The 72,089-nt window shown below is 37.6% G+C and overlaps 3 protein-coding genes across 5 annotated transcripts in view; 1 reads left to right on the top strand and 2 right to left on the bottom strand.

Moving 5' to 3' along the window:
- Positions 1-8,762, bottom strand: part of LOC149812163 (large ribosomal subunit protein bL12m-like) — a 12,053-nt gene extending 3,291 nt beyond the window's left edge. The window contains exon 1 of the mRNA XM_089992623.1: positions 8,106-8,762. Coding sequence (XP_089848749.1) covers positions 8,124-8,720 — 597 coding nt within the window. The 5' untranslated portion in view covers positions 8,721-8,762 and the 3' untranslated portion in view covers positions 8,106-8,123. The remainder of the gene's footprint in view (positions 1-8,105) is intronic.
- A 24,776-nt stretch (positions 8,763-33,538) lies between these two features.
- LOC149812162 (O-fucosyltransferase 35-like) lies at positions 33,539-39,965 on the top strand. Of its 2 annotated transcripts, none has more exons than XM_089993279.1 (9): positions 33,539-34,176; positions 34,844-34,984; positions 35,070-35,142; positions 35,238-35,308; positions 35,394-35,482; positions 35,702-35,834; positions 35,930-36,162; positions 37,547-38,023; positions 39,155-39,965. In XM_089993279.1, the coding sequence occupies exons 1-9, from the start codon at positions 33,709-33,711 to the stop codon at positions 39,351-39,353; spliced, it is 1,884 nt and encodes a 627-aa protein (XP_089849405.1). In that variant the 5' UTR covers positions 33,539-33,708; the 3' UTR covers positions 39,354-39,965. The 2 variants fall into 2 exon arrangements, with proteins under 2 accessions (XP_089849405.1, XP_089849406.1); XM_089993280.1 differs by having other exon boundaries at positions 33,541-34,176; positions 39,047-39,182.
- Positions 39,966-43,576: 3,611 nt separating this feature from the next.
- On the bottom strand, positions 43,577-71,192 carry LOC149812161 (MOB kinase activator-like 1A). 2 transcript variants are annotated; one of them, XM_089993715.1, is made up of 7 exons: positions 70,960-71,192; positions 68,441-68,489; positions 67,488-67,596; positions 67,197-67,290; positions 62,272-62,405; positions 62,015-62,181; positions 43,577-43,924 (listed from the first exon to the last, which is right to left on the bottom strand). In XM_089993715.1, the coding sequence occupies exons 1-7, from the start codon at positions 70,983-70,985 to the stop codon at positions 43,850-43,852; spliced, it is 654 nt and encodes a 217-aa protein (XP_089849841.1). In that variant the 5' UTR covers positions 70,986-71,192; the 3' UTR covers positions 43,577-43,849. The 2 variants fall into 2 exon arrangements, with proteins under 2 accessions (XP_089849841.1, XP_089849842.1); XM_089993716.1 differs by lacking the exon at positions 62,015-62,181 and having other exon boundaries at positions 70,960-71,191.
- Positions 71,193-72,089: the final 897 nt, after the last annotated feature.

The following is a 72,089-nucleotide window of genomic DNA, read 5'->3' as shown; positions in this document are numbered from 1 at the left end:
CTACCTCCTTATCCAGTTTTTGCAAGCTTATCTACATGTACCCATAGTGGCCCTACACCATCACTCCCACTACAACTATCAACAAAACTAGCAGCAAAACTCACATGTGGGGATGAAGATGACGCAAATCATTTCCCTTAATCCATCATTTTTTTTCTAAAAACAAAAAAAAATATATTAAAATCAATTATGCAGACAATCAAGATTTATAATATTGAGTCCAATGATGAGTTGTGGAGCCTGATTCAGAGTTTTTGCCCTTACTGGGGGTTCGGAGTCTCCCCCCCTCGGTGCGGGTCCCGTTGCGCGTTCAGCGGGCGGGGGTCCAGGGAGGGCCGTAAGGGGGCAGCGCCCCCCGAAAGAATTTTTTTCTTGGGAGGGGCTCGGCCCCTCCCCTGAAATCAGAAGGAGCAGGGTGGGGGACTCGACCCCTCCCCTGCCGAAAACAGGGAGGGGCTCAGCCCCTCCCCTGCGAAAACAAGGGGAGCAGGGAGGGGGCTCAGCCCCTCCCCTGCCGACCCAACAAGAGAGCAAGAGGGTACTTGCGACGAGGGAGAGGAGGAGGTGGCGTCGGGCTCCCTTGCGAGACGTCGGGAGGAGAGGAGGTGAGCGAGAGAGCGGAGCTGCGCGGGAGAGGAGAGGAGCGGATTAGGGCAAATTTTTTTTGCCCTAATCCTCTTTCACAGCCCCTTTTGATCGGGCAACAGAAAAAAAAATTACGTTAAAAAATTGGACGAAAACGACCTTGGGTGCGTTGACCGCACCCAAGGTCGTGTTGACCGCACAGGGTGCCGCACCCGCATCGCATCAACGCGGTTGCGGCACCTGCTTTGCCGAGTCCCTGTGACTTAGATGGTTACAAATCATTTGAATAAAACAAGATTCTGGCATACTCAAACCATCAGGTCTTACGTGAGAGTCCCCTGCCCATAGATAACCCAGTAACCATGCTATAAACTTCCTCACATTTTTCACATGAATGCAATACATTGACTAACTATATCCTATTTATGATCATGACCTTCAATGCATGAACTTACAACACCTGTTACATAGCAAATACTGACCTGACTTAGACATATCACATCAGTTCTTTTCATTCATCCAAATAGTGCAATTTATCTGAGTGCATTTAATGGCTGTAAACTATGGAAAACTGTGTTTAGTTTCATAAATTTTTCTTAAAACTTTTTACAGCTTTTGGAGGAAAAAAGATCCAACCTGATTGTCCAAATTTTATTCTAAACAAACCCAACCAAACCTGAAGTCCTCCACAAAACAGGTAATGAAATAAAGAGGACATCATACTTGAGTATGAATATACAAAAAAGAAAAGTTCCCTATCATAAATAATGGAATGGCCCTTCAAATCCCTCATCCTCTGATCTGCTTACCTCGCGGCAAGTTTTCAATTAGAAAAAAAAAATTACCTCACCCTTCTTCAAGGCGAGGAGAGCTTCTAACAACACTGCTTTCAATGTTATTATTTCACTTAAAGCCATAGGCAACATAATGATTTAAATCCAAGAGTGAAAAATAGAAGACAAAGTTCATTTCAAACATTCACTGTTTCTAATTAACTCTGGTCAACCACAGTCCTATTTATGTTCTTGCAGTAACATTTCCTGTGCTTCTTACAAATAAAAAGTATTTTCCAGCAGCTATAAATAACTTTTGTAGAAAATATGAGTTTTTCTTTTAGAAGATAATTCTGGAAGTTTTGAAGTTTTAAACGGCTTAAAACACCTAGCAAAAATGAAATCTCGTAACTCCGTTAAAGTTTTAAGATCTAATCTGGGCATAAATTTGACAGACTACGCAACCCTTTTCGTACCATGCAGCTACAAAATCTTTACCACAGCCAACTACAACCTATTGAACCAACTCATAATTTGAAATTGGCCCACAACACAACATTACATCTGATAGAACGATTTCTCATATATTAAGAAGTAAAATGTTCCCATCCTCAAAGACTTGGCCAAGACTCCTAACAGCAGATTGCTTAAATGTCATTATCATCCACATATACCCAACTAAAAATAAAAATAAAAAAGCATGTCATTAGGATTTCATCCATAGAAAAATGAGTGATTATTAGTGATGGGGCTACCAGTTATCTAGCTTGATAATATCGGTCCTTCAGTTACATGCATAGTTTAAGTGCCTTTATCAACCATATACCAGTTATCTAGCTTGATAATATAGGTCCTTCAGTTACATGCAAAATTTAAGAGGCTTTATTATAGCCAAAGAAATTCTTTTATTTGGGTCATGTTACAAGCTTCAAATCATACTCCAGCAGATCAGAAACATGATTCTCATTCTGGAACGAATTAGTTGGAGCATGCCCCGTACAAGTTATATACCTGCTGAGAACAAATAAGTAATTTTATTATTATTAATCAGTAAAGACTGTTAAGATTACTCTATCCTTTTTGTATATATATATATATATATATATATATATATATATATATATATACATTTTGATTGGCATTTGGACTACGATTTGAAATGTCTTGGGTTTTGTGCTATTTCGTGACATGGTATCAGAGCAAGGCATGTTGGTCTTGGCATTTTGTTCGTGCTTGTGCTTCAAAAGAAATATTTGAATTGATGTATGGCTTGGACTCAAGACAATCGTATTCTCGTATGTATTTTTCTTTGGATTCTCTACTTTGAACTTTTATGGTATATATTTAAAAATGAATTTGAAATATTGTGGCTATTTATTAAAAATGAATATGTTTTCAAATTAATTAAAATTAGAATTTGTGGGAATTATTGTCTTTTGACATGTTTTTGCAAAAGCATGTTTACTTGAAGTATATATTTTGATTATGAATATATATTTTTTGAAAAATATCGTAATGAAAAGTATATTTTACAAGAATATGTGGTTTCTTAAAATCTTAAATACTATGCTTACATGTTTTTTCATATTATTTAAAAAAATTCATTTTTTGTTATATGTATGATGTATCGTGTTTATCATAATTGGTGACTTTATGCACATGTCGAAACATGTTCTTTAAATTTTATGTGGTGCTTTTATTGAGATGTGCTACTTAAGAAATTTTAAATTCTTGTATGTATGCTCTCATTAGTCATGCCATGGATGGTTTGTATGCTCTCATGAGTTTGCTCTATCGGCATATTATCTACATATTCATGTGTCATACACATATGCCTATGCATGTTTTTATGTGCCATTAATGATTATGTGTCATTTCAATATTATTGTTTGGTATTTTGTTGAAAAATTAGACGTTCTCAAATTAATTGAAATTAATATTTTTTCTTAAAAATGAGGTATTGTTTTATTGGCTCTTGCGTAAGCATGATAATTCAAAAAATAGATTTTGGGTATGTTAGTATCTTTATGGCTATTTGTGCATGTTCCTATGCATATCTTATGTGATCCTTCGTAAGCTTTTGTATAGGATATGTGGGCTTTAAAGTCATTAGATTATTGCATATACATGATCTTTGATCTTTTTGAGAGTATTTATTATTACTTGTACTTATGTATGCTCTTGGTTTTCTCTATAGTTCTTTGAAAAATCTCTATATATGTTTTGGCCCATTTAATGTTAAAAACCACTATTATCTCATAGATAGACTTATAATCGAGATTGAGCTACCTCTCCATATAGCTTGCTTATATCGGCCATGCTAATCCTTCATTGTTATTGATGTAATTTTGTTTTGTGAAAAATTATCAATTGTCATCTTGTTGAGCATATGATTGCACTATATTCATTCTAATTTTTTCATCTACCGTTATTTGATTTAATTTGAAACTTTATTTTTTATATATAAACTCACTTATTTGGAAATTAATTTTCGTGAGTATTTATTGCCTTCTTATGGCATTTTGTTGTCAAACACAGAATTTTATCTGATGCATCATTTCCTTTTTACCTTCTTGTTGGGGTGAGTTATGTGCACTTCAGTTTGTGTCATTTTAGATTGTCGGCTTGTAGTCTAGCTCTAACTGACAATTGTTTGATCTCTGGTTCTGTGAGTGTATTGTATCACTCATTTTTTTATTTGGCCAATGTGATTATGGATGCTTATAATTATGATTATATGTGATGGCTATCTATTTTTTAAACCATGGTGTTTCAAAAGATTATTAAAATTGATTTCCTTATTTTTCTTGATGACATTAGCTTGTTTTCATTACAAACTCTCTTTACCTCGTATGTTCTCTCCTATTACGCCTCTTATTTAAGTGTCATTATATATAGACAATAGATGTTTATTCACACTTTTGTTTGTTTTGTTTAGCCCATAAGTGCATTGTGATTATACTTTTATTCTAATAGTTGATACACTTATTTTGAGTGTCATTATATATAGACAAGAGATGTTGTCAATGTGACGAGTTATATGCACCTGTTGATTATTCACACTTTTTGTGTGTTTGTTTAGCCCACAAGTGACATTATGATTATACTCTTGTTCTAGTAGCTGATACACTTGATTTTTGAGGTTTGGAGGACTAGTGAGGTGATTGCTTGTAGTCGTTGAATTATTGTTGAGATATGCAAATATCATTCATTGTGTTATGTGGGATTTTTCAATCTCTCCATAAAAATTTAAAATTTTTACTACTCATTTGTCCTTGTATGAGAAATGGTTATTGAAATATTTTCATGCATTTTGCATTAAATATGTTTTAATTGCATAATTAAGGATACTTTAAATTTGTTTCATGATTGGCTGCCTCGCGTGTGTTGCATATATATATTGATATTCGCAAACTATCATTTCTTGATATTTATGAGATTTTAAATCTCTTCATATTTCCTATAAGGTGTCGTCTCTTGAAAGTTTTTTATTGTTATCCCTTAAAATTGGTTCATAAATGACTTTTTCATTTATTCTAAACTATTGCATGATTCATTTATATATGCATTAGTTGTGTGGTTAATATTGCTTATACAATATAATAGTTAAATGATCCATGATTATTTGTATCTTCTTAAATCCTTATTGAATGACTTGAATCATTTCGTATATCTTCCACTGTGTAAAAATGATTTGTTCTTAAAAGAAAATCTACCTATGAGTAATTTACTCTCCTTTGTGGAATTTTGGGATTTAAACTCTTTTGTGAGTTATTTCTTCGTGATATTGATGTTGGTTGAAAATCCATGCCTTTTTTTGCTTTTTGTGATAGATATATGTGAGCATTGAGTTTGAATAATGCATGTTTTCATGAATTTTTAAAGTAATTAAGGATTTATGAGCTTATCATTGAGATATTTTGTGCATGCATTTCTCTTTTTTATAATATGCAATTATGTTCTCTTATGAATTAAGAACTATGATTTCTTAAAATTATCTATTGAAGTGAGTCTCTCAATGACTATTGTGTTTGAAAAATTATTGTTTTTTCAAAATGATTTTATAAAATGATTTAAAAAAATGTTAAATTGTCTTATTAAATATTTTCTATATATTGTATTTTTGGTGTGTTTTGTCATCCTTTCTTCATAATATATAACTGATATAGTTTAATTTTGAAATCGTTTATGTTTTATGATAAATGTGTATAGTTGGGATGTTTTGTTAGCTCTATTTACAGGTTCTCAAATATTGATGATATTGAAGATCCTAAAGACCCTTTGTATAATAGAGATTATGATTAAAGATAAAGAGCATAATCAACGTATGAAATAACTTGATGAAGTCAATGAAGACATTTTATGTAATGGGTTATTTCTTTGTAATTTCAAACTCCCGACGAGTCACCATAAGTTTGAGGGGGGGGTGTTAAGATTACTCTGTCCTTTTTGTATGTATATATATATATATACATATATATTCATTGTAAAGCACTAATTGTTGGGAACTCATCCCAACAACTAGATTTGTGTTGGGAACTAAGCCTAATAGCTAGATTTCTAGTCCAATGGCTAGAGAGGACTTTCTCTATCCTCTCTTTACTCTATCTCTTCCTCGCTTTTCTCTCTATATATATGGGGTGTGTGTGCCTATTGTGGGTGAGAGACTGAGGTAGTTTTAGGGGTTTTTTTTGGGTGTTTTAGTGTATTGTAGTGAAACCCTTATGTATTTATTTCTTTTATGTATTTTTGTTTATTATGAATGAAATCATTTATTCATACAACTTGTATCAAGTTTTACGTATTGTTAGTATTCAAATACATTTTGATTGGCAATTGGAGTACGATTTGGAGTGTCTTGGGTTCCATGCTATCTTGTGACAAAGACAACAGTCTCAACAAATTATATATTAGGTTGTTTCCTCAACAGCTAGTGATATATAAAAATTTGCATGACATTTATTCATGTGAAAGACACACATCCTGCAAATGCATATAAGTTTCCCCACAAACTAATGCATAATAACATATCCATATTCAACAACAAACAAAGATGCACACCGGATGTGTGTGTTAGCGCACACCCCCTAGTGATTCCTCGTTTCTGGCCTTGCACTTTCATGCTTCTGCTGCTAATAGACTATAAGAACAACATACACAAAGTTATATTACCATGGATTCAGCTTCAAAGTTTCACAAAGTGACGAATTGTTTGTACTTTCAAGAACTAGGAAAAAAATGGAATTTAGTATCAACCACCATCAACATGCCATATCATATGTATATGAACTAGACTTTGCAAGCCCTGTTTCTCCATTGATTCCTACAAGCCTTGTCTCTCCATTGATTCCTATCTAAAGCTAAAGCCTGAGGTACTCAAATGTCTTTCATATCCCTAGTCATTATCCCTTCCAAGTCTTCACTGTCTCATTTTCTTAATTTCTAAAAACTTATAACATGCCATCTTTTCATCTTGGTGATGATGTAGTCTCCATGTAACATGTTGAAACCTATCACATTTACATTGAACACACACGGCACTCCATGAGCTTAGTAAAACCTATGTTAGACACAATCAACTCCGTGTCCATGACTTCATCTACGCTCCTTTTGTGATTTGAGCTTCTATTTCATTCTAACCTGCTGTTTTTCTTTGATTGTTTGTTATGATAAGATCATGTTTGAATTCCTTGTTGATCTTGAGTGTCCGTAACTTTTAATTGTGCAATAGAAATTTGTAAACCTAAACACTAAGTGAACAAGCAACTAAATGTGATAACTGACGCAGGTCAGCCTGCACAGGGATCAGGTAGCATTCTGAAAGTTTGATCCAACCAAGATGGTGCTAGACCACCAATTTAAGAGACATTATCAAGACTAAGAAGAGTTGAATACCAATACAATCAAGGTCAGCAAGGGCCACACAGGATAAAGAAGAATCCTCATTTTCTACTTCACATGAGACAACGTTGGGATCAGACAAAGAATGAAAATCAATGAAACATGATGATGAGGTCATCATGATGCAGGATGGCATATATAATGGATTAAGGCATCAAAATTGACCTCCTCAAGGGTTCCACACATGTCCACTTCCAAAGAATTCCCAGCTAGACTTAACATGGTTGAACATGTCTTCACACTAGAAGCTTCTAAGGATAAAAGATCACGATGATGGGTTCCATCCTGCTGTAAGTGAACGACTGGAAGGTTGATACTAAACTCGCTACTAAGGATGACTCATGGAAAGAGAACTCAACCCTCTTCACCTCAACCCTTCACAGTCGGATTTTCTTTCTGCGCATTCTACAATACAAAAAAAAACAGGAAAGAAGGAAGTTTCTAGAAGGAAACTGCATCCCATGTCTGCAAAGACCAACGATCATAATTTTTTTCCTTTTTTTTTCCATCTACCCATAATATAGATGGGCAAAACAATTGATCAGCACATCAATACAAGCACAAGAATAGATCGAAAACAACTAAAAGGATAACACACTTGATTTTCGAACAATTCATGCTGATTGTCAGAATTTCTATCGGTGGGCAATTCTGAACACTCGATTTTCGAACGATTCATGCCAATTTTCAGAATTTCTATCGGTGGGCAAACCAAATGACTAGCACATCCATACAAGCACAACAATCGAACAAAAAACAACTAAAAAGGTGAATTCACTTTTATTTTTCGAACAATTCACACCAATTTTAAGAATCCAGTTTACCAAATTCGAACAAGAACCCTACCATAAGGCTTAGCGAGTTTCACTCCATGACTGCAACTCCACCGGCACTCTTGATCTTCTCGACAATATCGTTGGCCTCCTCCTTGGTGACCCCCTGCTTCAACAGAACGGGCGCCTTCTCCACGAGCTCCTTGGCCTCCTTCAGTCCCAAACTGGTGAAAGCCCTAACCTCCTTTATCACCTTGATCTTCGCCGCGGCGTCGAACTTCTCCAGCTTGACGTCGAACGCCGTCTTCTCGGCGGCCACCTTCTTCTCGTCCCCGGCTGCGGCTGCAGAGGCTCCGCCGGTGGCGGCCGCGGCGGAGGCGTCGGAATCGGAGATGATCTGGAGGCGGGGGGCGCGGATCCGGTCGCGAAGGCAAGGGCCGAACTGCTTGAGCTCGTCGGGGGAGAGGGAAGCGATGCGGTCGGCGAGGCGGAGGACCTTGTCGGAGGGAGGCGGCCGGGGGCCGTAGGGGTCGTAGAAGGGCGGCAGCTTGTAGCGCTTCGGTTTGTAGGTCTTGGCATCGGGGAAGTCGCTTCGGGTGGTGAGCAGCCGAGCGCAGGCCGACGGACTCCTCCGGACGGCGGCGGCGACGAACGAGAGGAGCGCCTTCACGTCGGTGAGCCTGTTCATGGTGAGCGGAGGCCGCCCCGCGCGGACACCGCCCGCGTTTAAAAGCAGTGCCCGCGAGAAGAAGACGAGGGCAGAGATACGTCACATGGACATGCTCAAAAGGACACGAGGCAGGCTGCCTGGAGATCAAGTTCCCGTTAAGTTTTTAGTAGAGAAGAGACACGACACGGTAGTTAATTGGAGTACTACCCGTGTGATGAGGTCTTGGGCTCTCGCACCGGATGGTTGCAAATGGACCCGGTTTGATCAGAGTTTAGTTCCGAATCACACATATTCTTGGACCTAGAATAAGATCCGAATCTGAAATTGGATCGGATTTGGATTGATCCAATCAGTTTTTTTTTTCAGATTTGGATTCAGACCATGCATTAGGGCGGATTATATAGGGCTGGATTCTGCTTGATATGGATTTGAATCCAAGCTTTGTGGGCTTGATCTGAATCAGAAAAATATCTGATGATCTAAGATTGAATTGGGGTCCAAAATATATGTGGCAATACTGGATCCGATGAAAACATGTCCATAACATGCTCCTTACATGTAAAATATGCAATCATATTGGATCTTCATCTTAATCCCAATAAGTTCTGACCTAAAAATACTTATCGGAATTCCAACTAAAACTGAAGAATAGTCGGATTAAGCCAATATGAGTTTAATCCCAATGCATATTTGGATCTTGTTTGAATGGTCCAAATCCAGAAATAATATGCCAGATTTGGTTTGAATATTGGATCGTATTTGATCCATTTGCACCCCTGATCTTGGTTTTACGTCATATAAAGTCAAATATTACACGTAAAAAAATCAATATATTCCAAACCACTTTTGGTATCCATTTTTTGTATAGAATTTGGGACCGGATTCATTTGATTTTGACTTTAGATTCAGATCTATTGTTTAGAATTTAGGTTCAGGTAGGGGTGGCAATTTCTGACACGACCCGCCAACCAGACCCGCCAACCCACTTCTTAGGCAGGTTCGGGTTTGGCTTAAATGGGTTCGTGTCGTAAACGGGTCAACCCGCTTAACCCGTTTATTAAACGGGTCGGGTTCATTTAGGGGTATGCCAACCCGCCAACCCGTTTAATAAACTCCAAGACCATATCCGCCATTAACCAAAAATGTAGGGAGAAAAAGGGAAACACACCAAAACAAGTGGCCCTGAGAAGAACAAGTTTTTCTTCACGGCATTAATTTATTCTGCTCGCAGTAAATATCAATCCACCGCCTCAGGACCAAAACGGTCAAACCCCTTAAACTCCACCACCCCTTCAACCGATAACCCCACCACCCTTTTTTCGAACCTCTTTTCGGTGCGTGTGAGCAGAAACAGTCATGTTGGGAGATACCACTGCAGTGAACCACGCACCACCATGGTTGCTCTTCGGTTCGTTCCCGAGCCCATACTCATCGGGGACCTCGCCGGGATCCCCCCACGTACTCACCCTCCCGGTGAGCGGCGTGACCATCCCCTACGGACAGAACCACCTGGCCCACGACGCCTTTGCCGGTGGCTCCCCTGAGACCGGCTTCTACAAGGACTCGCTCGGGGACATCGCCACCGTCCACGGCGCCCCCAGGCTCACCCTCGACCCCCTCCACAACTGCGTGGGGATCGCGGCGATCGTAGCCCTCCGGGCCCTCGGTGTTCGGTCCGTCGGCATCTCGGTCTCGCTGGAGAAGGGGCTCCCTCTCGGCAACGGCCTCGGCTCGAGCGCGGCCGCCGCCGCCGCCTTTGCCGTGAACGCCCTCTTCGGCGGCCGACTCTCCGGCCTCGACCTCGCCAACCTGTTTACCCAAACCCGACCCGCCAACCAGTTTACCCGACCCGGCCCGTTTATTAAACGGGTTAACCGTGTCGTGTCGGGTTACCTGTTTAATAAATGGGTTGGGTTCGTGTTTGCCACAGCCGACCCGTTTAATAAATAGGTCGGGTTCGTGTTGAGGTATGCTGACCCGCCAACCCGACCCAATTGCCACCCCTAGGTTCAGGTTCAGATCAATCATGATCTAGCCAGTACCTGATCCGTTTGCACAGTAAACATCACATCAGACAGGAGAGAGAGAGATGAAAAACTGCATTGGGATATCCAAAGGCTTTGGATACAGGTCTAATCGTGCTTAACCTGATACCTTGTCTGACTTTTGTAAAGCAGGTCTGGTTATGAGTTCAAATGCAACTTAGGGTGTGTTTGATTCCTTGTCCAAGTTTGGACGCAAAATATAACAGACAAAACACATGTTATGTCTGTTATGTAACAATTGTACTATGTCAAGCATTTGTCTTGATTGGACAAAAAGTTGTATTCCATGTGTTCGGCATTTGATTTTATGTTGTGTGGACAGCTTGTACACATATGGATAATGGGTCGGATAACTTTATTTTGGATCGTACGACTCAATTTACCTTTAACATATGAGTTTTAACATGTTTATTATAGATTTTAGTCTTTAAATACAAAACAATATTTAAAATTTAGGTAATTTAAGAAAAAATAAGAATTAATATTTTTTGATATGTAAATACTTCAATAAGTGTTAAATTGAACCTAATTATGAAAGTTTATAAAAAAATATGGATTTTAGCCTCAAATATGGATCTCAAACTACATTCGAGTACCAAAAAATATTTACATTTTATGTAATTTGAGAAAAAATAAGAATTCATATTTTTTACATACAAATGCAAAAACCATAAATAAATCATAAAACACTAAAGTACAAAAATAAACTATAAATATACCAAAAAACCTAAACTACAAGAAAAATAAACTATACAAAAATAAACATAAAATTAAATATAAAAAAACTTAATTTAAATAGACTTATTCAAATACAAGAAAAACCCTAATCAAATAAACTATAAGAAACCTTAATTGAAGAAATTTAATTCAAAACCCTAATAAAAGAAAATCAAAGAAAAGAAACCCTAATCAAATTAAAAAAAATCCTTAATCAAATTAAATATCAAAAGCCCTAATTAAAGATATTTGATTCAAAGTGATAATCAAAGAAAAACAAAGAAAAAAACCCTAATCAAAGAAAATGAAAGACTTAATCAAAGATGTTTGATTCAAATCCCTAATAAAAAAAATCAAAGAAAAAAAGAAACATAATCAAAGAAAATCAAAGAAAAAACCTTAATCAAATCAAAGAAAAACCCAAATCAAACTAAATATAAAAAACTTAATGAAAAAATTTGATTCAAAGTCCTAATGAAAGAAATTTCTTATTTTGAGCCTTAACCAGAGAGGGAGAGAGAATAAAAAGAAGAACAATAACAACAAAGAAGGGAGAGAGAGAGAGAGGGTCGGGGAGAGACCCCTCCCCTTCGCTTGAGTTTTGTTTAAGCGGTGTACCCTGCATCCCTGTTCCCAGCGTAACATGGGGTGGAACCATTCCATGAATGCGAAAAATGCACATTTTGTGCTTTCAAGGTTTGATGGCAACGCCATTCTGCATGTTCATGACATCCTGTGCAACGCACAAAACACTCTATCAAACACCTCCTAAATCTCATTATGGATACCAGACTTGGATTCAGTGAAAATGGATTAACCCCTAGTCTCAGTAACACATAATGTGTTTGATACTGTTGAAAGAGGGCAAGGGAAGCATGGGATCCCCTTTTATGGATCAAATAGAAATCAGATTCAAAAATAAAGATTCAATAACAGACACTTCTATCTCGATTTGTATGCCCTTCATAATTGGATATTGTGCCTGTTATTGAATCTTTATTTCTATCAGTTTCGTTATAATATCATAGATCTAAACATAGACAAATCTATATTTTTCTGAATTTCCATTTTCTATTAGTTACCCTATTTCTTGTTCTTGGTATTTATTATCATGATCATCATCAATAGTCATGTGACTGAAACTTTATTAGCCAACATCAAGTCCGGATTCGATTTTGGTTCAACCTAGACACAATTGGGAAGGTTTGACCAACCCAGGTGATTGACAGTTGTTCTTGGATTGTCTCTACCTTGCTTGCAGTGGCCTACATTTATCAAGCTGATCATGACTCCCTCTTTTGATACTATATCCTCAGTTCTTATGTCCCAATTTTTTATCTTTCCCAAAGTGACCATCAAATTGACCACCTCTAATTATATGCTTTGGAAAGACATAGTTTTACCTTATATCCGATATATGAAGATGATAGGTCACATTGATGGATCCACGATAGCACCTTCTGAACTCACTACCATAGAAGAAGTTGATGGGGAAAATAAGAAAAGAAAGGTGGCCAAGCAAAACCCAATATATGACTATTGGTTATTCAGGGATCAAGGTCTCCTGGCGTATATCAATTCAACACTTTCAGAAGACATTTTGACCAAGTTGTTGATTTACCCACAACTTAAGAAGTTTGGGATGCATTAAAAAATTGCTATGCTCAACACTCCTAAGTAAATGCCTTCTATCTTAAAAGGAAGTTGATTGAGTGTAAGAAGGGAGAAATGACTGCATCAAAATTTATATTCGAGATAAAGAATTTGTGTGATCAACTTAAAATGATTCAGCAACCAGTTAATGATGCTGACAAGGTTTTATATGCTTTACACGATCTTGGTGAAGAATATGAATCTTTTGTAACTGTTATTACTACAACCCAACCTTGACCAAAGTTTGTTTTATCTTTGTCCTATGTTAATGCATCATGAAGCTATGTTTCTAAGCAAACACAAGGTTGTCAGCAATTCAGATCAAACTCCCATCCATAATGTGTTGCTTGCTACCAATAATAATATCAGCCAAGGTGGAAGAGGCATAGAAGAAGTCATGGTGCAGGCCGCTTCAACAACTATGGTTGTGGCTGCGATAGAGGAAGGTACAATAATTATAACAACTATGCTGGTTGTGAAAATTTATAGTAGAGTCAGGGGCATGAAATTCTTCCCACGCCATACCAGGATTTTAATAATAATGATAATGAAAATGCTAATAATAATAATAATAATAATAATAATAATAATAAAGGCAACTTCAAAAACAATTTTGGTTATGGGAACAATTATGAACCAATGAGTTGTTATATATGTGAAGTACAAAATCATTTGGCAGATTATTGTTGTGAAAAATGTAATGGTAAAAATCCAACAAATAATATGAGAATTTATAATTTCAACTATCAAGGAGAAAATAGATTTTATAATGATGTTAGCAGCATCAACAATCAGGCTCAATCATTTGAAAATATGTCAATGAATTCTCCTTCTGAAGCACAAGCCCGATTTGTAGATAGTGAAGCAACAAATCATATCACTGGTAATCTAGGTATTCTTTTTTCCATTGTCCCTTATTGCAGTAAAGGAGTTATTGTCATTGAGAATGAGATGCGGTTGCCTATTACCCACATTTAATGTGATAGAATTGATTCTCCTAATGGAAGCTTGGTTCTTAAGAGTGTCTTTCTTGTTCCTAGTTTAAAAAAGAATCTCATATCCATTTCTCAATTGGGTAATGTTATGAATATTAATTGTGTTTTTACTTCTTGTTATGTTGAAGGATTTTTCGAGGATAACATTCGTTAGAGGAGGCCATCATAGAAAGTTATACATGATACCCAGTCTTTCTTCGAGGAGGTTTCCTTCTTATGTCACTAGTTGTCATTTTCTTGTGAGTCCTAATAAAGATGTCTATTTGTGGCATCATCATTTGGGACATTGTCCAATCGAGTACATAAATAAGTTATGTAAGCATGGGTTTATTTCAAATATTGGTGTTGGTTTTGGTCCTTTGATGTGTTATGGTTCTTAGTTTGGGAGACATGTCAAACTTTCTTTTGATTTGAGTAATAAAAGTGCCCCTTTCATTCTTGATCTCATTCATACCGATGTTTGGGTCCTGACACCCACTTCTTCTTGTGGTTCAAGTTATTACATGGTATTTGTTGATGACTTTTCCAAATACACATGGATTTATTTCTTTAAATGTAAGTCTAAAGTGTTTGATAAATTTAGAAAATTCAAATCTTATGTTGAAAACTATTTTCATAGACGTGTCAGTATCCTTCGTTGTGATGGAGGGGGATAATTCACATCCAATGTGTTCATATAGTTTCTTAGGGACAATGTAATAAAGAGGCAATTTTCCTGTCCATACACTTCACAAGAAAATGGAGTGAATGAATGGAAACACAAACACATCATGGAAGTGGGCCTCACATTGTTACTTACTAGTGATCTGCCAAACATATTATGGACTGAAGCCTTTCATACAATCACTTATTTGATAAATAGGCTGTCTACAGACGACATTGATTGCAAAACTACTTATAAAATTCTTTGGGGGTGTAAAACATATTATTTTGCATTAAGTAGTTTTGGTTGTGTGTGTTACATGCACATAGATTAGTTATAATGCTCCAAAATTTAACCAAAAAATATAGCAATTTTTTTTTCAAAAATACAAAAAAAATAATTATTTAAGTGTGGTTAGAATTTCGGGTAGGTTATAGGCATTTGAATCGAACACTAACATTTTTTCACTCAACTTAAATCAGTCATCACATAAATGAATAAATAAACTTTTTACATAGAGTCTTAATAAAAATAAATAAATGTTTAAACGATATCCTAGGAGCCCAAAAATTAGTGGATCATGGAACCACCCACAGCATCCCACAATCACTCCAGCATTGTTCATTCTTGATCTATAGATTTATAATATATGTGGGTCATACTTCACAAGTCTCAAAGGAACACAATTCCAAAGTATGTATACAGAGTATCAAACATGAATGAGCATGCATTATTCAGAACATTTAAAGACAATATTATTACATTCATTTAGAATATATGTAAAACAAATTCATGCCATACCTTAAAAACATTCATTGAGCATATATAACATTTGAAAACCATACGACCAATATAATCCAGGACATGCAAATATCAAAAACATAGCATTTACATCATCAAAACATAGTTCAATATCAGTTCATTATAAAGTAAAGTTGCTCAAATAAAGATTTTTGTTTGTTTTGCTTACCCCCTAGGAGTACTCGCAGTTCACATACAATTTGCATCATTATAAACTTGTAGTTCAAAAAAGCCCTGGTGTCTTTAACCTAGTCAGACATTAATTTAGGTTATGTGTGCATGTATATTAATTTCATAGATTTAGGTGCACTTGGAGCACCTCATAGTTTGTTTCAATGATATGCCCAACCTTGGGCAATCACATGTGCATGCATCATACCAATGCATTACAACACAATCATAACATGCTACACACACAATAACATCACATGTGTTCATATGGCACTGCCACATTTTTTTGAAACTGCAAGCTCAATTATGATCTAACACCTGTGCAAACATGACATTATATTTTCTCGTGTGACATAAAAAAATATAACATCTTAAGCAAATCACATCAACATGTTGCACATTCACATTATCATGCACATCATTATGTTTCCCATATTCTTAGCATTCACATATCATTAACATGAATTTCATCATTGACATGCTCTTACCATCATGTTGCCCATACCATTGGCATTCACATAACATTAGCATGCACTTCTTATTAGCAATCTCATATCATAAGTATGCATATAGCATTATCATGCACCCATCATTAGTATAGGCATCATATGCATAACATTATCATATGCATGACAATATAACAACATAAACATGGCATGCATCATATGCATCATATTATGGCCAAGGTATTATGTGCATTTAAAATCAAGACCGTTTATGCATAAAACTATGCTTGCAGAATTTTACAGGCCGATAATAATTCTGCCAAAAATCTTAATGAATGCATTTAATTCTGAATTTTTTATAGGATATTCGTATACGTGTCACGATCGTACATGAACAAACCCTTACCCAATCTCATTTTGTATGAAGAAATAAGTGGTCTGAAACCACAATCTATTTTTTTGTCCCAAAGCAGACCTTCCAATGAAGCATCGATCAACAATTATACCAAATAGAATAATTTCTAAAAATTTACAGTAAATACCTTAACATGTCTAGTATATATGCAAAAAAATAAACTTAAATCTATTCACAGTAGGGAATTAAAAATGTTTTACTGTTTTTGGTTTTAGCTAAAATTACCAATCAAATTCAGAACTTATTAGATTCTAAGCCAAACTTTGCAAATTTTTCATTTTAGATCTATAAAGAATCAGGCCTTGAGATTTTTATGACATAAATTCATACATTATTACTAACTCCCATAAAAATCTCAGCCTTGGAACATGTGTTGTTTGAGATCTATAAATCCCATAAAATGGAAATTGTTTTAAACACGTTAGAGAAAATACAGAACCCTACCCTGGATTGCAGATATCATAACTCTCAATCCAGAGCTTAGATTGAGTCTATTTTTTTTTCTAAATCTTCATTAGAATGTTTAGATTCACCATGTAAAATCTTAAGATTTATTTACAATTAGTTTTTGAGAAACTAAATTTACATTGGGTTTGGTTGAATCAAAACTGTGCAGAAACAACACAAGTTTTGGAACATCCAACCCTATGCATCATATTTTTCTCAAAAACATGGGGAAAGTGTAAAGCAATTTCTAATTCTTTCAACACACAATAGATTCATGTAAATAATTAATAAAACATATTATAAACATAGAAACGACATCCTCATCATGCAACCAACATCCAAACTTTTTTTAGCATGGAAGAAAAAAAATGATTTTTGAAAGGAGACATCCATGCATTAAATTGATTTTTATAGCAAGGAATATTAAATTTTTTTACAGCATCAATACATCACATGCTAATTAAAATAACATGAATCTAAGCCCATACAAGAGTGCATATCATGTTAAGAATTAAATTAAAATTGCATGAACTGATTTTTCCATAAGAATCATTCAAGATCGCAAAGCGATTTAATCAAAGCTTTGGAACATATGAAAACATGTATGCATGATCAATCTCATATTCCATATAAGCATGATTCAATATATATATATATATATATATATATATATATATATATATGTATGCATATCATAGTCCACCTATAACCAGATTTTAAATAATATTTTTTGAAAAAATAGAGCGGGTGGATCGGTTTCTCCAAAAATCGACTTCTCAAAATCGTTTGGAGTCAAATACCTCCATAAAACCACCTCATATCAGATTAAAACATTTTTTTTCTTGTTGGACTAATATCCTACACATGTAAAAAATTCTTACAGAATCATAAATCCTAGATCTGACTCAAAACAATTTTTTTTTTTTTCACATCAGCCTACTTTCTCCAAAATGGATTTTTTCGCAAATCATTTTGAGGAAAATTAACACCATAATCTTTATCATATCAGTCCTTTGTGTTGCTTTGAACATATATGCTTATACTGACATGCATGTGTCGATATGCATGTAGGGATCTACCATAACATACACATACACACCTAGCACTAAGCACACATCACCAATGATCATGTATACCTACCTCAATTCAAGAACTATTGGAATCAAGAAACTGAACACGTGTGGATGGCCAGAATGGTTAGATCAACACACCTCCTTCAATCATGAAACAACACTAGCAATATCATCAAGCTTCTTCAATGGAGTCTCCTACCCCAAAACTTGTGGATAAAAGAAAAATATAGAAGAAGAGAGAAGAAGAAAGAAAATATTGAATAAGAGACTAAGAGGCGTGTGAAGGTTTCCCCTATATACCAATATTGACCCAAGGCAATAGGGATTTTGGAAATTTTCCTATTGTCTTGCTAACTTAGTATATTCCATTCTACTTTTTGGTTTCTAAAAACGTGAGAGGGGGAGAGAGAAGGTTTTCATACTTACTTTTTTTTTCTTCCTTAATTATCTAAAGTCCCATCCCAAGATGGTCTCTCTCAAAACTGTGAGAGAAAGAGAGGAAAATTCTTACTTGTCTTAAATATTATTTTTATTTAGGTAGGTTTCTTATCTACATAAGGCATTAGCTTAAATAACTTTAGCTAATTAAGGTTCTTTAATTAACTTAGCTAACTAAGACCCTAATTAGGTTAACTAAGTAGAGATTATAGAGAAAGAAGGTGGAGAGTCACACCTTGGCTTGGGGGTGGGACCCTCTTCCCAATTTAATTTCCAAATATCTTCCCCTGTTGGATTCAAATTCTAAAACGTCCAAACCCAATGGGGGTCCCATTGGATCCAAATTAAAGTCCCAAATTTAACTTAAATTCGAATCCAATAAATTCCAAATTCAAATGCATATTTATTTCAACTAAATTCAATAAATATAAGACATAAATATTTTATTTTTATTTATATAAAACCATGTAAAATTCACAAGTGTTACATCAGTCTCATAGAAAGAAGTTGGATCCTAAATTAGAACTATGTGTATTTGTCGGTTACTTATCTAAGCATAAAGGTTACAAATGTTAGTCTTTGAAAAGGAGACATGTTTACATATATCATCATGTTACATTTGATGAATCAAAATGTTACATGTCGATGAATCAAAATATTACATGGATTTCTTAAATATCAATGCTACATTTAATTCCACGAATGATAATTCAGCACACCAAGAGCCATTCTTCATATGTCAGCCTCTAAAAATAGATGTGACAATCAATGAAGTTCATGATCAGTCTTTTATAGGTGATGAAGTTCAACAATTCATTGACCTGCACAAAAAGAAAGAGCAACCTCAAAACAATGATTCAATTCAGCAACCATCTCCAAGTAATCACAATAGTAAAGAGCAACCACAAAAGGAGGTTATAGTTTACAGAGGAAGAAAATACAATTCAGCCAAAAATGAGTCCACACAATAATATCAAAATGAAAGTATGACAATAGTGAAAAATATTTTAGAAGCCTCTCATCCTAATCAGGTTGATGAAATAAAAAGATCGACTAGAGCTAAATATCTCATTGAAAGGTTTGTATCTTATGAAGCTTTCTCAGCAGTTTTTCAAGCCTTTATAAGTCAAGTTTAAAGGTGAAATACCCTTACACTTATGTTGAATCAATAAAAGACAGTAGGTGGATAGAAGTAATAAAGGAATAAATAGAGGCCATGTACAAAATTATGACCTGGTTGCTTGTCCCAAGGCCAAAGGATAAAAATGTTGTTAGCAACAAGTGAGTGTACAAGATCAAGTACAAATCATATATGAGCAAAAAAAAGTTCAAAGCGCGACTAGTAGCTAAATGATACAACCAATAACATGGTATGAATTATGAAGAGATGATTAGTCCAATTGCCAAAATTGTTAGTGTCAGGATTGTCTTGTCACTTGCCTTGTCTTTTGGGTGGCCTCTGTTTTAATTGGATGTTAAGAATGCCTTCTTACACAGAGAGTTAAAAAAAGAAGTATATATGAAATAACCAATGGACTTCAATGAAGATGACTACAAAAGGTATGTATGTAGATTAAATTGTTCCGTATATAGTCTTAAACAAGCATCAAAGGCATTGTTTGAAAGCTTCTATAACATTATTATAGAGCATGGTTTTAATAAGGTGGTTGTTGATAATTCATTATTTTTGTATTATGGGACTGATAGTGTGGTGATCATCCTTTTATATGTAGATGATATTATAGTAACAAGAAGTTCAAGTTTGTTTATTTAGAACATTAAAGATTTTCTCAATATCAGATTCAAAATGAAGGACCACGGGCAACTTTAATTTTTCTTGGGCATCGAGGTTGATCGAAAGGATCCATGCATGAAACTATCTCAACAAAAATATGCACATGATATGTTGGTGAAATTTAACATGCATGATTGCAAGCCCATTGATACTCCAACAAGCATGAACAATAAATTATCAGTCAATGAAGGTAATTTACTCAAAGATCCAAAGCAGTTTTGTAGTATGACAAAAGCTCTATAATATTTAACCATTACAAGGGCCGACATCACATATGTAATAAATTAGATCTATCAATTTATGAATTCTTCATCAGATGTTCATATGCAAGCATTAAAGCATATCATGAGGTATGTGTAAAAAACTTTGAGGCACGAGTTAGTTTATTATAAAAACGATTCAAATCAATTGTGTCTTCATCATATGGTTGGTCGGCTACTCTGATACTGATTGAGCTGGTGAGACAGACCAAAGAAGGCATGTATCAGGATATTGTGTCTACCTAGGAAGAAACCTAATATCTTGGAAAAGTAGAAAACATGAGGCTATAGCAAGATCAATCACAAATGTAGAGTATCATGCATTAGAAAGTTTGATTACTGAAATTTCTTGGTTAGAGATTTTCTTAAAGTATTGAAGTTGAAGATCCCAACTTTCATGATCTATTGTGACAATAAAAGTGCTATTGCACTTTCTATAAACCCTGTGTTGCATGACATATCTAAGAATTTTCAAATCAACTACCACTTTATCAAAGATAAGATTAAGTTAGGAGAAATGAAGATAAAATTTATTAACTCAAATAATCAAGTGGCAGACATATTCACTAAAAAATTACCCATATACAGATATTTATATATGATATCCAAGTTATACATGTCTGACACCATATATAACTTGAGGGGGAAGTGTGAGACCTGACGTCTCACAGGGGCAAAATTGTTATTGTATTTTATGTAAGATGTTTGTGTGACATATCTTATAATTTGTTTTATTATTTTGTCCCTTGTTGTATTCGGCCCTATTAAGGCAACGCTATAAATACAGTATTATTAGGTGCCACCCCTCACTTAAGGAAGGAATCAAGTATCAATCATTTCTACTCTCTTTCTCATTTCTCTCTTCCCTCTTCTTCTTCTGGTGAGTTTGGGCTGGACTTTCCTAAAGTGATGTGGATTGAATGGATCTAGAGTTGGTGGACTCAATAAAAACAAGCTACAATCCACAAATGTTATTATAATGACAAATTAGATCTCACTCTCCCAAACATCCATCATCCTTTTCTCTTTAACCAAATCCAAGAATTGAGGTAGGTTTGGATTATGGGGTTTGGATATAAGAGGCTTTTGGGTTTGTATGCTAAGTATGGTTTGAGATGGTTCATTTTGAAGTAGATCCAATTGGGTTTGAGCAAAGAGGAATTGGGAATGGATATGGAAAAGTTCATGCTAGATTAGATTTGGCAAGCTTTGGTTTAGATCCAAATTGGGTTTATCTACAAATGAGTTAATGGATTCTATAATGGGTTTTGGGGGATCCAATAAAATGGATTTGAATTCATTATGAGATTCTGGATCTAAATCCTCTTTAATTGGATATGGGGCTTTAGGAAGATCTTAAGTAAGTTTCATTAGATGTTTATCCAGATTTGATCCTAATTTGGTTTCTCCTACATGGGTTTGGGTAACTTTAGATATAGGATTGAAAGTAGATATACTTTCTTGGATGTATTGGAGCATAATTTGTAAGAACAAACATGGTGTGAATCAAACATTGCATTTCTTTTCATGTTTGAACTAGTCATAAACCTTTGCTCTCTCGATCATTCTGCAACTCATCCCACCACACTTGTGCTGGTCTTCGAAGTTGTGTTGCTGCCAACGGGACCTTACAATGCTCGAGAACATAATGACACTTGAGGTAGAACCACGACATCTGACCAATAAAAGAATATCTTCGCATCAAAGGGTCATGAAACTATGAAAAATCCATTTTGAACTTATAAGTATTGTCATGCTTGCAGGTATTCTCATCATCTTTAAAATCATGAAGTGAATTTGCCTTTTGTTGGCTCTCGGTGGTATTAGATCTCAGGATCTATGGGTGATTGTAAAGAGTTTGGGTTTACCCTAGGTCAAAATTTTGGGTTTGATTTTGGGTAGGACTAGACTAGATTGGGTACAAAACTTGGATTAGGTGTTGGCCTAATTGATTTAAACAAGATTTTGGATCAAGATGGGGCAGATTTGAGGATTTTGGGTTGAGTTCAAATCTGAAATCGTGGTTTGGACATGAGATTGGGTTTGGAATTGGTTTTGTCTAACATAATTGATCTTCATCTATTATATGAAGTGGTGGAGGTGAACCAGGTGAGATGAGAACGGGCCTCCGACAGTGTTGGCCGCTGGTGACTATGGCGGCCATAAGCTAGGGAAGGCCTATGGCAGCTCGCCACCCATTTCTTGGTCAATGGTCAGACTGTCAGTGGCTGGTTCTTTGGGCTACTCAAAGGAGGGAAAGGCAATAGAAACCCATCCCATTGTCGGCATTGCAACAACGTCTGAAAAAGAATTATGCCATTGGTGAAAGGTGTCTCTGGTACATGCATGCTAGCGTGGGTTCCTTACCTGGATACAGACTGGTGGATACATTGCTCCTGGCTAGATTTAGTTGTGGGAGAGAAGGTTGGCTGGCTAATGGATTAGGAAACTTGCCGACCAGAACATCAGCCATGGTAGATGCGTGCATCATTCTCAATATTGACAATGGTGTTCTAGTCATTTGCATAGCATAATTTGGCACCTGACATGTGTAGGGCACACCGAATATAGATATGGATGCATAGGAAATTTGGCATCAAAAAATTTGTTTGTGGATCACATAGGTGGCAGCAGGAGTGGCTACAATTATTGAACAACATTGCCGCCCCTCTACTACGGTGATTGCGACTCTCAAAATGGCTTTATCATTTAATTCGGTCACAAAATAGGGCTAGTCGCAATGATAACCAACAACCGTCATGAGTGAAAACAATAAAGAATCTGGTCGTTCCACTGTGTCGTTGATCGACAACCAAGGAGAACATCAATTTGAAAGGTTCACATGGTAACTATGAACCATGTTCAGGATGCCGCTACCTGAGTTGAATACCTGGTAATTTTTTTTTAATCTGGTGAGATTATGCCCTCAAATCAAGATGAACTGTCTCCTTGATTTAACAGGATCCTTCTTCAAACTCTGCAATAAGGGGATGAACAAGGTGAGGAAACCTATAACTCTGATATCAATTTGATGCAGTGGATAGGAGGTTTGCTCCTGAACCCCATAAGAATCAACACCCTAGCTATTTATGAAACTAAGAGCCTATGAAAAATAATAAAAATTGCTAGAAAAATAATTGAATTCATGAATAACCTGTCATCAAGTTCTCTATCTGTCACCCTATAATAAATATTTATAATGAAGAGAGGAAAACCCTAGAAACCCTAATCCTACTTTGGATATGAGATAGATTCAAAACTCAACTAAGATCTAAAACATAACCCAAAAGTCCAATATTCACTGAAATAATTAAAAAAACTCAAATAACCAAAATGGATCTTAATAGACCTGGTAGTGTCTCGCTCTCGCTCCTACATCATTATTTGATATAGTGGACATGAAGATCACTCCTGAACCCTGCAAGTATCGTCACCCTGGCTAGCTATGAAACTAAGAGAGTATGAAAAATAATAAAAATTGCTAAACAAATAACTGAAATGCATGAATGATCTATCATCAAGCTCCCTGACTGTCTCTCTATAATGAATATTTATAATAAAGAGAGGAAAAGCCTAGAAACCCTAATCTTACTTTGGATCCGAGATAGATCCAAAACTCAACTAAGATCCAAAACGTAATCCAGAATTCTAGTATTCACTTAAATAATTAAAAAAACCCAAATAACCAAAATGGATCTGAATGGACCCTATAGGCCAGGTAGTGTCTCACTTTCTCTCGTATATCATTTTCCCTGTGTTTGAGAAGACTTTGCCTCAAGGTTAGATCCAACTTAAGCTTTTTTCAATTTCACTCTACTGCTCGAGTCATGTATTTATAATATTTCTTATGAACATGCCAAACTCAATATACTCTGAAAAGTGCAAAAAAGCCAAGCACCGTCTTGCCAAACCAACCATAATCATCCATCACGTCTCTACATAGAAAGTAATCAAATCGATCATTTATATCCAATATAGGAATACTCCAATTTGGTTGAGGAAGGTTGTCATGATATCGGAGAATCAATTTGGTTTTATGCCTGGAAGATCAACTATGGAAGCTATACATCTTCTTAGACAACTTATTAAGAGAAATAGAGAGAGGAACAAAGATTTGCATATGGTTTTTATTGATTTGGAGAAGGCATACGATAGAGTACCTAGGGACGTTCTCTGGTGGACAATGATGAAGAAAGGTGTTTCTATCAAGTACATTAGTATAATTAAAGATATGTATGGAGTAGTAACCAATGTCTGCACTTGTGGAGGAGTGACAACCAATTTTCCTATAACGGTTGGGTTACATCAAGGATCTGCTTTAAGCCCTTTCCTATTTGCTATAGTGATCGATGAGCTTACGAGATCAATTCAAGAAAATGTGCCGTGGTGTATGTTGTTTGCTGATGATATTGTTTTGATTGATGAGTCTAGAGTTGGGGTTAATGCTAAGTTAGAATTATGGAGACAGACATTGTAAGCAAGAGGTTTTAAGTTGAGTAAGAGTAAGACAGAATACATGGAATGTCAATTTAGTAAGCAACAAAGTAGTGATGGGAGTGTAGTGAAGCTTGGTGAGCAAGAAATACCGGTGGATGATTGTTTCAAATATTTGGGATCTACCATTCAAAAGTATGAAGAAATTGATGGAGATGTAAATCATAGGATAAAGGTTGGGTGGATGAAATGGAAAAGTGCAACTGGAATGTTGTGCGATCGTTGAATGCCATTGCGGTTAAAGGGAAAATTTTATAGGATGACTATTAGGCCCGCTTTACTATATGGTGCAGAATGTTGGGCTGCCAAGAGATATCATATTCAAAAAATGAGTGTAGCTGAGATGCGTATGCTGAGATGGATGTGTGGAAATACAATAAAAGATAAGATTCAGAACGAGGAGATACGTAAGAAGGTAGGCGTTGCATCCATTAAAAATAAGATGAGAGAGAATCGTTTACGGTGGTTTGGACATATTCGGCGAAGGTCTAATGATGCTCCAGTTAGAAGGATGGAGAAATGGGAAAATATATTAGTTAAAAGAGGTCGGGGTAGGCCTAGGAAGACATGGATGGAGGTGATAGGAAAGGATATGAATGCTTTGAACCTCACCAAGGACATGGCATTGATAGAAATGATTGGAGGAGAAGGATTCATGTGGAAGACCCAGAATGATTTTCTTTTTTGGTTCATATCGCCGACCCCAATTGTTTTGGGATGAAGGCATAGTTGTTGTTGTATAGGAATACTCCAATTTGAGATGCCCATCACTCCATGCTCTACATGTTGATGATGTTCCATGATGCACCTTGGGATTTGAGAAAAGTCTCAATATGGTTTAGGAAAATTCGGCATAATGAGGCTTTTGGATTTGAATATTAGGTTTAGTTGGAGAGGATTCACTATGGCCTAGATTCAATAGTTTTGGGTATTGAAATTATGGTCTTAGGTATTGGTTACGATATAGGAAGGCTCTTTTGAGTTGTATCTAAGTGGTTTAGGTTCATGCCCAAATTGGGTTCATCTATGGATAAATCAATGGATTCTAGATTGGGTCTTAAGAGATTCAATAAAATGAATTTAGTCCCAGCATGAGATTCTCGGTCCAAATCTTCTTTCATTGGGTATGATTCTTTAAGAAGGTTTTAGATATATTTTATTGGGAGTTTATCTGGTTTGAATTCTAAATTGGTTTCACCTATTAGGGTTTGGGTAGAAGTTTTAAGAACACTTAGACTTTCTTGGATATTCTGCATTAAGGCTTTTGGAGCATGATAAGAAGAAAAAAAATATGCTGTGCATTAAACGCAAAAATCTATTTTCATATTTAAACTTGTCCCAAACCTTAGTTCTCTTGATTTTTCTGCAACTCATCTCACCACACCTGTGCTAGTTCTCAAAGTTGTGTTGTTGCCAATAGGACCATGTGATGCTCCAAAACATAATGGTAATCGAGGTAGAATCATACAACATAGGCCTAATAAAAGAATATCTTTGCATTCAAGGAGCCATGAAACTCTGAAAACTCCACTTTGAACTTGTAGGTGTTGGCACACTTGTGGGTATGCTCATCATCTTTAAAATCATGAACTAGATATGCCTTTTATTGGCTTTGGATATTGGTAGAGGTGGATCCTAGGACCTATTTTGTGTGGTTGGGTTTGGACGAAGTACAAGTCTTTTGGTTGGGTTTGGGTAAGATCAAATTGGGTTAGACACCAATTTTGGGTTTGGTATTGACGTAAATGGCGGATTGGAGGGATTTTGGGTTGAGTTCGGGTCCAAAACAGGGTATAAGGTATTGAATGAAGGCTGAAACCCGTTTAGAGCGCCTGAACTGGTTTCACAGGTTGTATAATGAGGATCATAAGGGTGAAAATCGGTTTCAAACCAAACTAGTTCAGTTTTCTTGGCTTTCCCTCATGATGAGAGGGGAGGTGTGAAAGGGATTGATGGTAGGCATGGCTAAGGTTTGCAAACCCTCCCTCTCCCATGGGTCTGGTATAAAATTTCACAAACCATACCCGTCTCCATATACCCTTTGGGTCCGCCACGGATTCTAATCAGGCCTTCATATTTATCACCAAACCCAGCTGACCCTATAGGGTTTGGTAAGAGTCGGGTCCGGGTCAAACCCAACCCATTGACAGCCCTATAAGGCACTAAGGCTGGGATGGATTTGTCTTTGGCTAATAAGTCAGGGATCAATATGAAAAAACCCCTTAAAAGTGTGGCAGAACACCAAAGGCTCACCGACATTTGGTAGTGATCCAGTGGTAAAGCCTACCCGTCTCATGTAACCAGCTGTTCCATTTCCTGTAACCAGCTGTTCCATTTCCATCCGTTAGGTAGAGATGGGTTTGTAACACTAGTCTAACCAACCCAGACCTAAGATTTGGACCCCATTCAAACCAACCACATTAAATTGCCAAATTAAGCTCTGAAAGAAGAACCGGAGTGCACGTTTTGGAGTCAAGGTTTCTCTCGTCCTAGCCATGAGGAGGGTCAGACCTTGATCTTGATCACTTGGTTAAGTCAAAGCCCAACTGATCGCTGCGACCAGCCAACCATGAGCTCGATCCATCAATTCGGGTTCGAGCCAATTGCAGCACCGGACCCACTCCCCTGAAGTAGTTTTGATCTAGAATACGTGCACGTCAGTAAATTGCACGTCTCCATCCCTCTCTTGGACTACAAGTGCTGTGAGGAAGAGGACAGAAAACAAACGGCCAGTCATGGTGATCTTCTCTCCATCAACTCACCTTAGATCGGCCGAGATCATGCTCATCGTATTTCCGGCCAACGTCGGCGGCTCGTCTTCCCTGTCGCTTGTTCTCTTCAATTTGTTTTCCCTCTATCAGAGAAGAAGAAAGATGAAGAAGAAGAAACTCTTACTGGAGACATCTTGGACAAATATGTTAAAGAGGTAAGACAGCTTTGAACCGTTCTGCTTTGATTTTGTTAATTTGATCATTCTTTAAGAGTTTTTGGCTAACGTGAAAAATCTATGATGTGTAGTTTTTGTATTTGTTGATCGTAGCTAAAAGCTTCTACATGCCTTGAAATAGTCTTATTAATCTGTTGAATTATGCTTCTTACAAACGTTGGAAGAAAAATGCACATAACTGATTAATTATGCTTCTTTCAAAATATCGAATTTTTATTGCGAGATATTCAAAGGCTGGTATAATCTCCACAAACACATGATACTTTCAAGATCTAACGATTGTTTTCAAGAAAAAATCAAAATTTTCAAAATATCACGAGAATTTTCTGATAAAGCCGTTTTGGGGAGAAATTTCACCCCAAAAATGAGGGAGAAAAAGGCAGAAGAGCAGGGATGAAATTTCTTAGGGGTCTCTTCTCCTAACAATGTTTGCAGTTCAAAAGCAGGTTAAATCAATGTAATTTTAGTTGGGTTCGACTGCTCCTGTATAGGGGTGTCAACGGGCCTGGTTTACCCAGACCCAACCCGAACCAAACCCTACAGGGTCTGGGTATGGTGATAAATAAGAAGACCCGGGTCCAGACTCGAAGGTCCGATTAATACATGGACCTTGGTATAGTTTGTGAAAATTTATACCCGACCCGAGTTCCGATTAAGACCCAAAATTTTTTAATGTAAAAATGATAAAAAATATGATTTTACCGGGTATGGTCGAGGTTTGGTTCATGTAGTTCTTATCTGGTCTGGGTATGGTTTTTCTTATAGTGGACCTGATTAGGCCTGGGTTCGGACCCGATACCATACTCAAAAATTTGGTCTAAGTCTGGTTTCACCTGGGTCCGAACCAAACCCGACCCCTGCTGCTGTAACACAGCCTGCCTCAATGTATGTGTTGACTTGGAATATTGCCGTTAAGACTAACAGGGCTTGAACAAAGTTTCTCCAGTTTGTATCATAGCTACCAAAGTAGAAAGTGGGTTTTAAAGGCTTAGTCTTAATGCATGAAGCGTTTAGGAATCATAGAGACAGCAAGAAAGAAATAACATAAACAGTTCATTAAAAATTAAAAAGAAATAACATGAAAGAATGCATCAATATCGGTTTCGGACCTGAGTCAATTTCAAATCGATCGGACACAAATCAAATGGAGCTGAATCCACCATATTTACTTTTTAAATATGAAATAATTAAAATATTTTAAAATTATCCAAAAAGTTTAAAATTTATTAAAATATTAAAGATCGGTTGAGGGCTGAATCGGCCCTTATCGAATTGATTTTTGGGCCAATACGATATGAGTCAGCTAATTTGGGTCCATTTGCATTGATACTGACAGCAGTGATAAGATCAACGTGGATACTCATTAAGATCTGATTGAAATTTAGCCTTAATTAGTTCAATCTAACTGAATTATGTGTCGCCCAATTTCTGCACTTGATCTGACCATATAGATTATACGAGACCACTATGAAAAATAAGTTAGAAAAAGTACCTTACCAGCCTTGTGGGGTCGGGTCGGGTCAGGTCAGGTGATATTGAAAATCACCATCAGTGGTGATTTTCAATATCCTCTATTCAGACTACATCTCTATACTTGAGGGAGCCCAAAGGGGTTGTCCATCAAGGTGCTCCATACCACCAAGATGTGTGGTGAATATTGAAAAATCATCATTAGTGGTGATCTTCAATATCACCCCATCCCATTCCCTTGTTCAAAGGCAATATAGATACTGTTCTACTTCTACCATCCAGTGTAGTAAATGTCTTCACGTGAGTATAGGCTATCGAGCACATATGTTTATGAGATATGAAGTTACATTGATAGTTTTGAGAGGGCTTTGCTTAAAGGGGGCACATAGATATATATACACATAAAAATATTTAGGCTACACTTTGCTTTAGATTTGATGTCCTCCCCATGCCCCCTTCTTGCTCTCCCTGCTTGCTAATGTCCTAGTGCATTCTTGCTCCCCTTTTTATGTTTTCTAGGCAGCCAAGGAGCAGTGGTCAAGATGGCTGTCAGATAATTAATGTTAGCTGCAGAAACCAAAATTTTGAACTTTCAATCAAGAAAGTTTGTCAAAAAACCATTCTCATTTTGCCAAGTCAACTAATAAAGCAATCAAATTGGCTCGAGTTAGAACCCAACTTCAAGAAGCTTCATCCCATTTTAACCACATTTCTGTCCCTTTGATGTCAGGTTCAAGGTGTATGCTTTCCAATGCACCAAAAAATAGTATGAATAAGTTGTGAGCTTTACAAATTAAATTGCCAGAACAGGTTCACTGCTCAACCCGATCCAATAGCCCAAAGTCTGAATTTTAATTAATCTACTCTAATAAGTTTTTAGATGGCTTATCCGTGCCGCTTAAATCAATAGAAATCATAAATTATTATTTTTTTTACCTCTTAACCTATACAGGAGATCAAAACTAATCAGAATCCTAGAAATCCTATCTCTGGTTTATCTCAAAGTAAGGAGAGTGTCAAAATCTCAGCCCTAACAAAATTGTTTAATTAGAGGAAAATCTACAAAGAGGGCCTTGCTCCCATAGTCCTGATGGTCTAAGATGTTTCATACAATGTAGAGTCTGGTATGAGAGTCTAATACACCTTATTCACCCAACCTCTTGGATTGAATTTTGTAGACCATTTAGTGGTCCATTCAAAGATTGTAAGATGTAATATAGAAGCTCTTCCATTGGAGCAAGAGCCAAATAATGAAGTGGACCCTCTAGTGCAAAAAAGGTCTGAAATGAGTGAACACCAGGTGGGGTCACTAAAACCCAGTGAAAGGCACCAACACACCTGGTGTGACCAAGTGGTCAGCAGCTACTAAATCACAAGGATCAGCATAAAAACACAATGGATTAATGTTACTTAATCTTTGTTCAAGAGGTCCATGTTTGATTTACGATGGAGGTCCTCGATCTAGTTGCTTGGATTCTATAGAATTACAGCCTAAATTGGCTATAATGAAGCTTAGTGCCAAACAATTCATTTGGCAAAAGTGTACAACCTACTAGTTCATGCTTCCAAGAGGTAATACAAAGAGCGAGATTTGGCATGTTGATGCAGGAGTGGAGCAGAAAATCTGGGTATATAAGGGTTCATTTGAATCTGTTTGTATTTTGGATTTTTGTTTGTTATTTTGGTTCTTGTATTTGGGTCATAGTATCTGATCCTCATTTTTAGGATAGGTTTAATATTTTTAGAAGGTTATCTTAATAGGCAGCTTGTTTTTATTAGAATTGGATGGGGTTAAAGCCTGGGTTAAGTTCAAATCTTGGGTTTGGTTCAGATTTGGATCAGGATAGTACTGTGTGTTGCTCTGGTGGCCTGAATCCACCTCTGGGTGAACCATCCCTGTGGCTCTCTTATTCGGTTCAACCATCATGTTGGTGGGAATAGTTCCAGCAGCCTAATCTTGTCCAGCCTGTCCCGGCCGACAGCAATCCCGTGACACACTCTGCTGCGATAGCAGGTGCATGACCAAACTGCTCCAACATGAAACTAGATGGTTGACAGTCATAGTTGACGATCGCCATGAACTGATGTTGCGCAGGGTTGTGTGGCCACACAGAATCAATGGTCGATGGCCATGCATGCTGTTGATTTATAACGATCTCCCAGTAGCAGCACGTCATTTCTCAATCAAGATTTGCTGTCCGGGTTGATCGTTGAGTCAAACACCAACAGGATCGTTCTTTCAAACGAGTCCAGACGAAGATCCTGGGTTCTTCTGATACCAAACTCAAGTAAACCAGAAAGTGGATTTACACAAAATTCTACGTACCAAAAACTAAGATTATCTAGGAGAAAGCAGGAAATAACGAAAAATTGCAAGAAACCAGCTGAAAAACAGGAAAATAATTGAAATAAATGAAAATAAACTGGAAATAACAAATTTGGATTTTAATTCAACTCAGCCTAAACTCCTAGATCTCCCTATTACTTATAGATTAAGTTTCTTAATCCTAAATTTTGATAATTTTTTTCAAAAAATAAATCCTTTCTTAAAAATATGGATCGAATAAAATGATCCAAAACCCATAAATACAAAAATCCAAACTTCCGGTTGAGGGCACATGACCACCGGGCTTTACTTACCCCCAATCGTGTTAAAGCAACCACAACCCCCATGTGCTAGTGGGATTCGATCATGGGTCTTCAGCTTGACACAAGACCCCACCGATCACATGGGTAACCGCCGCAGTAGTCATAAGCAATGTTGCCTCGGTATTGACCCTTTGGCCATCAATTTAGCTGCATATACCGATACTTAAGTGAATTGTTCAATATCAGCCAAAAAAATAATAATAATAAAACATTACTTGTCAATCAAAATATGACACGTGTTGAAACTATTAAAATAATATTGAAAAGTCTAAAAAAATAATTTTTAATAATTTTTACATTTATTAAGAAATAGCTGATTCAGGGGTGATGCTTATCGATTTTCTGCCGGACCCGGTTCCCAGATCCAGTAAAGCCATGGATGGACCTGATCCATACTACCGACGCGATCTGTCGGTCGAAGCCAGAACCCAAAAGGCACAGTCAACAACAACGGAAGTGTGCATTGATGAACATGAAAAGTCAAAGCACAAGGACGCGACGCGAGTAATCACGCGTTTTTTGACTCTCTATAAAAGTGCCACGTGGAGGTAATGTCCGTCCGTCCGTCCGTCGACGAAAAATGATGTATGTTTGACTCTCTCCACCCGCCACGTATACCGGTTTCCACAGAGGGTTCAGCAACATAATGACAAAAATACCCTTTAACTTTTATTTTGACGAAAATACCCCTGCCGCGCGAAGCGTGCTGGAAGCTTTGCCAATGGCTGAAAGCCTGAGAGTGTGAGCGTTTTGTGTTTGCGTCAAGGTTACCGAGATTGGGCGGTTGATCAAAGCGGTAGGGATGTTTCGGTACTTTTCTCTTGAGTTAAAATGCCGTGACAAATGGGACATTCACAGGGAAGCGTGCTGTGATTCCCTTCTTTGATAGGCTAGGTGGGCCCACAGCGTATTACGAAATGACTAAAATAGCCTCGACTTAAAAAGCTTATTTGTTTAATTTTTCGCTGTTTTCCGATTCTGTCCCACCCTTTTATCAAAATGACAATGATGGTTTGATGGTGCTTTGGATTTTTGCATGGAGCCCACGCCACATCAGATCAACGGTTCTGACTTCTGAGATGCAAGGTCCATAGTCCCTTACTAAGCTCTGACTGAGTTCGATCATGTCTCGGCTAAGTTATCTTGGCGCTTCATGAAGGCGTTGACACGAGTTCCAAAGAAGAATCACATACAGGGTTGAAGGGATTTTCAGTGTCATTTTGTCAAAACTGCAGGACAGAAAAGCCTTCCCCAAGATCTCTCTCTCTCTCTCTCTCTCTCTCTCTCTCTCTCTCTCTCTCTCTCTCTCTCTCTCTATATATATATATATATATATATATATATATATATGAAAAAAATCAGTCAATACGAAAGAGGGAGGAAACAAAAGAAAAGAAAAAAATCCATCAAAGGCCCCCCCATGGATTTTTGCTATATTCTACTGTAACAGTAATCTTCATTTGACCGAAACACGTCTGCTATGGAGTCGGCCGTTCCCTTTCCTGTTACATAAGCGAGAACTCTCTCTCTCTCTCTCTCTAAAAGACATGATGGGTATCCAGCATAGCAGTGTAGAAGGATTAGGGGTGCCCAGCAGAGTGAATAGCCCCAGATTCTCAGGCCCAATGACAAGAAGAACCCATTCTTTCAAGGCCAATGATATAGAAGTCCAACTCCACTCTCCCGGATCAGAGAACCCGACTTACAAGCACCATAATCCTGCAGGGGAATCAGAGCAACATGCTAAGAGCACCAACAGCAATGCCACCACAACCAATAGTTGCAATGACAGCAATACCAACAACAACCACCAACGTTGGTATAATTACCAAACAAGGCCCCTGTTCAGGAAGTCATCTTCACCATCACTTGTAGATTTTGGTGTCAGAGGATGTGGGGAGAAGAGATTGGGGCACATGTTCTATGCCGTTTTTGGGGTGTGCTTGCTCCTTTGGGCATTTATCTCCACTTCAGTTTGGATTGAATTTGGTATCGAAAACGTACATGATTTCAAGGTGGGTATTTGTACTTTTCCTTTTTTTCTTCCCTCTTTTTTTTTTTCTTTTTGAAAGGCTAGTGGCTAATTATTTTGTATTACCATCTTTTTCATCTATCTTTTTTTCCATATTACGATATACCCATTTTCTTATTATTGATTATGTGTTCCAGATTCATATCCCTCATTACATGACAGGTCTGGGTTTGCTACCAAATTGTAATTGCATGGTTTATTGCACAGATGTATCTGTTGTGCTTTCAAGTTCTTTCAATGAGGAAAAATGTTTCTTTTTTCAAATATGGTATTTAATGTAATTTCATCAGTCCGCTTTTCTTTTTTAGGTTTTTTAGTATCTCGCAATTATCTGAGAAACTTGCCATCAATTCATCATGATTTCCATTTGCAAATTTTGGATTGTATTCTCTGCCTTCGGTTGTTGGTCACACTGGCCTGATTATGAAATTTTGGTACTGTTACCTAATTAGCAAGAAGACTAATGTAAAGTTTGTGACTGCTATGTATGTTTTTTTTAATTCGTTCTCTGAAGATGATTGCTTTTTTGAGTTTGTGGGTATTGCGTGCAATTTGTGAGTCTTTAGTGCACAGCCTTCTTGAAATAAACAAATGCAGTGATTTCTTGAGGGCACCTTTTGTTTTGTCTGATCGATGTTCATGTTAATCAGGAATTTTCTGGTGGTGCAACGTTTGGTGGTAAGATCTCAGGCACTGAGAGCCACCACTGGCACAGAGAGGGTAGTGATAGTGAGCGTTCCTTGAAGATGTTTTCGTCAGTTGTAGATGAAAGCACAATGCCGAAATCTGATGTACGTAGAGTTTTGGATTTTTTTTCTTTGTTGCTTCAAATCATCAATGGTGGTTTCCACTGATCAAGTCATTTATTCTTTCCAGTATTCTGGTATCTGGTCCAAGCCAAACAGTGAAGATTACAGGCAGTGCATTGATCGCCCAAAAAACTATAAGAGTAAAATCATGAACTCATCATCGTTCATGCTACTATGTTCCAGCATTTACTAATATGGAGGATTTCTAACCTATTGCAACTGTTTCCCCATGTAGGATCTGACTCTGAGACGAATGGTTATATTCTGATGAATGCGAATGGTGGTTTGAATCAGATGAAATTTGGGGTATGATTACTAATTAATTATTCAAGCAAAAGTTCATTGTGTTCTTGAGGCAATCTCTCTGACCAAATCACACTCTAAAATGCAGATATGTGATATGGTTGCTGTTGCCAAGATCATGAAGGCAACTCTTGTTCTTCCTTCATTGGATCATACTTCCTACTGGGCCGATGAAAGGTCTGTTGGTCATTGAAATTGGCTGTTTGTTTCTTCAACTTTCTTTGATGTTGGAGTCTAATGAGATAGCTGGATGGTTAGGTTGCGCTATCATAACCGAGGGGTCTCGGGTTCGAACAGCATGGGGGTTATCCCTCAGCTTGCCTATAAGAAAAAGAAAAATTCTTTGATGTTTTTATTCAGTGTGGAAGTCTCATCAGTGTTTATTCTTATTTGCAGTGGTTTCAAGGATCTATTTGATTGGCAGCACTTTATGCAGACTCTAAAGGATGATATTGATATAGTCGAGACATTGCCTTCTGACCTTGTGGGAATTGAGCCCTTCAAAAAGACCCCTATCTCGTGGTCTAAGGTCTCATCTTGGGCGTGGTCTTTTCTTTTTCTCCTTACTCTTCTGAAATACACAATGTTTGTTGATGGTGTCAGTTTTTGGTTGGTTTGATTCAGGTCAAATACTACAAAACTGAAGTCCTTCCATTGCTTAAGCAGCACAAAGTTATGTATTTCACTCATACTGATTCACGACTTGCCAATAATGAACTTCCAAGTTCTATACAGAAACTAAGGTGCCGAGCATGCTATGGAGCATTGAAATATTCAGCCCCAATCAGGGATATGGGGAAAACCTTGGTTTCTAGGATGCACAAAAATGGAAACCCCTACATTGCTCTCCACCTCAGGTAATTTCTGCCATTCAGTCTTTTGTTTGCTAAATTCTGTTAGAAAAGTTGTCTTGCACTTAGGAGTATATGAAGTATTCATAAAGCTGAGGATATGTTAAACGATTCTTATAGCTTTTGGAAAAACTATAATCCTGGAGATCAATTCAATACTGGTTGTGAAAATTTAAGATAATCCCATGCATGAAAGTAAATCAACACATGGAGTGAAAAGAATGTCATTGGCAATTTAAGAATATAAAACAGAAGACTGGAAATATCCATGCTACACCTTCGACCAGCCTATTCTAAGAAGTTTCTAGAATGCTTTGTTTCACAACCAAGAGTTTATTGAACATAAATACTTGATGGGTGCACATCACTTCTCAAGTGGTATGTAACTACTAGATGTAGCATATATGAGAAAGGGTTTCCCCTTGCATGACCAACGTTACTAAATGTTTTATTTAAATATTAAGATATGCATTTGCTTTTGTAATTCATGAAAAAAAATAAGCATGCATTTCTTTTTATCAGTAAAAGTGTATACCGTATAGGCAAGAATCCTGCTTTGTCAACAAAATCTAGTCAACTCAACCGTCTAATTTTGTAGCTCAATTTAGACTTATCCTGTTAGTGTACCTAGTATAGTGTGTTGTACATCTTTGTGCGTGATGAGGATTGGAGCATTGTGTTTCCTTGTCTGATTAACTGAAGATAGTGGGTTATTATTGTGCTAGTTGAGCACTTGAGCCCTAAAATTGACATCATGGCTTACTATGTCAAAATGAATAGACTTTGCACTCTACCCTTTCATGGTTCATTTTTTTTTTGGTAAAATGACTTCCAGGGATAATGGTATCAGTTTTTGTTGGAACATGGTTAGCCAGAACGTATCACCAAGATCACCATGTTGGAGGTCATGGGTTATTAGGTGCTCTGTAGTGATCCTGGTATGCTAGCTTAGCTTCAGTATAACAATTGGATATTAGAAGTTATTAAAATAGTTGATAGATATGGTTTATAGCTATACTATTCTCAATTTCCTATTTTTAGCTTTAGAGTTCTTATTAGCATGTTCATGTGTCTACACGTGCACATTTACATGTGCATAATGGACAATTAAGCCATACATGAAAATAAAAAAACGCTTCCCCTTCCTCCCTTCTAAACAGAACACTGGGAAACTGTGATGACTTGTGCACTCTGTCAATACTAAATTTATTAGAGGTCATGCCTTATGCCTGTTGCATGATGCACAAACACAGGAGAATTTTCTATTCCGTTTGTGATTTGATAATATGTGTCACTTTATTCCGTTTATCGTATTACTCTCAAGAGAAAGACGATGTAAGATGTGCTTTTAGTTATTATTCAAGTAATGTTTTGAGTCCGATTGTGACAGATATGAAAAGGACATGCTGGCTTTTACTGGTTGCACACATAATTTGACAGCAGAAGAAGGTGACAAGCTTCGTCGTATGCGATATGAAGTGCGCCATTGGAAGGAAAAGGAGATAGATGGTGCTGAAAGAAGGAAGCAGGGAGGCTGCCCCATGACACCCAGGGAGACTTCCCTTCTGTTGAAAGCGTTGGGGTTCCCTTCAACTACTAATATTTATTTGGTAGCTGGGGAAGCTTATGGCAATGGCAGCCTGCAGTATCTCAAGAACGACTTTCCCAACATATATTCTCACTCTACTCTTTCTACAGAGGATGAACTGAGCCCTTTCAAAAATCATCAGAACATGCTTGCTGGATTAGACTATATTGTTGCCCTTGAGAGTGACATATTCATTTACACTTATGATGGGAACATGGCTAAGGCTGTGAAGGGACACAGACGCTTTGATAATTTCAGAAAAACAATAAGCCCAGACAGGTATGATTTTTGTATCACTTCAAGTAAAACACTTGCTTTACTCTATTTTTTCTTCTATGCCTCTTCTCCGTTATCAGGTCATTCAGGTTTCTTTTGTTGTGTTGAATTAGGCAGAGTGAATTTTCATGGATGTCTAACATATCATGGATGACCAAGAAAGACATCCTAACGATGGATAGCCATGTCCTTGTGTTTGAAGTGCACAACCCAAGGACAAAAAATAGTGGCAAAATGTAGTGAAATAAAAAGTAAAATTTATGGGGTCCACAATCATATCCCAAAGTAGAACAGCAAATGAAAGGTCAATGAAACACGTCCAGTGGCCTAACGTAACCCCTTTTTTTCAGGGTTATTAAGCTCATCAAAAATAAGACCAACAAAGCAATTTGAGGATATCCATGTCCATGGCCCGATGTATCATCTCCTGGATGCTAGTGTCCAAGCTATGTTCATAGCAAATCGAAACCTTCTTATCATACACTAGACATTTAAAGGGGAAATAAAACCTTTCCAAGAACTTCAAAATTCAATTATGCATTCAGCTTGTTGTTTAATACATAACAGTATATGTTTTTATCAAGATTATGATAACGGATTCATGTTTTCTTAGCAAATGTTGAAAGCCAATTTATTGCTACTTTATCTTGATTAGCCAATAGTTTACTTTGAAGTTTGGTTTTCCTTTCCAAAGGCATAGCTTGTAATTCTCTGCCTGTTATTTCCTCTTATTTTTGTCTCCTCTTTTGGATATCATGTTGATTTTGAGTTGTTTATTTTACCAGGGCTCTGTTTGGGAGCCAGTGTTGGAGAGATGAGAGGGGTGATGGGAGTGGGGAAGAAAATGGGAGATGAGGCTGGAGTTGTTAACTACATCCTTGTAAGGATGTAGTTGAAAATGGCCCATATCCACTCTCAACACCTTTCTCATCTCCCAAAACAAGGATCCCAAACACCCGTGGGGGTAGGTGGTATACTGGTAATTAATTAAACCTTCATTTAATACCATCTCCCTTCTCATCTCAGGCTCCCAGACAAAGCCTTAATGATGCTTTAGCTTCTAGTGCTGCTATTGTAACAAAACTAGATCATGTTCACTGCATGTACTGTCTCTAAATATTTTGCCATTAGCAGACAGAACTTTGTAAAGCTTGTTGATGAACTTGATGAGGGAAAGATCTCATGGAAGACATTTAGTTCAGAAGTGAAAAAGTTGCATGAGGAACGTGTGGGAGCTCCATACCGCAGGAATCCTGGTGAATCCCCAAAGTTGGAGGAGAGTTTCTATGCTAATCCTTTGCCAGGTTGTATTTGCGAGTCACATGGAAGATAGTGGATTTTGAAGTTCATAGTCATTTCCGTCAGGGCTCTATCACAAGCATTTGATCTAGGCACAAAGAAAAAATACCTAGGAAGCTAACATGGATTGCTGGCCATGGTCACGCATCACACATCAACTTGCAGCAGATGGCCCACAAGCTGCATCATGATGTGGGTCTGATTCCAGAGCCAAATAACTTCTGCACTGAAGGGTCGTTGGTAATCAAGCTCTGTTTATGAAGCTTAGTTGATGACCTGAAAAGAATAACATTTCTTTTGCAGCATGGGGGTAATGGACAGTTGTGAAATGTTCGATATAAGTATACAAAGAAGAATTAAACGCTGGGCCGTTTGTTTCTTGGTGTAAAGGTCTTTGATGTTGCTGCATATATGTTGCTGTTTGATTAAAGGAGCAGAGAGTGTACTTGTATAGGGAGTTGCCAACTGTACTAATTCTTGGAAGAGAAGGGTGAAAAATGAGAATAACGATAATTGCATTCTTTGTTGATTAGTTCTATGTTGTATCATTTGGTTCTTTAATTTATTGTTTTATGTAGGTCCAGAAACATTATAGACATTTGAAATACATATTTTGCTGCTGTATTGAATTTACAGAAGAAAGACATAAGATTCTCTTAATCATTGGTTTGATATATTTTCTCGTCTTAACAGTAGTATTTTTCCTTTGATGAAAAAAACAGTTTGCCTCAATTGCTCAGGTATAATTATGGAAAGCATATTGGTACATGCAGGATGGAGAAAGTTGAACATATTTGATTGATCAGTCATATCCATTTATAATTATCCCTCAATAGCTTTATGATTAATTCTCCTCAGATAGAATGTGACATGCCGGGCGATGGAATGGCACTACCTTTAACCAGGAGGAATCTATTAAAAAAAATAAGTCTGCCTCCTCTCTAGGCAGATCCCCACCAGTTATTATTCAACGTACCACTGGGGTTTGAACCTGCAACGTGCACTGACAGCTCTTACCAAGCATGCGGAGCCCCCGTTGGTACCTTCCTGTGAAGTTGGTGAATATGAAATGCAACATAAAGACGTTTTGATGGTCATAAATCCTTACTTGACAGCGCTTTAAATCAGGGTTCGAGCAAGGATAGTCCATATGTTGCGTTACAAGTCGGTCCTTGGACAAAAAGTTTATAGTTCGTATCATTTGACAATGATTCTAAAAAAAAAAAATCCGTCAATGATGACCCTTTTGGTACTTTCCTTTTTAGTTCTAGGTTTGAGTGGATTGATTTATATTCAATAATCCGCTTGGAAAAGCAAATATTTTCCCTAAGAAACTTGATGACCTTGTGTTTGAAGTAAAACAAAATTCCGCTGGAAATGTTGTACCCGAGATAATTTACTTTGGAGTATGGTAGACAATAATGTGAAAAGAGATATAGTATCCGTAGAAATGCATCATCTAAGGGATACCTTTGAAATTAATTTGTTCAGGGATAGAAAATTTTCACTGTTGAGTGATACAAAAAGCCACCCACTTACCACCTATTTACAAAAAGCTACCCAACATTTTTTTTAAAATATATGCCTGTTCCTAAAATCAATTTGTTGACTATTTTTCAGTTAAACAAAATGATTAGAACCAAGGTTGTTAAATGCGATGAGGCAAAGCGAGGCATTGAGCATGTTATGAAGCGAGGTATAAGCCTCAAAGCGTTCAAGCGTAAGCTTCATGAGGGAATTACTCAAGAAAACACTCAACTTAATGCCCTTCTTCTCGAGGTACCTGTGCACCCATTTCCCGACCTCCAGCGCACCCAATTTAGCACAAGCTGAAAGAACACCAACCAACGTGACTTCATTCGGTGTCAAGCCTTCGGCTTGCATCCACCAGAAAAGCCCGAGCGCATTGAAACCAAGGCGGCAGGCATCGACTCGAATAAAGCCCGAGCAAACCCCACATCCTCCCTCTTCAGGAACCCAGCAATCATGGCGATTCCAAGCAACAACATCTGGTTGATGCATTTCTTCGAACAATTGGCACGCATCACCAACCCCACCGGATTTCCAGTAAATACCGATCATGGAGCTCGCAACGAAGGGGTCACGAACCAGCCCGCAACTCAGAATCCGCAAGCACCGCGCTTTCTTTCTTTAGGGAGTTATACCTGAAAGAACTCCGATAACATCCAGACTCAGCATCAAAGATGGCGGCTGCTGAGGACTCTAAGCCCATCGAAACCAAGGCGGAAGAGCCCGCCGCTGCCACCACTATGGCCGAAAAGGAGGCTGAACCGGCCAAAGTTTCTGTCGAATCGGCGACCGAAGAAAAGCCTGTGCCTACAGATGATGCCACAAAAGAGAAGTCCGAAGAGGAGAAGGTAGAGAGCCAGGATATGGATTCTGAGAAGAAATTGAACTCTGCTTCGTTCAGGGAAGAGAGCAATTTCCTCTTCGATTTGTTGGAGCCCGAGCGGAAGGTGTTGAACGAGCTAAAGTCCAAGGTGGAAGAATCAATTCTCAAAAATGAGCTCGTCGTCGATTCTTCAGCCAAAGCCTCAGCCGAGGAAGAGAAGGAGACTCCACAAGAACCAAAAGAGGGAGAGGAAATGGTTGATAGTGAGAAAAACAATGAAATTGAGAACACCCAAGTAGTCAATGAGGATATCTCTTTGTGGGATGTGCCTCTTTTGCCCAGCAAGAATCTTGACAGTACTAATGTTGTTCTGCCGAAGTTCCTCAAAGCTAGAGATTTCAAGGTGAATGAGGCTTTCGAGATGCTGAAGAACATGATCCAGTGGAGGAAAGATTTGAAGATCGATTCGGTAATGGAGGAGGAACTGGGGTCTGGTCTTGAAGGAGCTGCCTACATGAATGGTGTTGATAGGGAAGGTCATCCTGTTTGTTACAAGGGTTACGCCTCACTGCAATGCCTCAGTACCTTGAGCGTGCGCTTCGCCTCTGAGGCGTACGCCTCTCACAACACTGATTAGTACGCGCTCAATCTTTATTTGTTTAACAGTAAAGATGGGATGGGTTGATTTATCCACAAAAGAAAGAAAATTGTATGGCTTAGGCGAGTAGCCAACCTCCCAAAGCAGATAGACAAATAATAACTATACGTCTATCAATCCAAAAGATTGATGTCAATAATATTGGTAGGGCTGGTAAATGAACCAGGTTGCTCGTGGATCAGCTAGATTTGGTTTATCTGAAACTTGTTTGTAACCGTCAACTTGGCTGGGCGAGTCAAGCCACGAACAGTTAGATGATGTAACCAAGCCGAGCATGAGTAATGGGCGTTAGGTTCGGCTTGGCTCATCTAAGCTTATCTACATGAATTCATACGATTTATCTACCATCTATGTTAAAAACATACGTTAGTTCAACTGGTTGATTGAGTATGTTTGTAATAAACAAGGGGTTCCATTCTCACTATGGACCCCATAAAAAATATTTTCCTTTTAGCAAGCCCGTTCATGGTCTGGTTAGTCTGGCTTGGGCTATAAGCTCGAGCTTGGCTCAACTTACACAAGATAGACAAGCTGAGCCCAAACAACCTCTGTTCAGTTCATTCAGCTGGTTTACTAGCCCAAAATATTGCAGCTGAACAGGCAAAATGCCCTACATATCAAAATTGGTGGACATTATCATGTTTAGCACTTGATCGTGCGGCCTTGAAAGCATCACATGGCAATGCAGGTCACCGTGCCACCACCTTCACGTTCACACTGGCCTGATCATGCAAAACAGTGGAAAAATATAGCACCAATAATCAAAGTCTACATCCAATTGAGTTGACAAGAAAATCCATGGCAGTCAGTGCAATACCAGAGCATCGTGGGGGATAACAAGATAAAGGTCATCTTTTTCGTCCGGAAGAAGCTCAGGCTGGCATGCTCCCACCACCCCTATAATCAGCAGGAAACATAAAAGCTGGCATATTACCAACTCAAAGAATGTTGGAAACCAATCAAGTGACGAAATAACCTGGGTCATCAATTGATTTTTCTAGGGGGTTGCTATTCGCAAGATTTATCGAACTGGAGATCCCACACCTCAAGGCTTCAAACATTTGATTACAATGTCACACGGGATGGGGAAAATGTTTAATTGCTGCGTACCTCGAAGACATCGACATTCATAACGTGATAACCATGTAGGTTCAGCATAATGAGCAATGCATATGAGAACCCTTAGCATGCATACCACATCAATCGAGCAGAAGAATGAGAGAGTTACAGCATTAATCATTACCAATTATATACTACCAAATATATACTCAATATTAATATCTACTGGTTTCAATTTTTAATTAACAACAAATGGCACATGCACGGATATGTGTCGTGTTCATGCCCATCGCCACTTCTGCACCACAGGTCAGACAGAAATCTACATTATCAATACACATAAATGAAGCAGGTAAAACTGCTCTAGACACTTTAGCTAAAACAGCACACATTTATGGCATCAATCCATGTCCACATTCTCTGGTTTCTCTTTTGGAATTTCCAGCGTGTTTGGCAGATTTCAGTGAGAAACAACAATGGAGTCTATCAAGTCAAGCAAAGGAGCAAGTTCCCCCTTATCAATCAAATGAAACTCCTGCATCAAAGCCGAATACAAATCATTCAGACTCTTATGCTTCAATTCTCACCTTTAATGCATTCAGCAAAAGTTTGAGCCATGGACTCCACAATAAGACAATTCCTACATTAAATAACAATTATCCATATCGCTTTCCATTGCAAAGCTAGACACAGCAAAAAACCAAAGCAGATAATCTCCCGTGAATACGAACCCAATACCTCTCAGTTAAGATATTCTATTGATTGAAAGCCAAATTTACCTAGTGACCTAAAACCAATGGCCAACTTGAGCAGAAGTCACTGAGTTAACAAGCATTAGAGCCCTTCTAAGAAAAAAACCAACAGTCTGAGTTTTCCAATAATGCTTAATTTCAATGTTTAGATGTGAAACATGATTTCAACTAAAAAACCCATGACAAATTCATTCATACAGTCGGATCCACTTGACAACACAGAAGTAGACAGGATTCTACTCATGGATATGGAGCAATTTTAGGTTTAGGGTAATTAAACTATGGGTGGATTCTCTACTGGACCATGCTACTTCACATCTTGGCCAAAACAGATTTCTAGCGACCTGATTTTCTAGAAACGGTTGGTGTTGTGCAGATATTTCAACTCTTAGGCTCTGTTTGGGAGCTGGATATGGGAGGGGAGGTGGGGATTTAATAAACGCTACCTACCTTCATTGATGTTTGGAAGCCAGAATTTGGGAAATGGGAAAGGTGATGGGAATGGAGATGGGCCTTTTTTCAACCACATCCTCACAAGGATGTCGTTTGACAACCCCACTCTCATCATCCATGTTCTTCTCCACTATCACCCCTCTCTTCTCTGCAACACCACCCCCAAACAGAGCTTTAAAGTATTCAACATAAAAGATGGAAGCACACAAGCTATGTCAAATGGATATGACTGCATATGGGGATAGTCTTTTTTATAAAGATTTCTAATACAACTAGCACATAAGGGAATAGAACACAGGAGTAAAAATGGAGTATCCGTGTGACATGGCACACAAGTGCACTTCCACCAACAAAACTAGTCATTGTCTACAATTTAAGGTTCAAAAGCAATTTCGCTTTCTGGTTTAGCTATTATTTTCTTCAAACATATTCTAGAAGGTTTATTTTACTCCTGTTGAAGATAGGTGGTTTTAAGTGAAGTCCTTTTATATTTGATGCTATTTGTAATTTTGCTTTTATAATGGACTTGGTTGTAATTATTTCATTAAGCCTCTTTCTATTTAACATAGAGAGAGGCCCTAATAACATTTATCGAGTCCTCTCTCTCTCTCTCTATCTATCTAGGGTTCAGTGCATCTTCTACATGGTATCAAAGCGTAGCCGATCGTGGGAGCGTGATCGATTGTGATCAAAGCACAGTCGATCGTGGAAGTTTTCTCGATCATGATCAAACTTCGATCCAATGAAAATACTTTTCCAATCAAGTCAGCGATTAATATTTTTTTTAAGATCTGATGACAGATCTGGGCGTGCTGCTGGTCGTGGATGCTTGCTGTGGGTTTGGTAGCTTCTGGGTTTTTTTTTCGTGACTACCTGTTGCCGAGTTTCTTCTTGGCTATGAGTTCCTGCCGTGATTCTTTGTTGCCGAGTCTTATTTCATTCCAGGTTGACTCTGTTGTTGGTAAGTGTTGACGAATGTTGGTTAGTGGTGATTCTGCTGTTGGTTATTTCATTCCCTGGTGAGTCTGATGTTGCTGTTGGAGATTCTGCATATGTTTGGGCCTTGTTTTTTCGTGATTTCATGGCGTGAGACTTTGCTATCGTGGACATGGGTACAGTTTGCACTGAACCATGTTAGCTCCTGTGTGTTAAACTATTTGCTTTCTGATCTGCCGTGAATGTGTGAAAGATATCAGTGCTTTTATCCTGATATTTCAGCCGTGAATGTGTTAATCTATCAGTGCTTTTATTTCAGCTGTGATACCCTGATATTTGGGCCCTGAGTTTTTTTTTGTATCGTGAGTTCATGTCGCGACTTCCTGGTTTTTTTTTTTTTGAAGAAACAACAATCAAACTAGTAGTGGTGTTGCTCGTGATTGAAAAATGACTGATTGTCGAGCTGTATATGTCTGGGGAGCAGCCCCTGTTATGAAACAGGTTCTGCGTATGCAGAGTTATGTTGGTCGTGATTCAATGACGTGCTGAATTTTTTTTTTTCATGGATGTGGGCTGTTGTTCCTTACTGTCGTGGGTTTCTTTTTTGTGTGTGAACAGTTGCTGATTGTCATATCGGTTGGTGTGTGGGTGGTACACACGTTTTTCCCTGTGTTGATTGGAGTCTGTCTAGTTTTTTTTTGTTTGCTGAACCAGAAGTATGGCTTAAACTTCGAAATGTGATTCAAAATTGGAAAATATTGGAGAATATAAGGCATTTGCCAATCCATTTTCGTACGGCTCGTCTGTAAGGTTGAATGAAACTAACTATGCTAGGTGGTCTAGAACATTTATGATGTCGGTATCTGGACATCGTAGAAAACATGTCTTGTTGGAAGACGAACCCACTGAAAAGGTGGAAAAATATGTTACCTGGAATGAAGATAATGACATAGTTATGTCATGGATTATGAATAGTGTCGAACCTCATATTGCAGATGGTTTAATTTACTATAATACAGCCAGACAGATGTGGGACAATTTTCGAGATACGTACTCACAAGAGACTAATGTGAGTCGTATCCCGCAAGTTGAACAGAAAATATATAATTTACAGTAGGGACATCAAACCTTGGCCCAGTACTATGCCTCCGTAAAAGCTGTCTTTGAAAGACTTAATGCTCACAGACCCCTCTGCTGTTCGAAACAAAAGGATCATCAAGAACAAACTATGGTTGCTCGGTTTCTTACAGGTTTATCTTCAGAATTCTCTGTTGCAAAAGTCCAAATGTTGACTGGTTCAGATGTACCTACTCTTGCTGAGACATATAATCGTCTGAGTAGACTTGCGATTTCTCTTCCACATTCTCAGCCTGTGACTCAGTCATCTGCTTTAGTTGTCTCATCTGGTTATGGGTGTGGAAATTTTCAGAACATCAGAGGACAAGGTCGCGGACGAGGTGTGGGAGGCAGAGGAAAACTTCAATGTACATTTTGTGGAAAATCTGGACATTTAGAAGATCGTTGCTAGGATAAGCATGGCCGGCCAACCCCCTCTTCATCAAAGTCATATGCTCCTAAAGCAAATGTTACTACTCTCGAGGCAACAAAGGCACAGGAAAATATCTCTGCAAGTGAAAGTAGTATCACCCTTAGTCATGCTGAATATGATGAGCTGATAGCTCTTCGACCTTTGAGTTCCACCCCTCCTGTAGCTGGTGTTGCCTATTCAACCAGAAATCATCTTTATCCGACTGACAATAAGTGGATTACTGACTCTGGTGCATCCAGACATTTGTGTGGAAATTCACTTGTTTTTTCAGATCTAAAGAATATTAAGGCTCAGCTTGGAGTCTCATTAGCCGATGGGAGCTCCTCCCCGGATGTTAGTCAGGGAAATATTTCTATATCCTCCTCATTACAGTTAAAAAATGCTCTTCATGCTCCAAAATTTCCTCAAAGTTTACTGTCTGTTATAGTTGCCTTATAAAAGAACAAAACTGTAGAGTAATATTTGATCCAATGGGTTGTCATTTTCAGGATTTGCTGACGGGGAAGAAGATTGGTGGAGGCTATAAAGAAAATGGAATTTACTACCTACATCATCCAATGGGTATTGTTCATGCTGCAGTGGAACATTCATTCAGTCCTGTTCAGTGGCATCGTCGTCTTGGTCATCCTTCATTGTCAAAGCTCCATTCGGTCTTTCCTCAGATTCCTTCCACCACATCATTTCAGTGTGAAGCATGTCAGCTGGGCAAGCATCATCGCAGTTCGTTCCCTTCGAGTCAGAGTCAGTCTAGTAATAAAGTCTTTGAACTTCTTCATGCAGATGTATGGGGTCCTAGTAAGATTCCTACTAGGACTCAGTGTCGATACTATCTAGTTATTGTTGATGATTTCTCTAAGTTGTCATGGGTGTTTTTAATAAAGGAACGATCTGAAGTTCCAAGTATTCTCCAATCTTTAATTCTTGAAATAAAAACTCAATTTGAATCTATTGTCAAGATTGTTCGCACTGATAATGCTCTCGAGTTTAAATCAAAAGGTCTGTTACAATTTTACCAAGATAATGGCATCCAACCCCAAACTTCATGTGCTTATTCATCTCAACAAAATGGGGGTGGCTGAGCGAAAACATCGTCACCTGCTTGATGTTGTCAGGACCATTATGATTCAATCCAATGTTCCTGCGTTATACTGGGGTGATGCGATTACAATTGCTTGCTATCTGATCAACCGCATGCCTTCATCTTCTGTGGGTGATCAAATTCCAATTCATATCCTAAAACCCAATACCCCCCTCTTCTCCCTCTCGCCCAAAGTATTTGGATGTGTTTGTTTTGTACACAAACTTGGCCCTGACCGTGATAAATTAGTTGCTCAAGCTACAAAATGCATATTTATAGGTTATCCCAAAAATCAAAAGGGATATCGATGTTATGATCCTACTTCTCGCCGAGAGTATGTCAGTGCGGATGTCTCTTTCTTAGAATCCACTCCATATTACTCTAGTACCGGTTCCCCGCTGCAGGTTGATCCAACTGAGTCTTGTCCATATTACTCCTTTTCCTTTGGAATCCGTGCCCTCATTCCCGAACCAACCTTCATCCTCTTCCAGATTTCATAATCCTCCATTGGTATATGTGCGTAGAGATCCACCTCCGCAAGTGCCTTCATCTTCTTCTTCCCCTAAGGTAAGTTCTACTGACAATAGTGATCTTCATGATGATGATAACAAGCCTATTGCTCTACAAAAGGGGACACGACAATGTACCTTATATCCCATATCTCATTTTGTCTCCGATGCCAGAATTGAAAATCAGATGAAATCTTTTATTTCAGCCTTATCTGCTGAAACTATTCCTCTGAACTATCAGCAGGCAGAGCTTGATACTCGCTGGAAGCTGGCTATGCAAGAAGAAATAGATGCTTTAATATCTCAGCATACATGGGATCTAGTTGATTCCCCAGCAGATGCTGACATTGTTGGATGTAAATGGGTATATACCATAAAGTACAAATCTGATGGTTCTATTGAAAGGTACAAGGCCAGATTAGTTGCCAAAGGGTATACTCAGACATATGGTATTGATTTCTTTGAAACTTTTTCTCCTGTTGCCTGGATGGGTACCATTCGTCTTGTTCTCTCAGTAGCTGTTCAGCATGGTTGGACCTTGTACCAATTAGATGTGAAAAATGCATTTCTATATGGGAATTTATCTAAGACCGTTTACATGCAACAACCTCCAGGATTCGCGGTTGAGGGAGAGTGTCAGAAGGTGTGTAGATTGAAAAAGGCGATTTATGGCTTGAAACAAAGTCCTCGTGCATGGTTTCAAAAGTTGTTTGAAGTGATGTCACGCTTTGGCTTTAATAGGTCAGCTGCAGATCATACACTATTTATAAAGAAAACTAGCTCTGGCATAGTTGTTATGGTGGTATATGTGGATGACATCATTCTTACAGGAGATGATGTGAAAGCTATTGAAGCCACAAAGGCTCATCTTCAAAAACACTTTGTTACAAAAGACCTTGGTTCACTCAGGTATTTTCTGGGTATAGAAGTTGCCAGGAGCCGTGAAGGGATGGTTTTGTCTCAACGGAAGTATGTTCTTGACTTATTAAAGGAAACGGGAATGTTGGGAGCTAAACCAGCAAATATTCCCATGGACCATAAAGTTCAGTTGTTTGAAGAAGGGTCAAAACTAGTTGATAGCAAAAGCCATCGCTCCCTAGTAGGGAAGCTACTGTATGTAACTGTGACCAGGCCGGATATTGCTTTAGCAGTAAGCAAAGTTAGCCAGTTTATGGACAAACCAACTGAGGTACACTGGAATGTGGAAAGGGGTTATTGTTCAGGAAAGGTGAAACTCTGGAGATAGTGGCCTATTCTGATGCTAACTATGCATGATCTGCAGTGGATAGAAAATCTACCACAGGATTATGTGTGTTTCTGGGAGACAACTTGATCTCTTGGAGAAGTAAGAAACAAAATGTGGTTTCTAGGTCGAGTGCAGAATCAGAATATCGGACTATGGCCCAAACAGCTGCTGAATTGATGTGGGTTTGTACTGTTTTTCATGATCTTCAGGTGAAGGTTTCCTCTCCCATGACCATGATGTGTGATAACAAAGCTGCAACATATATAGCGAACAATCCTGTATTTCATGAGAGAACAAAGCACATTGAGGTTGATTGTCACTATGTAAGGGATATGGTTCAAGCTGATCATATCACTACCAAATATCTAAAGTCGGAAGACCAAGTTGCAGATATGTTTACAAAACCTCTTGCTAGACCAAATTTCTCAAAATGTTGTGACAAGCTGAGCATGATTGATATCTATGCTCCAGCTTGAGGGCTATGTAACACGGACTCGGCTAAAGGGTTGCCGCACCCGAGTCGACACGCCCCGACACGGGTGCGGACTCGGGTGCGGCTTCGGACTAGGTCAATGCCGAGTCCGACTCGGTCAACGAGTCGAGGCCGAGTTCGTCGACATTTTGGACTCGGTCAACTTTGACCGAGTCCAAAAATGTCCATTTCGAGTTTTAAATTATGTTTTGGATCCAGGTCGGGTCCAAACCCGACCTAGATCCAATTTTTTTTGGCAGCCGAACCCTAAAAGGGGTTTATCGACAGGGAGAGGGGCTTACCCTCTCGATTTTGCCTCTCCCCCTCAGCCCCTGCAGCTTTCTCCTGCACCCATGCCGGCGATCCAGACTCCGGCGACGGTACCCATAGGCAGCCACCGTCTCCCCCTCCGTCAGGTATGTCGACCCTCCTGCACCCTCTGCTCGTAGCCTCCCTCCTTGCACCCTTTGCTCGCAGAAGAGGGGCTTGCCCCCTCTCCCTGCACCCTCTGCTCGCAGAAGAGGGGCTCGGCCCCTCCATTCTTCCCTGTTTTTGCAGGGGAGGGGCTCGGCCCCTCCCTGTGCTTCCCATTCATAGAGGAGGGGCTCGGCCCCCCTCCCTGCACCCTCTACTCGCAGAAGAGGGGCTCGGCCCCTCCATTCTTCCCTGTTTTCGCAGGGGAGGGGCTCGGCCCCTCCCCTGTGCTTCCCATTCATAGAGGAGGGGCTCGGCCCCCCTCCCTGCACCCTCTGCTCGCAGAAGAGGGGCTCGGCCCCTCCATTCTTCCCTGTTTTCGCAGGGGAGGGGCTCGGCCCCTCCCTGTGCTTCCCATTCATAGAGGAGGGGCTCGGCCCCCCTCCCTGCACCCTCTGCTCGCAGAAGAGGGGCTCGGCCCCCTCCATTCTTCCCTGTTTTCGCAGGGGAGGGGCTCGGCCCCTCCCTGTGCTTCTCATTCATAGAGGAGGGGCTCGGCCCCCCTCCCTGCACCCTCTGCTCGCAGAAGAGGGGCTCGGCCCCTCCATTCTTCCCTGTTTTCGCAGGGGAGGGGCTCGGCCCCTCCCTGTGCTTCCCATTCATAGAGGAGGGGCTCGGCCCCCCTCCCTGCACCCTCTGCTCGCAGAAGAGGGGCTCGGCCCCTCCATGCTTCCCTGTTTTCGCAGGGGAGGGGCTCGGCCCCTCCCTGTGCTTCCCATTTAACTTTATTTTATTTACTTATTTTCTTTTCAGTTTTCACTTTTCAGATATAATGGCGAGTTCTAGCGGTAGTGTCAATACATTTGGTTCAAGTTCTAACCCTGAATTAGAAGTTTCTCAACCACTTTGGAGGCTTGTGACAAAAGGGATAAAAGCTAGTAGTGGTGGTGGTGGGAATGTGCAGTTTCATTGTAATCTATGTAAGACTGTTTTCACAGGTTCTTATACGCGTGTGAAAGCACATCTTTTGCATATTCGTGGTCAAGGAATTAGGGCATGTTCTGGGGTTGACAAAGACATGTTAAAGCAATTAAAAAAAGAACAAGAGAAAGCTGAAAAGAAGAAAATTGCAGAGATGAAAAGCGATTCGATTAATTTGTCTTTTCCTACTGCTAGTGATATACAAGAAGAGCTTTTAAAGAAAAGAAAGATGGAAAGCAATAAAACAATACAAGCGTCATTCAAAAACATGGCAAGAGCAGAAATTGATAAAAAGATTGGTCGATTCTTTTACTCAAGCTCAATTCCTTTTAATGTAGCTAGAAGTCCATACTGGAAAGATATGATTACATCTTTGGCTAATTGCAATTTGAGTGGTTATGTGCCTCCTAGTTCAGAAAAACTAAGAACAGTCATTCTTGCAGAGGAAAAAAATAGAATTGAAGACTTGCTAGAGACCCAAAAATTTGCATGGAAACGACATAGAGTGTCGATTGTTTCTTATGGGTGGACTGATATACAAAGGCGACCACTGATAAACTTCATTGCTTACTCACTTAATGGGCCAATCTTTTTGAAGACTGTTGATGCATCTGGAGAGTATAAAGATGCTGAATATTTAAAGAGATTATTTGTTGAAGTGATAAAAGAAGTGGGTGAAGAAAGTGTGGTGCAAATCATTACTGCCAATGCTCCAGTTTGCAGTCGTGCAGGAATGAATTTGGCAAGTGAAGATACATATTCACATATTTTTTGGACTCCTTGTGCAGCACACAGTTTAAATTTGGCACTTAAGAGTATATGCAATCCATCAAAAGACGATGCACATGCACATGAAATGTGCTTATGGATTGAGGAAATAGAGCATGATGTTCGAAATATTAGAAATTTTGTTGTAAACCATCATCATGCCCTTTCTATATTTAATAGGCATTCTGATCTCAAGTTACTGAAAGTTGCTGAAACTCGTTTTGCTTCTCTCATTGTTATGATAAAAAGAATTAAGCAACTCAAGAATGCATTGATGATGATGGTGGTTGATCAAGATTGGGATTTTTATCGTACTGAAGATGATGTCAAGGCTCAAGCTATCAAAAAATGCATCTATGATGATTTTTGGTGTGATAAAATTACATATTTTGTTGAATTTACAGAGCCTATTTGGGAAATGCTGAGAGAAGTTGACAGAGATGTACCCATGCTTCATAGAATTTATGAAATGTGGGACAATATGATTGAAAAATTTCAAAGTATCATTTTTAAACATGAGAAGAAAGATATTGCACTTGATGATTCAGAATTTTACAATCATATACATTCAGTTTTAGTGAGAAGATGGGATAAAAGCAATACACCTTTGCATTGCATGGCACACTCTCTCAATCCAAAATACTATGCAAAAAAATGGTTGACAGCAGGTGTTGGTCGTGTTTCTCCAAATGAAGATCCTGAGATATCAAGAAATAGAATGATATATTTGGGAAGACTTTTTAATGATCCTCACATGTTTAAGGTTGTAAATAGTGAGTTTGGCAAGTTTTCTACTGGGAGATTTGATTCTTTAGCAGCACTTGTGGCAAGGGACGAGGAAGATCCCCTTAATTGGTGGGCAACATATGGATCAGAGACACCAAATCTGCAACGTCTTGCAATGAAGTTGTTATCCCAACCTGCTACATCATCTTGTTGTGAAAGAAATTGGAGTACATATGCTCAAATTCACAACATTAAAAGAAACAAACTCACTAGTAAAAGAGCAGAGGATTTGGTATATGTTCACTCAAATCTACGATTAATTTCTCGCCGCACCAAAGAAGAGTATAGGTACTTTTTTTTCTTTGTATTCAAAGTTTGTATTTAAATATTTATATTCAAAGTTTTAAGTTAGATACTAATATAGTGATTTTTTGATGCAGTTGTGGACCATCCAAGAATTGGGATGTAAATCCAGAAGATTTTGACTTGGAGGGAGAACATAATTTACATACTCTCAACATGGACTACCTCGATCCTGTTCTTCCTTCTAATTCAGACGATGAGGCAGATTTATGATAAGTTTTGTTGTTTATCACACTCACAAGCTTCTTTATGTGTTATATTTTGGTAAGTTTGTGTTGTTAAGAATTGCTTTTTTTTTTGCTTTAAAATTTACAATCTTTATGTGTTAATTTATTGTTATATATATATATATATATATATATATAATTATAATATTTAAAATATATATATTTATAATATATATTTTTTAATATATATATATATATAGCTGAGTCCCCGTGTCCAAATTTTTTGGAATTGCGCCGCACCCGTGTCGCACCCGCACCCGCACCCATGTGACATAGCTTGAGGGGGAGTGTTGAAGATAGGTGGTTTTAAGTGAAGTCCTTTTATATTTGATGCTATTTGTAATTTTGCTTTTATAATGGACTTGGTTGTAATTATTCCATTAAGCCTTTTTCTATTTAACATAGAGAGAGGCCCTAATAACATTTATCGAGTCCTCTTTTCCTGTGCAGCCGTCTCTCTCTCTTTATATATATATATATATAGGGTTCGGTGCATCTTCTACAACTCCAATTTTTATTAAAAATTTCCTTTATTATTCTAAATTCCAATTTCAGTATTTCTTTTCAAGATTCCTTTTAAATCCAAACAAGTTACATGTTGTGGATACCTAGAATACATAACATCCAAATCTAACAGTTCCATCAATTTCAGAGGTTTTTAGTAAAATTCATATTAAATTAATTTCTTTTTAATTTAAGAATCAAGAACAATTCCTATAAATATCTCAATGTATGCAGAGACTAACTGGATCCTGTGTTATTATAACATCTATGCATTTCTATATACATAATTGAAAATAACATCACTATTATGTATGAAGAATCTAAACATTTAATATGCTCATAAATGAGAATGCAAATGGATGTATTATGCAGGCCTAGATGCCCTTTTATGTCATTGACATATTAAACAAGGAAAAAATGTGTCAAACTGTAATAAATGATTATCTACAGATGCATGTTTTACAATGACAGACAGCTTTCCAGCATCAAAGAGAGTTCTCCAGCACAGATGAACGGAATGTATCATATAGCTGAAAGTAGGGTTGCATACAGGTTAGACCTAGGCAAAATCAGTCCTAGGTCCAATTTTGCAGTAATTAAACTGGTTCCGAGTCTGGATCTGACTCGGAACTCACACAGAATTCTGGATTAGGGACCGGATCTCACTTTTATGATACCAGATCCAAAGTCCAAAGGAAGCTGCCTTTAGAAAAAGCAATGGGTGGTGGCCATTCTGTAATAAACTCAGCTCAAAAGTCACCCCCCTTAATAAAATTATGAGCAGTGCCATTTGCTTGTATTTTTGCACTTTACATGGGTTGATTTTATTAACATCTATTATATATACCCTGCTCTGCCCACTTTCCCATTTCATTTTACAACACCTAAGGTACAGGAGAAGGGTGGATCGGGTCAGGCTGGACCTGGTTTTATTTTTTTTCTTTGCCTGGTTCCGACTTGGATCCAACTCAATCTGAAACTATTGGTATCAGATTCAATCCGTTTTTTAAACAGAACAGATTTTTTTGTTCAGATCAGCAAAGATTAGCTTTGATCAGGTCTGAATCGGGTCAAGATCTGAACCATTTGCAACCCTACCTGAAAGGCAATGAGGAGACAACCATCTGCATAGATCTCAAAGTTGACAGTATATCCCGGATTACAATAAAAACAGAATAATATAACATCTATGAAAAAGATAAATGGCCCTCTTACATAAGATAAAAAAATATAACCTAGCAAACAATTGACTATCTGTGGTGTTCTCTTTTCCTTTTCACCTTCATTTTCTCTACAGGTAATGGATGTGCAGAGTCCATTCATTTATTTAGCTAATGATGCAATATGCAACTTCAAATTCTACCATTACCGTATACACAATATCACAATGCAAACCTGAAGCATGTGCTGTGAGCACAAGCATTTGTGTGTTCAACACAGCAATGAAAATGATGTCATATGTATTCTCTGTCATGTCGACATGCAATTTAGTGTGTTTCCTGTATTGCATGACATAACAACAACATGGATACCATATGCCATGACACTTCATGGACACAGTCAGACTTGTGTAAGACAGTATCCCTAACTTCTAGCTTTGTTTCTCTGTTTACTATCTTAATCCTTTATTACATAGTTACTTTTTTTTAATGTATCATGATTGTTTCAATTTTCAACTTAGATTTATTATTTAATGTTTATTACAGGCCTACAATTGTGCGTCAAATGACAGCTGGATGGCTAGATTGTACTATCAAAACTGAGGGGTCTCGGGTTCAAATCCCACAGCGTTGTGCCCTGTCCCCCAGCTTCCTGTAAGAAAAAGGCTTACAATTGTTGTTCAAGCATACATGGACACAAACATCTGAATTGCATGTACATATGTATATGTTGTGTCCCCATGTCCTAGTTTTACACATCCCAATGTAATAGGCTCATAGCAAGCATTCTACACATACTTCATACTTGTATCTGTGTCTATAGGATGTATTTGTTAAGAATGTATATCTAATATATATAGACATCTTTTTGTATATTCAAATGTATGTATTGGGGTATTTTGGTCATTTCACAGTGTAATAGTGGCCAGCCCATTAGGGGCTGACTTTGTCTTTTTTGTCTTTTTTTATTTTTATTTTTGTTTTTATTGAAACATGAGTTTGATGGGACAACTCCAACTAGCTGTTGGAGCTTGAGCCAGCCCAACAGCTAGTTGGGTTGCCCTACTCTTCTCTTGTTATAAATAGGGGTTCTCCTCTTGTATTCTTCCATGCTTTTCTAAGCATTTCAGCAATATACAAGATCCTATATTTCAAGTTGTGTTCTTTGCTCTTTAGTGGCTTATGTGTACTTGACCCATAAGCGGTCCATTGTGTTTCCATATTATGTTTTTGTTAGCCCACAAGAGGCACTCTATTGTTCTTGTTCTTGTTTCGTAACATGGTATAAGAGCTTTGATGCTCTTGGATTGTGAATTTATTTGTGAAGACTAAGAAGAGGATTCAAAAGATTGGTGGAGCATTGGTTTGTGGGATAGTTGCATTGGGAAGTGCACCATCAAGCCTCTTCAACAAATTTCTTGCTATCTTCTCTCTTGTCTTTCCTCTTTTGCTTTATCTCTCTCTTTGTTATAAAAATGGAGGACGAAAGAGAAGTTGTTGTCTCTATTCTCGTAAAACTCAATGACTTCAACTATGTGATGTAGGCATCTATAATAAAGCACAAAATATGGAAAAAGGTCTATGGGGTTTGTTTGATGGTACCGAAAGAGAACCTAAACTTATGCCCACCAAGATGAAAAATGGGAAAAAAGTGGCTCTGAAAGGGGAAGATATGTCCAAGGCCGTTATCAAATATGAGAAAAAATGGAAAGAATGGAGGATGGGTCACTCCAAGATCATTGGGTGGTTCATCAATAGTGTTGACATAAAAAAATACTCTAGCTTAGCAAAATTTGATTTTATTAGTGATACGTTAAAATACCTTAAAGACATACATAGTCTAATGGACATAGCACATCCACGTAATTTGCAAAACAAGGTAAAAACCAAGACCCAAGGAGAGATGAGCATTATAAAATATTATAATGCTCTACCTCTTCTTTGGAATGAATTGGTTCTTTTAGAGTCTAAGTGGCTCTTTTAGAGCCTAAGTGACATTGTCCTTAAGATGTAGAACTCCGTGAAAACAAATTAGAACAAAACATTTCTATCAATTTTTAAATGGGCTTAGACCCGAATCTGAAAGAACCAAATCGGTTCTTCTACATAGATGAGGGGTACCTACCATAGTAGAAACACTTGAATGAGTTGACTATGGAGGAAAATAGGTTGAAGAAAACCCCTTCAAGTAAAGACGAAGAATCTGTGTTTGCTATGTCAAGGCCCGAAAACCACACTAGGGCTTATAAGCCCCTTTTAGAAGAAATAATGAGAATGAAAGAAATTTCAATGATTATGAAAAGAGTCCAAACGATAGAAGAGACGACCATGAATACAAGATGAGTGGCAAAATAATGTCATTTTTGTTATAAACTAGGTTATATCAAGCCTTTTTTACCCTAAAATGAGGAGAGAAGATAAAAAGAAAGTAGCTTCCGTGAGACCATCTATTGAAAGAAATGGTGTAGATGATAACAACATTGACTCATTATCTTTGGCACAACTCATGGAGGCACTACAACCAATGCTCAAGACCCAAGCTTCCTCTCTCTCGAACACGACCGTATCTACATGCACTGATTCCAGTAAGACTTCTAGGATTCTTGATTCCAGTGCTTCTTTTCATATAACCCCAAACGAGTTCACACTATCCGAATGCCATATTAACCCAAATGATTTTTATGCTTCAACCGCGGATGAAACTTTAAAAAACAAAAGTTTTGGAATTTTGCAAAAACATAAAACCTTTTATGTACCCAATGTTAAAATTATACCAAAATAAAATTTAAACCTCTTATATGTTTCTCAAAATGCAGATCATGAGTATAAAATATCCTTTTCCAGTCTAGGAAGACGATTGGGCGAGGCCATAGAAGAGAAGATCTCTATGTTATGGACAATTTTGAGTTATCAAAATATTTTTTTGTAATTTTGTGGAAAAGAAAGATATAAAAAATTGATACAAGAGATTAGGACATCTTAATGTATCAAAATTGTGTTTGTTTTCATTTCTTGCAAATTATAAAGAAAAAGATTTAGTTTGTGAATATTGCATTCTTGGCAAAATGAAATCTCTACCTTTTGGACCTAGTCTTTTTACATCAAAACAATCATTTGAATTAGTGCATTCGAATGCATTGGGACCGGCTCCAATCATATCCAAAGAAAGAGTATCATACTATGTTATTTTTATGGATGACTATATAGATACTCTTGGATATATTTTCTTAAACACAAATCCGAAGTATTTAATTGTTTTAAAAAATTCCATTGTTATACAAAAACTCAATTTAAGGCAACATTAAAATATTTAGATCTGATTCCAGAGGTGAATTTGTATCAAAAGATTTCAAGGACTATCTTAATTTGCATGAAATTATTCACAAAAAATCTTGTCCTACTTCTCAACAAAATAGACTAGCCGAAAGAAATAATAAGCATATTGTTGAGACTACTAGAACACTTCATATATCAAGAAATGTTCTAAAAAAGTTTTAAGCTGAAGCCGCACTTATGACAGTTTATTTGATAAATAAAATGCCTTAAAAAACTATTGAAAACATTTCTCATTGAAAAATTATTTAAAACACCTCCGGATTACAATAGGTTAAGCATTTTTTTTCAAATGCTTTGTTCTTACCAACAAAAATGAAAAACTTTCCGTTAAAGTCATTGCTTGTATTTTCTTGGGATATGCTGAAAACTAAAAAGGATATAGATGTAATGAAATTTCAAAGGAGAAGTTATATGTCACAAGAAATGTTACTTTTCTTGAAAATAAAAATGGATTTAGTAAAAATAATATCCAAGAGCATTGTGATTATTCTTTTCTTTTTTATTCTGTCAATGAACATGATAAAGTAGTAAATTGTGATAATGTTCATGATGTGCATGAGAACGACAATAAGGACACTCATGATGCACATGGGAATGAGAATGAGAATGAAGGTCTAGATAATATAGACTAATCTCATGATGAAATTCAAACATATACTTGATATACCGAAAACCATCTTCCATGTGTTTTAGAAAGATATTTTCAAAATCAAGATATAGATACATCTAGTATTAGAAGATCCATGAGAAATCAATATATAGATACATCTAGTATTAGAAGATTCATGAAAATTTCAAAAACTCCTAGATTCATTTTCTATGACTCCTTTGAACCTAAATATAGAACATGTCTAATGGCCATACACTCATATGTGGAACCATCCTCTTATAATGAAGTTAAAAATCACCAAGAACGAATTGGCGTAATGAATGATGAATTAAAAGCTTTAGAAAAGGCTAAAACTTGAGAAATGCAAACACTACCCAAAGAAAAGAAAACTATAGGACATAGATGGGTGTATAAAATTAAAACCAAAAGTGATGGAACATTAGAAAGATATAAAATCAAACTAGTAGCCAAAAGATATAGTTAAGAGTACGGCATAGACTATGCTGAAACCTTTGTCTCAGTTGCTCGAATGATCACTGTTAGAACCCTTATTTCTATAGCATCAATTAAAAAATGACCCATCTTTCAAATGGATGTAAAAAATATTGTTTTGAATGGTAACCTCAAAGAGGAAGTTTACGTGGATCTCCACCAGGATTAAGTTTAACACATGAAAAAATTCGTCGGTTACGAAAAGCTTTGTATAGTCTAAAACAAACCGCAAAGGCTTGGTATGATAAATTCAATAGTTTAACGACACAACTCAGTTTTAAATCATGTTATACTAACACTGCATTGTTTGTTAAGTCTTTTAATGCAGGAATGGTAATATTAATTTTCTACGTTGATAATATAATTATCATAGGAGGTGATAAGAGTCGTATCAAAGATGTGATCAAAGCCAACTTTGATATGACTGATCTTAGTTTTTTATGATACTTTCTTAGAATAGAAGTGACTTAATCACCTCGTGGTTATTTGTTGTTCCAAACTAAGTATGCAGCAGATATCATAGAAATGTTAGGACTTTCTGATGAAAAACAAGTTGATATTCCATAGGTCATCAATGCAAAGATGAAGAAAGATGATGGAGAACCTCCGAAGGATCCAACTCCATGCAGACAAATGATCAGAGTTTTATCTTATTTCTCTATTACTCATCCTGATATTTCTCAGGTCATTCATTCGGTTAGCTAATTTCAGCATGCTCCCACTACATTACATATGAGTGTTGTAATGAGGATTATCAAATATATTAGAAACTCTATTAATTATGGGTTATTTCTTTCATCATCTTCCCCGTTAAAAGTTATTGCATATTCTGATTTGGATTGGAGAAGGGATGTGAATGATAGATGCTCAACTACCGGTTCTTGTGTTTTTATAGGTGATTCTCTAATTTCATGAAGATGCAAGAAGCAGTAGAAGGTGTCTCTCTCTTCCACTAAAGCAGAGTATCGTGTCATAACGACTACTACTTCTGAATTAGTATGGTTGAGACAATTGTCAAAAGACTTGAGAGTTCACATTGCAGAACCCTCGAGATTATGTTGTGACAATAAAAGTGCAATATACATTGTAAGCAATCATACATTCCATAAAAAAACCAAACACATTGAAATGGATTGCCATTACGTTCATGAAAAATTTATGAAGACAACCATCACGTTGTCATATATACCATCTAAGTATCAATTGACATCTTTACTAAAGCGCTCCCGTCACCTAGATTTCACTTCCTCCTTGGCAAACTCTTGATTGTTACACCGTGAGTTTGAGAGGGATGTTAAGAATGTGTATCTAATATATATATATATATATATATATAGTCATCTTTTTATATATTCTATATTCAAATGTATAGGTATTTTGGTCATTTCAGAGTGTAATAGTGGTCATCCCAATAGAGGCTGACTTTGTCTTCTTTTGTATTTTTTATTTTTATTTTTATTGAAACATGGGTTTGATGGGACAGCTCCAACTAGCTGTTGGAGCTGTTCCCAACGGTCACCCATGTGACCACTAGGAGCCAGCCCAACATCTAGTTGGGCTGCCCCACTCCTCCTCTCTTGTTATAAATAGGGGTTCTCCCCTTGTATTCTTCAATGCTTTTTTAAGCATTTCAGCAATATACAAGATCCTATATTTCAAGTTGTGTTCTTTACCCTTTAGTGGCTTATGCGTGCTTGACCCATAAGTGGTCCACTGTGTTTCCATATTGTGTTCCTTTTAGCCCATAAGAGGCACTCTATTGTTCTTGTTTCATTACAGTATTATGTATATATTATTGAAAGAGACAAAATGTAGGTTGGGTTTGTATGTGTGAAATTGTTACCGAATGAACAATCACAAATACCCAATGTTGACAATTTGAATCTTGTCTACTACAGATTCAATTGTTTCAAAAAACAACCTTGAAACACACTCTTTTACCACCTAAGAACAATCAATAAAGCAAGGAATCAATGAGTATAGGAGATATTTCAACCATAAATAATTAATACAAGAGACGATAGAAAATAAATAAGTTGAAGGACTTACATATGTAAACAGAATGAAATGTTTAAAGCAAGTATTGAGATGAGCCTCTTCCTTGAGGCTCACAATCTTCTGAAAGTGTGAGTGATAAATATGGGCATAAACACGGAACAACCGCTTGAAAATTGTCCTAACTACTACATCTCTGAAATTAGGGGGGAATGGTGTCCCTGCGGCAAATGTTTAATGAGTCTTAGTGGCTGCATGGATATGGGATACAATCTGTAGCTCATATATAATATAAGGAAACCACATGTTACCAAGTTTTTGAGGAAATATGGATTCATCATCAAGCTGTGCTTCAATCCAATCCATCAAATACTCCACATATTTTGGTGCAGATACCTCTATAGGTTTTTTTATTTGAACCCCATCAGCCCACCTGTACTCATACCTGCAAAGGTACACCTGCATTAGATATCTGGCATATTAAAATGTTACCATAAATTAGATCACAATTCTAAATTCACCACCATTAATGTAGAGAAACAAAATGTGAACACAGGTAGGAAATGGGTACATAATGCGAAATCAAAATCCAAATCCAAAATGCAAACACTAGATACCAATCAAATCTGGATCAAAATCATATCAATTGAGGTAGGATTGAATTTGGATATGAGATATATGTGGTCATACTGGATCCAATAGGAAAGATTAAAATCTAGATTTATATTTTTTATATTAAAAAATTGTGACTGGATTGGATTGTGATCTAAATCTGAATTGGACCCAATCTGTGATACTTATCCAAATTCAATCTGAATCTGAGTAGCATCTGACTGAAAATAACATGTCAGATTTGGATTGGATAGCTGACTACATCCTACCACTTTGTACCCCTACACAGACATAACCTTAATGAGTGTTTGGTACTGTCCTAGGAACAATACAAATAACACGTCTGTTAGAAGATGATCAACCAACAATGATCCCTCACTAATGTCAAGCCAAACATTGGAGTTAACAATGCTAGTTCCAACTCAAAAAATGCTGCCCTAGTTTACTCATTTTTAGACCCTATGTAATAGGGGTAATTTAAAATGCCAAAAATACCCTTGTCAAACTGGTACTTATTTGGGTGCTTCAAGGTCTAAAAATTCCAGAAAATATATAAAATGCATCGTTTACTTCTATGAATATTTCATCCTTTGCTTTTTCACTTATATTTTAGTGGAGCGCCTACTTTGCAATACTAATACTATGTCCATTATGTATGTGTATATGTGCAACATAGACAATCCAGCCACATCTTTGCTGGCTTTTGTAAAACACTAGTTTAGTTCCAGCCACATCCATGTCGTACCGCACACCAACACCCATACTTATGTGATATAGTTTATATTTAACTATGCAAAGCATAGGTGATAACTCTTAGTATGTGGATTCAAGGGTTGTCAATCATATATCGAGTAATGCAATGCAAATTTTCAAAGTTAATTCCATATTTCAAAAAAGGAAAAATTGCATTGGTGATCACAATATGCCCTATTTCTCGCATAGATCTCATGTTCCCACAACATTCAATATTCCAAGCCTGCCATGCTTTTCATGTTCCTCAAATTAGGCGGAATCATGTTTTCATACCTCAAACTGTCAATAATTTTGACTCTCATTATGTTTTCTCTCATCTTCCTGTTCTTGTTAAAGATCACATTCAAATCAAGTGTTTGGTAATGCCAGACATGGATATCTATATGCTTTCTTCTTTTCTATTATTGTTAAAGATCCACATTTGAAACAAGTGTGAGAATGGCAGACAAGGATATCTATATGTTATAAAAGAGGCTTCGGTGAAGGATTTTCAGTTTGTCTCTTCTATTCTCATGCTAGATGTTCAAAAGTCATATTAAAGAGTCGAATAGATTATCAAATAGTCCTCCTGGTCACTATTTAATGAGATGCTCAATGCACTGTAAATTTGGTTTCACATCTCTCTAACTGGCAGCCTGAGCACTTCACCATTGCACCAAGCAATGGCCCTCATTAGAAACATTTTGATGACACTATTAAATATGGGCAGATACATACTTTTAATTGTAATTCCGTTATATAAATTACTTGTAATTCCATTATATAAATATTAATGAAGGAGATATCCAGTGCAAATTTTCACAATCAGCAAGGCCATTAGCTGCCGCTAATCTTTCCTCTTCTCTTTGTTTCTCTTCTTATTAACATATTGGTCCTCTACACCTAACCAGTATAAAACAAAATTTGTAGAATAGATATAGAAAGACATAGCAGTGAAACAGAAACAGAATCCAAACACAATGAGAATTTGAAGAAAGCACCAAAGACAATGCTGAACTCATTGATCAAATGCATATGTTTTCAGTTTTCTAATAAGTTTTTGATACTGTTATAAATGCTTACTCTTCCTGATTTCTTCTACAGTGTCAGTAGATAATGAAGTTTGAGGCATGGTTGGCAAACTCGGTGAGTCGACTCATGACCCGGCCGAGTTGACCCGTATCGGCAAGGAACCGAGTAAAAAAATCAAGCTAACTTGTTTATAACCAAACTTGGCCGAGACTTAACATTGACTCGGACGAGTCGACTGAGTTTCATAATGACTCGGAGGAGTCAAGCAAAAACCAAAGTAAAAATATGGTTTCTTGAAAAATCACAAAAAAATAAAATAAAATAATTTTTTTCTTGGTCTCCTTTACTTTCTGCATGATGAAAGCTTTTTACTTCTCCCAAGATAGAAATCTTCCCAAGATGGAAAGCTTTTGCCTCCATCTTTACTTTTTCCAAGATGGAAGGCTTAGAGGCTGCCCACCCACGTGATGTAGGTAGAGCCTTGTGATGTGTGAAGTGTTAAGGAAGGAGAACCCCTTTTTATAGATTATAGGAGGGTCATCCTTCTACTTCATTTTCAATGTGGGACTACTTTCATAATTCATAATTTCATACTATCCCACACTCCCACATATCAATTTACCAGTGTCACCGATATATTGGAAATATCGCGATATTATCGGCAATTTCAAGCTAGCCGTATTTTCAATATATCAGAAAATTATATATCTCGCGATAATATCACGAGATATATTGCTACAGAAAACTGCATGATTTTCAGATTTTGATTTAAAAAAACAAAAAACAAAATTATTAAAGATAAAAATTTGAAAAAATCACTATAATTAAAAAAAAACGACCTTGGCCTCAAAATTTGGTTCGATTTGGTTTAAAAAAGTGACCTTGTTCTCTTTTTCCTATTGTTAGATGGATGCTATAATTATTTGTTATGTTGTTAGTTGTTACGTGTTAGTTATGTAGTTACTAATTTATTGTTTGTGAGTTGTTAGCTACTAACTTAGTTGCTCATTTATCAATTTATCTTGTCTATTTTAAGGTCTTTATCTTAGTTTTCTTTCATTTTTTTATTTTTTGTATTTTTAGTTATTTTTTAGATTTTTTATTTAATTTTGTATATATTGCCGAGATATTCTCAAGATTTATCAACTTTTGAAAATCTCACTGAGAAATACCCTCGCTGAGAAATTACCTTTAACGATACAAGTGACTATCTATGTCACACGGACTCGGCTAGGGAGGCGCTGCACCCGAGTCGACACGCCCCGACACGGGTGCGGACACGAGTGTGGCTTCGGACTCGGCCCAGACTCGGTCAACGCCGAGTCGGACTCGGTCAACGAGTCGAGGCCGAGTCCATCCTTTTTTGGACTCGGTCAACGTTGACCGAGTCCAAAAATTATCCATTTTAAGGTAAAAAAAAACATTTTTGGGGCTTCTGAGTCACTGCTTATTCTGGTTGAACTGGGTTTTCTTAAGCTACTCTCATTTTGTGTTAAATGTTGCTAGAATAACTGGAGTCTCGGTTGGTCCTTTTAGTAGTTCTGTTAAATTAAGGACTTTGTGTTAAGATTTTGTTATGGTGGGATTTTTGGAATTGAAAATCTTCATTATGTGATTCCTTGTCCTGTCAAATTGGGTGCGAGATCCCTGCCCATGCATGTCAAGGATGGTTCACTACAAATAACCATCATAATTATGTGCAGACAAATTTTTTGGGAAATTTTGACATTTCTATCTTTTCCTTTTCTTGGCAGTATGTACATTTTTTGCAACGAAGCCTCAAACATAAGCCCCAGAAAAAAAAATTCCGGGGGGCGCTGCCCTCTGGCAGGGGCGGCCCCCCCTGGACCTCGCCCGCTGACAAGTGCCGGGGGGAGCCCCCTGACCCCCCTTTCTGCAAGGGCAAAAGTACAATTTGCAAAGTTTATAAAAACACTCATGTTGGTGCCAAACTTTAGAGGACAATATCCACATATATGCACACAGGATATATATATATATATATATATATATATATATATATATATATATTAAAATATATATATATATATATATAGCTGAGTCCCCGTGTCCAAAATTTTTAAAATTGCGCCGCACCCGTGTCGCACCCGTACCCATGTGACATAGGTGACTATGCAATTTACACATCCACTTTGATATTTCATGCCATCTTTCCAACTCTCTCTCTCTCTCTCACATACATTATATGGTTATGTCCTTATTTTTTATTGTTTAACTGATCAAGATTTTCTCAAAAATGCATTTTATTGAAAAAACCTAGAAATATTATTTATTGAGAATATCTTGAAAACAAGGTTTGTGATTTTGATTATATATATGTGAGAAATCCATATTTCAAATGAATATACTCTTTGGAAAATGTTTTTATATTATAAAATATATGTTTTATCTATTTATTTTAATAAATTAAATAAAAAACATGACTCGCCCGACTCACAAAGTTAGGTGTGGCCGATTTGATACCAAATTCCGAGAATGCCATGAGGCTATGCGGTATAATAATACATTTTTAATTTAAATATCGATTTCTCTTGGTAGTTAATGCCAACAAATTTAATCTGTTTTAAGCCGCACAGACTCTACGATATATAACCACACATGGCAGCCAACCAAGGCTATATGTCAGTGAATATGCAATCTCAAAGAACCAATCACGCTAATGTTCAAAATCCATACTAATTACAGATCAATGCAGCCATCATGAATGCCTGAACTTCGTATGGCTGAGACAACAATAAAATCAGGCACAAGAAAATGATAGATGTGAAGTATCAAAAAGGATGTCTCTTGTTTCTAGCAATATAATATTAACGTGGATCAGGATTAATGAAAAGATTACTTGGGTCCTGCAGTCATTGTTGGGCAGCTATTAGGTGTGCAGAACTCTGTAAGGGTACCATAGAGCACATTCACCTGATTAAAGAAATCCACGGCTGGAAAAAAAGTCAATGTTTAGTATCATTTTACATGAGGTCACCGATCAACAATGGTAGAAGTCTTCAGATTCTAAAAGAACCAATATATCAAGTTCTCATTATAATGAATGAATGCAGGAACAATCCTGAACTTGGGGGGCTACCCCACCAGAGGCATGGTTAATTTAGCAAAGCGTGAAGCATGAGTTACATACTGTTTACGGCCAACCACTCATACAAATCTTCTCCTGGTGGAAGACGTACTGCTTCCCTCAAGTTCCCACTACCTAAGGTTGCATCAATGTGCCTTTGAAGCTGTGCACCCTGCAATAACATACAGCACGGTTAGGTGTCAATTAGTTTTCAGAGATTTTGTTCATTTTGTGCACTGACCATTTTAGTCCATTACCAAAACTACTTGCAAAATATAGAAAACTTAGAATGGCCATATAACCCAGTGGCTGGATATCAATGTGAGGAATATCCACATGACACATGCAATCAAACCAACAACCCACTAACTGAGTCTCAATTGCATATTCAGGTGAATCCTATTCACATGACATGCAAAGTCAAAATTATTCCCCTCAAGACAGGTAACAAGTCCATGAAGATGGCTTATTTGTCCACAGATTCATATCCAATCATAGTTCTTTGCATCAAACTAAGGATGAACCTTCACTAGGTCATGCTAAAATAAATCCCTAAAGTAGTTCAAATTAAGAGGGAAGAGGTCAACTGCAGATCCATTCTAGCCTCACATAGCAGATCCTTCTGGTGCAGTTGGGAGGCATCAGACATACAAGCTTTTCCATATGACTTAAAGAGAAGCAGTATGTGCCACCAGTTCGACATGCATGATTATTCTTAGGTGTTCTTCCAGTGTGGCAAGTAACCAGCAGGCTATCAACTAATCCAGAAAAGGGGTTATCCTCCCTTCTCTCAGCAGATCCAGAGCATGTTTCCAGATGCATCACTTCCTCGGAAAAAGAAACATGCCAGTCTTCTGCACAGTTTCTCCACAATAATAATAATACTTATGTGAAGCAATCTTGCATACGTTAGCTACACGTTTGTAGTCTAAATAGCAGGAATTGTAGGCACACTCCACAAAATGACAAGGAAAAAGGTGTAGGATGCAATAGTCAATAGTGAGAGGCAAACCAACCTTGCTGCCAGATGGTGTGCTCTTCTTAGGACGAAATGTTTTCTGATTCCTGTTTCCATAAAAATCATATGTTAGAAAAACACCATGAAAAAGGAAAAATAAGAAGGGGTGCACATTGGACCAAGTTCCCAATGGGCCTTCAAATACCTTGCCCAGAAAAGGGCAGGCTGGGGCCAAAACTTTGGGCCAGAGCCAGTTGAAGCAGGCCTAGGCCCAACCCAACATGACAAGGGGCTCAGACTCAAGGTGTATGAAATTCTTAAAATGTTTTATGCTTGTGTTCTTTCTGTTTTAAGTTTTGGATAGTTTATAAGGTTGAAACTACTTGATCCATATGTATTCAATCCTTTGCAACAGCTTGTTTGCAATTTGTGGTAGCCCTTTTAAGAAAGGTATATCATGTTTGTAGGGTGGACAAGGGCTTTCTTAGATCAAACCTCTGAGGGTCCAATTGGCCCTAGAGAATGTGACCTGGCCCTGCACTCATCGGGCTCTTGTTTTGCCAGGTACAAAAGACATGACCTGATTATGCACTTGACTGCCATTCTGAATAGAAAATTGACCAAATGCAACTAGCTCATAAGAATCACATGTATAATTGCTACTACTAGCATATCCAAGTGGTACTCTCTTATGGGAGAAAAGTTAAAAATTCAAATGTGATGTGATTGAAGTAGCCATAGCTACAAAAACCACTCAAGACCATCAGCTGGAAGGAGTTGACACAACAACCAAAAACACTTTAGGATACAAAGTGAGGGACTAGAAGTGTTACAGAACAAACTCAGAGAAAGCACAAAATGTATGAAAAGGAAACGTTGGGTGAAGGGTACTGATGGAAAAAAAATGTGGCAATCTATGTCATGAGAACCCCTCACATAGCCCACACATCCATGTCAACATTGACAGGACATGAACATGGATGATGGTCGTGAATGGCAATTAAAGGACAGAGACAAACATTTCTCCAGCCAAATCAACCCCACAAGGCAGAAAATATATTGATCAACTTGGTGAACATCATGTACCGATGATCTTGAGTCTTTACTTGGAAATTTATACTTGCAGATTGCACTTTGGAATCTGGCAGTTTGTACTTCTGCTTCAGAAGGGCCTATAGAAAATTTCATTTCACAATTCTGCTTCCCACATCATTTTCCAATTCCACTTCCCTCTTGACGAAAAAGTAAAAGCCTTTTCTTATGTGGAAAGTCAGCTATTTGCCCGAACAGAAAGATAACATGTTTCAAACCACCGTTGTAGCTTTTTATGACCATAAGGTAGAACAATAACAAATTTTAACAAAACGGGTTCCGTTCAAGTTGAAAGATTATTTAGAGGTTGGTCAGCCAGGTGATTGAATGACACGAAGGCACAAATGTATTTACTGCATGCTTAATGATACTAATTGCTTGATTCTGTCATATAAGCAGATGCTGATGATAAGCGATGAACCTCTCTCAAGAGTCATCCGTCAGCGCATGGAACTGACATGCTTTGCAACAATCTCAAAAATGTATAATGGAGATGGATTGCAATTGGATAAAGTAAAATGCCTAAAAAGCCTGATCACCATTCCAGCGTCATTGTTCTTGCTCATATAAGGTTGAGTATGCTCATTTACATGCTCAACCTGGTTGTGAAACCCAAAATCTTCCAACTGTGAGGACGCAGATAATTGCACAAAATAACTGATCGTTACAGGATCCGTTGTATCACAGGTTATAATAGCACGCCATCCAAAATCAAACTCATTTATTGCACTTAAATGAATGGCATGCAGCACTGAAATCGTACATGTAAAATCATGCATAAAAATCTTCATCTAAAGTTCCATCGAAGAATTCATAAATCCACTGACGCTTCTTCACAGTCAACTTCTCAAACACACACACAAAAAAAAAAGAGAACTCATCCGATTCCTACAATAACAAAAAAGAAACAAACGAAAATTTGTTCTCACAAAACGAAAAGGAAACTATAAGTCATTACACAAAAGAAAAAAACTTTTAACATGCAAAATCCGCAAGGCAAATCAAGAAACATCCCAAAAGCAAGTAGATTCCCTCGTAAACCTAGCGGCTCCCAATTTGCACGCAAAGAGATCAAAAGCAAACGGAACTTCCCCCAATTTCGAGGCCGCAACATAAATTTCTGAGTTCACACGTTCTCCTTTGATGATCGGAAAATATATGCTAGCTATCTCGGTAAAATCAATCGTTTCTTACTCAATGAAAGATAAAAAGCCAGCTCAATCGGAGCCTTGACGTCAAATCAAAGATAAACTCATCGATCAGCAGTAATTTTGACAACGGAACAAAATTCTCCATCAGAGAGAGAGAGAAGACAGGGTTTGGCACTGAAATCCACGATTCCAAAACCGAAGTTAAAACAAACGCTGCTCTGATAGCGACATCGAAACGGAGAAAAAACTCCATGCACATCCGCGAACTAGATTTCCTAATTCTCCATTAGCATCAGGCAGATCAATAAAGGAGAATTAGGGTTAGGCCTTTTACCTGCTACCGAGACCGAAGAGGCTCATGGCGCTACCCTCAACTCTCTCGCTTCTTCTTCTTCTTCTTCTTCTTCTTCTTCCTCTGTTAGCTTCTTGAACAAGGAAACGAGAAGCCGCAGGACGACTCCCTATTTATTTATTCACACCGAATAAATTTTTCTTTTCATGCGATTCGCGAATCGATCAAACAGAAAACCCAACGAAGAAAGGTCGAGAGAGAGAGAGTGGAGTCCAAGCTGGCGACGGAAATGCAGAGCACGACAGGGTGGCAAAACCGAACCGGGTCTTTCCTTACCGATCCGACTCTGGTTGAGGCCTCCGAGTCGAATCTCTTACTCTCGGGAGTCGGGAATGATTCTAATGAACCTGCAGGTCTGCAGGTGGGCTCGAAACAGTACCCTCATTCTTGGCTCGTTGCAGGGACCCACTTTTCAGTGGGCCGGATCGGTTCGGCGATAGCTACAGGGTCTTCCCCAAGACGGGGAAAAAGATCTTAGGGTCCCGGACAAGGCCACATGGTCGGTGGGGCCCACTGCTGGTTTTGAGCAACCTATGGGGTCCAAGTTTTATCTGATTAATCTGACCCTAAAAATGTACTAAAACACATTTTGTATGTTTCACTTGTGAGCTACGTGGCCATAAGTCTGTCTAGCTTAAACTTAGTGCATGGGGATCCGGTGTGGAAAGACAAACCTCCATTTTCCACCAGTTATTGGTATCGCATCGGCCAATACGCTACAAGCCTAAATCAGTTATTTTTTAATAAATATAAAAAAACACTTTTTAATATTATTTTAATGGTTTTAACACGATAAGTAATAATTTTTTATTATTTTTGGGCTGATACAGAACAATTCAGTTCATCGGGGTTGACAAATGAGCACTTTTTGATGTAAGTTACATAAAAGGAATGAAAGAAAACATGTTTTAGATCATGAGATCATTATGTATCATTTTGTGATTAAAAAATCATGATTTTGCTTTTTTCGATGAGGATTTGTCTTTGAATAAAATGCGATCCATGATATTTTTCTACCAAATATACCATGTTGAACATAGGAACGGTATCAAATTGACAAAGAGGTTGTCAATGTGGATGCACATGAGTGCACACCTTAGCCGATGCATGCC

This window comes from Nuphar pumila, chromosome 17 (genome assembly GCF_984573655.1).
Source record: "Nuphar pumila chromosome 17, dmNupPumi1.hap1.1, whole genome shotgun sequence".
NCBI lineage: Eukaryota > Viridiplantae > Streptophyta > Magnoliopsida > Nymphaeales > Nymphaeaceae > Nuphar > Nuphar pumila.
This window is presented reverse-complemented; position numbering and strand designations above follow the sequence as displayed.

Coding starts and splice junctions, on each gene's coding strand:
- LOC149812161 (XM_089993715.1), bottom strand. CDS start 70,985: ATGAGCCTCTTCGGTCTCGGTAGCAG. Junction 62,406..67,196: donor ACAATGACTGCAGGACCCAA/GTAATCTTTTCA, acceptor GTACCTTTGCAG/GTATGAGTACAGGTGGGCTG. Junction 43,925..62,014: donor ATTTCATTCTGTTTACATAT/GTAAGTCCTTCA, acceptor GCTTTGATGCAG/GAGTTTCATTTGATTGATAA.
- LOC149812162 (XM_089993279.1), top strand. CDS start 33,709: ATGATGGGTATCCAGCATAGCAGTGTAGAAGGATTAGGGGTGCCCAGC. Junction 35,483..35,701: donor TCCTACTGGGCCGATGAAAG/GTCTGTTGGTCA, acceptor TCTTATTTGCAG/TGGTTTCAAGGATCTATTTG. Junction 38,024..39,154: donor AAAACAATAAGCCCAGACAG/GTATGATTTTTG, acceptor TGCCATTAGCAG/ACAGAACTTTGTAAAGCTTG.